The 72,089-nt window shown below is 44.7% G+C and overlaps 1 pseudogene; it reads left to right on the plus strand.

The window, feature by feature from the left end:
• Positions 1-11,065: 11,065 nt before the first annotated feature.
• LOC101710736 (leukocyte surface antigen CD47-like) lies at positions 11,066-53,489 on the plus strand (annotated as a pseudogene).
• Positions 53,490-72,089: the final 18,600 nt, after the last annotated feature.

Consider the following 72,089-nt stretch of genomic DNA (forward strand, 5'->3'; position numbering starts at 1 on the left):
GGGATATTGGTACTGACTGATGGATTGGTTTGTTTTTTTTGTTTGTTTTGGTTTTGGGGGGGGGGGTTTGGTACCAGGGATCGAACTCGTGTCCTTGTGCTTGGGAGGCAGGCGGCAGAACTACTGAGCTAAATCCCCAGCCCCTGGTGGATTGGTTTTAAGGAATTCAAGAATTAAAATTTAGGAACCACTTGGCAGTTTGTGGGCTATATAACAGGTGCCCCCAAAATGTTGGTTCCCTTTCTCTTCCCGGATTGAAAGCCCATTCTTGCAACTTGCTAGCTATGTAATTCTGAGCATGCTACTTAACCTTGCTGATCTTCAGCATCCTCCTCCGTAAAGGGAAGACTGTTATCAAATGTATCCTATAGGGTTGTTGTAAATGAGATAATTAGGAGTCAAGCACCTAGTGTAGTGCTTGACATGCAGTAGGTGTTATTTACTGTTATTATTACTCTACTTTTTTCATTCATACTGTAATTTCTGTTATTTCAACTTTGCTGTTACTTTTCCTCTTCTTGGTACTTTTTCTTGGGTTTCCATTTCTTCCTCTGGAAATTGACAGGATTGGGCCTCACAGTACTTTCCTCCCTTCTTGCTTTCAGCTGTTATACCTTGTACTTTTTATCATCTATGAATTGCCAGACAATGTAGATAGCAGTTTTCTAATTTGCTTTTCCTACCAATGTTTTTTCCTCAAAAGAATCATAATAGCACTTATTGAAGGCCTGCTATGCACTTGACATATTTTTTTAAAAAATAATTTTGCTGATTTGAAATAATTATAGGGTTACAAAAAAATTTCTAAAAGTTAGGGTTCCTGTGTGTCCTTCCTGGGGTTTCAGTCTCCCCTGCTGTTACCATCTCATGCAGTCATAGCTCGGTACTCGACTGCTTCGACACTCAATGCATTTGCCACTCGATGACTTTGGACCTGAGAATTTTGTCCCAGTACTTGTCATTTGTCTAGTACTTGGTGTGCAACTTAGCACTTGTCGCTGTTGATTGGCTCATGACTCATTACCCTTTCCATCCAAAACAGTTTGTTTGGTACTTGTCATTTTTGGTACTCACCACACCCCCTAGAACTAATTAACTGTAAGTGCTGAGGTATCACTACATTACCATGACACATTTGTCTAACTCAGGAACCAGCCTTGATGCACACACTGAGCCCCTTGAACCTGAAATCTGAAGTGCTCCAAAATCTGAGAAGTTTTGAGCACCAACTTGTTAACTAAACTCTAGACTTTATTTAGATTCAACCATTTTTTTCATCAATGTGCGTTTTCTGTTCCAGGGAAAAGCTGTGACTATTTGCCAGTCTTTCCTTATTTTTCGTGGTCTTGACAGGTTTGAGGAGCACAGATATTTTGATCTCTCTCCCCAGGAATTTGTTTGTCTGTTCTTTTCCTCGTGGTCTGATGGTAGGTTTGTGGGGAAGAATACGGGGGGCAGGGGGTGACACCCTCAGTGTACTCCATGGGACTCAGGGGGACATGAGAAGCAACACCACCGGGTGTCCCTTTAATGTATAGCCCATAGCATGGACCAATCTCATCTTGTTGCTCCATAGTTTGGGGATGTTTGAGATGTTTTCAGCTTTTGGAGACTATGAATAAAACCTCCAAAAACACAAGCAGGCCTTCGTGTGAACATTAAGGTTTTCTTTCATTTGGATGGATACCTGTGAGTGGATGCAGTTGTTGAGTTATATGACTGGTGTATTTAATGTAACAAGGATCTGCCAAGCTTTTTTCCAAAGTGGATGTGCCATTCTGTATTCCGACTAGCAAAATATGAGAGTTCCAGTTCGTCATGCATCTGTTAGCCCTTGATATTGTCAGGTATTCAAATTATTGTTTCACTTTGCATTTGCCTAATGGTTAATGGTGTTGAGTATCTTTCATAGCCTTACTTGCACTGTGTATCTTTTTTTTTTTTCTTTTAAGAGGTACTGGGGATTGAATCCAGGGTCACACAGGTTCACACTGAATTGCCCATGCTGAGTTCAAACTTATAATCTTCCTGCCTCAGCCTCCCGGGGTGCTGGGATTGTAGGCCTGCATCACCACACCCCACCTGCACTGTATGTCCTCTTTAATGAAGTTTCTTGCCATTTTTTAAAAAAATGAGTTTATATTGTTTTACTATTCAAATTTGAAAATGACATATATCCTGCCTGTAAGTCCTATCTGAGGTATAGATTTTGAAAATATTTTTCCCAATGTATGACAGGATTTCTTGGTTTTTATTTTTGTTTTCTTACATGCCTTTGAAGAATAGTTCTTAATTTGGATGAGGTCAAATCTACCAATTCTTTTCTACATGGATCACACTTTTGGTGTCCTGTCTAAAAAGTACAGTATATGCTAACTAATGTCACAAAGATGTGTGTATGATGCCTTAACAGAATTATAGCTTGACACTTCATATTCATACCTATGAGTCATTTCGAGTTAGTTTTTATAAATAATGTGGCATTTGGTGAGATCCGGATTTAGTATGTGGATATTGGATTATTCCAGCCCCATTTTTTTTTTTTTTTGCTTAAATTCTTTTATTGGTACATTTTAGGTATACCATACATTTACATTTATCATTGGGTGCTTGTACCTGTACATGATGGATCTTGGTTCTTATTTTTTCCCCCATTACCTGTGCGCCCTTTACCGCCCCCCCTTCCCTATTTACAAGACTTTCTTTCCATTTTTTCCTTTTCTCATAATTTTTCCTCTCCCTTCTTTCCTTTCCCCTTCCCCTCCTGCTTCCCCTATCTCTTTGGACCTTTTCTTCCTATTTCACATTATCTATTATACCTTTTAGTCCTTATTTACACTTTCAGTTTCTTACACTAGAGAAACTATTCAGTATTTACACATGTGTGTCCTATTTATTTCACATAAGAGTATGGCCTCAATGTGCATCCATTTAGCTATAAATGTCTCTAGTTTCTCATTCTTTATGGCTGAGTAGTACTCCATTTTATTAAAAAAACCACATCTTCTTTATCCAGTTTCCAGTTGATGGGCATTTGGGCTGTTTCCAAGCTTTAGCTATTACAAACTGTGCTGCTATAAACATGGGTGCACATATATCGCTGTGGTACGATTCTTTTAATTCTTTTGGGAAGATATCCAGCAGACGGATAACTGGGTCAAATGGGACCCCTAGTCCTAGTTCTTTGAGGTATTTCCATACTGATTTCCACAGTAGTTGCACGAGTCTGCACTCCCACCAACAATGGAGAAGGGTTCTTCTCTCCTCATACCCAAGCCAGCATTTGTTATTGGTTAATTTCTTGGTAGCAGCCATTCTTTCTGCGGTGAGGTGGAATCTCAGTGTTGTTTTCATCTACATCTCTCGAATGACCAGTGATGTTGAACATTTTCTCATATGTTCATTTGCTGCTCTTACTTCTTTGTTTGAGAAATGTCTGTTCATTTCAGATGCCCATTTTTGAATTGGGTCTTTGAATTTGGGGGCTCTGATTTTTTTCAGTTCTTTATATATTCTAGACAGCACTCCTTTGTCTGAGGAACAGCTGCTAAAATTTTTTTCTCACATTGTAGGTTGTCTGTTAGCTCTGTTGGTGATTTCTCTTGCAGTGCAGAAGCTTTTTAATAAGATGAGATCCCAGTTGTTGATTCTTTCTGCTAGTTCCCATGCTACTGAGGTTTTGTTCATAAAGTCCTTTCCTATGCCAATGTCTTCAAGAGTTCTACCTAACTTATCTTCCAGCAAGTTTAGTGTTTCAGTTTTAATATTTAGATCTTTAATCCACTTCAATCTTAGCTTAGTGCATGGTGATAGATATGGGTCTAGTTTTAATCTTTGGCAGGTTGAAATCCAGTTTTTCCAACGGCATTTATTAAAGAATCCATCTTTCCTCCAATGAGGGTGGTTGGCTCCTTTGTCAAAGATGAGGTGGCTGAATATGTCTGGAGTCGTTTCTGCATCTTCTAATCTATTCCACTGATCCTTGGGTCTGTTTCTTTGTTAGTACCATGCTGTTTTTATCACAGTAGCTTTGTAGTATAGTTTCAAGTTGGAGATTGTGATACCCTGCCATGTCCCTGTTGCCTAGAATTGCTTTTGCTATTCTAGGTCTCTTCTGGTTCCAAATGAAATTTTGTATTGTTTTCTCTAGATCTGTGAAATATATTGTTGGAATTTCAAGCAGAATTGCATTAAATCTATATAGCAGTTTTGGAAGTATGGGCATTTTCACTATATTGGTTCTTCCTACTCAGGAACAAGGGATGTCTTTCCATTTTGTTATATCTTCTTTGACCTCCTTTTTCAGGGTGCTGTAGTTTTCAGTGTAGAGGTCTTTTGCTTCCTTTGTTAGGTTGATTTCTAGATATTTCATTTTTTTGGATGCTATTGTAAAAGGAATTGTTTCCCTAATTTCTCTCTCAGTGAGTCTGGTATTTGTGTACAGGAAGGCTATTGATTTTTGAGTGTTGACCTTGTATCCAGCTACTCTACTGAATCTGTCAATTAAGTCTAGAAGTCTTTTGGCAGAGTTTTTTGGGTCTTCTATGTAGAGTATCATATCATCAACAAATAATGACAGTTTCACTTCTTCCTTTCCTATCTTTACTCCTTTTATTTCTTTCTCTTTTCTAATTGCTATAGCTAATGTTTCCAGAACTATATTGAACAGGAGTGATGATAGTGGGCATCCTTGTCTTGTTCCTGATTTTAGAATGAAAGTTTTCAGTTCTTGACCATTTAGTATGATGTTGGCTGTTGATTTTTCATAGATAGTCTTAATCATGTTGAGATAAAGACCTATTCCAATTTTCTGTAGGGTTTTTTTTTTATCATGAATGGGTGTTGGATTTTGTCGAATGCTTTTTCTGCATCTATTGAGATGATCATATGGTTTTTGTCCTTGGCTCTGTTAATATAGTGTATTACATTTATTGATTTACATATGTTGAACCATCCCTGCATCCCTCAGACAAATCCAACTTGGTCATGGTGTATGATCTTCTTGATGACCCTCTGTATTCTATTTGCCAGTATCTTGTTGAGGATTTTTACATCTATGTTCATTAGTGAGATTGGCCTGTAGTTCTCTTTTTTGGTTGGGTCTTTCCCTGGTTTTGGAATCAAAGTAACACCTGCTTCCAGGAATTAATTTGGAAGTGTTTCTTCCCTTTCAATTTCATTGATGAGTTTAAAGAGTAATGGCAATAGTTCTTCTTTAAATGTCTTGTAGAATTCAGCAGTGAAGCCATCAGGACCTGGCCAGCCCCATTTATTAAAGAGACCATCCTCTCACCATTGAATTGCTTCTGCACTTTGGTCAAAAATCAGTTGGCCGTATGTGTTCCTCTCCACTGCCTTCTATCCCACTGGTCTTTCTCTCTGTCCTTCCTCAATCCTTGTTTTTGTTCTGCTTTGCTTTGCCTTGTTTGCATTTACAGATAAGCAAACCCAGCTCAAGTTGAGCCAGCCTCATTCCTAAGCCTGATGCACATCTGACTCTGACTCTATCACTCTTGATCAGTGAGAAGATCAAAATTTCAGGTAAAATAAGCTCTTGTGGACATTTCAAAAAGCATTGGTTAAAAAACAAACAAAACTTGTTGTCATGCAGCCTCATGGGAAGTAGAGAGGAAAGAGGTGGAACTAGACAGTGGTGTGGGGCCTGTACACTCCCATCTGCTTTCTATGGCCTCCGGACACCCTAAAGGCAGAGGCCAGCGCCTCCTTCCAAGGAGTCAGGGCTGCACAAGCTGCACCCCCGAGAGGTGAGTGGTGCTGACCACCTCGAGCCTGTCAAGAAGGAGTCCTAACAAGACAGAGTGGGGGAGAAAGACCCCGAAGGGCCTCAAAACTCTCCGCAACACCATTGCACTCAGAAAATGAGGCCTTTTAAGATTTAGTTGTTGTGACCAATGTAAACTGATATGAATTCATCCAGCTGGATCATGTATAGAAGCACTTAAATTCATTGTATGTTTACATTTTTAAAATCATGTGTACAGGTGGTTATTTTTTCACCACAAAGGTACTATTTCATAATTTAACAGAAACACTGTATTCATTTATTTTTCATGCAAAGAAGCTGCACCACATAAGTTCTAGTGGGCAATTTAGTGTTTAATCTTAGACCTCAAAATCCAGTCTGTGGTTAAGAGTGTTCACCCCAAGGAGCCCATGCTAAAGAGAAATCTCTCCACATCCAAAAACATAACAGTTTCTTCGCATCATTAATCCTTCAAATCTCTCCATTTGGGCTGATATTAAAGAAAGATACACTTTATCCTTTCAAGTTCAGAGGAGCCCTGTTCTAACATCCTTTGCCTCATACGGATTTGCCCGTAGTGTGAGACCAAGTGCATTTTCTGAAATTTAAGCATTTTCAGTAAGAACCTGATAGGACCCAGCTGAGCTGTAAAACACCTGTCAGGCCTGTGTCCCAACACCGGGATGACAAAGAAGGTCTGCCAAACACTGAGAGCCTTGAATTAGCCCAATAGAACATACCTTTGTGGGGCCCTCAGGGACCCTGGCTTAATGAATTAAAAGGAGTGATTTATAATTAGCCCAGCAATTGTGCTGAATGGGTGTTTCCAATGTGATTGAAATGTGTGCCTAAACCAAGCTGAAGAGTGCCTATAATTCTAATTACATGGGGGTTTCCCCCTGCTTAGAGAACCCATTTTCAATAGACAAAGGGGGACGGGGAGGAACATAGCTCTTTCTTAAGAACCTACTATGTGTTTAGCAGGTAGCATTTATTAACTTATGTTAGCTTCACAGAACCTCTAAGAGGAAGACAGTAAATTCCAAATGGGTAGGGCTCAGAAATGAGATTTATATTTTTATTTTTCCTAGGAAAATGACACCATCCCCCCTAGAAACCCTACCTGCCTTGTAGGGTCATTTGTTCCCCATGTAAATTCTATTTAAGTGTTTCATTGACATCCTCAAATTTCAGCATTGTAAGTCTCCATCCACACTCAGAACCCCAGGTGTCCCTCTAACCCAGGCCTCCTGCCTTCTAATGGATGAGAACGGGTGTTTTTGTAACACAGTAATACCTTGGTTCACGAACACTTTTGTTTGTGAACAATTTGGTTTGCAAACAGGAGCGTCTGGCAAAGTTTTGCTTTTGTTTGCAAACTGTATATCAGATGACAAACATGACCACAGCCATCTTTCCCAGACAAACATGAACCTGACCATCTTTTCCAGAATTGTGGAATGAATTAAGTTCATGGACTGAGAGACCGCTGTATTTCTACCAAGATAGCCTTAATACCACCCAGATTTACTAAGTAGATTCTGAAGGGCCACCTCCAGGATCCAGCAATATCCTATTCTGATTGTCTAGGAGCAGGTATACCTGCTCATTGACAAACATGTCACCCTCTTAGAATCCTGACAGGCTCCGAGGCTCCCCTACTCCACTGAAATGACATGCAGACCCTCTGCAAAGGCCTCCAAGGCCCCGGGTCATCTCTCTTTCTGCCTCTGTCCCCTGTCTCATGGGTCCCCAGCATGCAGCCGCTTCTCTCCCCAGGTGTTTAGCTCACCCTGTTCCCTTGCCCAGCCTTTTCTTGCCTTTGCATTCATTACCTCTTAGCTTAAATGTTGATTTGTCCAAATGTTACTTTATCCAAAAGCCTTTCCTTGATGCTTTTTTGTTTGTTTTTGTTTTTGACTGCCTCATTTTACCAGATAGAAGCCCCCATGGGGCTATTTTTGTCCATTTTAGTCCCCAGTTTATTTTAATTATTTAGGTCACCTGGCACATAGCAGATACCTAATAAATGTTTGCTGAATGAATAAAAAATAGATGCAACATGCCAATGTAACTGTAGGCAGGGAGAGCAGCAAGCGCCAGCAAATAGCTCTGCTCCCCGTGAGAGGGACTGCACTTCTCTTCAGGGCCCTGACAGCAGATCATTGCAAGCTGCAGCAGCCAGTCTTCCCCCACCCCATGGTGCAGTCCCTGTTTACACTCTGTTTCCTGCTTTCAGATCGGAGGGACTTGGTGCCCAGCACAGGCCTACAGGCCTTTTATCATCTTCTTCCCATAATCAGACGGTCAGCCATGGGCAACCACCCCAGGTCAGAGGAAACGGTGTGCCTGTGGCGGCAGGTAAGGCCTAGATGCCCAGGGAGACACAACGGAAGCCCACTGAAACCCTTAGCCCATCTACGATGGGAAAGGGGAAGGGGGCTTACAGGAAGAAGAGAAGAAAGAGGAGGAAGTGGAGGAGGAGGAGGAGGAGGAGGAGGAGGAGGAGGAGGAAAAAGTTGCTATACTAAATGCTTTCTGTGTGCAATATACCTTGCCAGAAATCAACATATATGCTCCCAACACCCTGAAAATTAAGGGGAAACCAAGGCTGACAGAAATGATATGAGGCACCTGAAGTCATCCAGTCACTAAGTAGCTGAGCTTAGGTCAAATGTATTGGCAGTGATGATGATTTGTTTAAGCAAATCCCTGCTGGTGGAAAAGCCAGCCAAGGCCTCTGTACACTCTGCTCCCTCCCTCCCAGCTCTGCTTTCTTACACAAATCTTATATGAACCCCACAGGATCCACCCTAGGATTCCAAAAGGGAGTAAGAGAGGAGGCCAGACCCAAAGGTGCTGGGGGTAAAGAGGACCTATGGAGGATCCCAAGAAACAGCCTCGTCACTCCTGCCAGGATGCTGGCTGCAGAACTGGGAATCGTGAGTTATTGCGACCATTCTTTGAATTGATCAGCTTTCACTATGTGCCAGGCCCTAGAAATGGGCATGACTACAGATGTGGAAACTGAGGCTCAGAGAATCACACAGACAAGAAGGCTTAGAACCTCCCCAGTGCATCCATGGGAGAGGAGCCATAATCACTATGCCATGGTGCTCCAGGAGAGATGTCAGATGAAAGACTTGTGATACTTGCAATTGATGGTCGTTGTCTAAATGTCACCTTTCTTGTGTGTTGTCTAGGAGTCAGTGGTCCCAGGCTGGGAGTCCCATTGATTCCAGGAGTCCCTGGAATAAATGTCCTGGAATCAGCATCCTTTTTGTTAAATCTTCAGTTTAACATTCTTTGGTCCAGTGTTAACTTTTCCCTGTCCCTCTTTCTCCTTCCTTTGGGCCCAGCATCCTTTAGGACCCAGCTCAGCTGCTGCCTATTCCTTTCCTGGACCCCCTTTCCCCTTCAATGGATTCCTCTCTCCTCTGGCCCCAAAGCAGGTGGTGACTTGCTAATCCTCATCAGCCGCCTCTGCCTCTCCCACTGCAGCCTACAGTCAGGTGAGGCATGGCTGTGCCTTTTCTCTTTGCTAGGCCCTGCTTTCTCCTTGGCACACAGTGGAAAGAGCTTCTGCATGGCCCATGCAGAGAGGGTTCTGCCCCGCACTGCCAGCTGTGTCCTGGTGGCGATGATGTCAGATGGGAGCCTGAGCATCCATGAGGTTGCTGATAACTCCTGTCCCCTGCAGCCCCGGCCTGGCTGTTTCTTCACCGGGACCATGTGGCACACGCTTTGCATCTGAGCAAGCTAGACGTGGCCTCCACCCTGCCTGTTGCTGGCCCATAGACCTCAGACAGGCTTTCCATTTGGCTTCTCAGTTTCCTCATCTGCAAAAGTGGGGAAGAAGTAAGGCCGTGTTCAGAAAGCAGGAACAGCCGGACTCCAGGAGGATCTAGAGTCAGGCCTGCCGAGTTAAAACCTCTGTTCTACCACTTGGTAGTTTTGTGACCTTGGCCAAGAGCCTTGGCCTTCTTGAGCCTCTGCACTGTCACTCCTGAAACTCGAACAGCAGCAGTGTCTGCTACACCACGACACGACGTAATGCAGGTAGTGTGTGGGCACATAATAAAAGCTCCATAAAGGTAAAAAAATGTTATTAGGAGTAGCAAGCTGGCCCTCTAAGGCTTTAGTCTGATCTGGTGGGACCCAAAGAGTAGACTTCTGCTCAGGACCCCCACACCTTCTAGGGGTGTGGAAGAGGAAGGTGGACTGAAGCCAGCTTGGACACAATGGGGAAGGTAAAAAGGCCTGAAGGGAAAGGAAGAGGCTGCAGAAAGGCAATTGCTGTGAGTGTGGGGAACGCAGTGTGCAGAGAACGAGTGGACAGATGAACTGTGACCAGAAGATTATGGGCTGCTGAGAGCTCACACGGGAGGGAGAGGTGTGCAAGGAGACATGAGAACTGGGCTGCAAGACCCAGATGGATCAAAGGTGCCAAGGAGGGACTGGATGTGTGGTGAGCAAGAAAAACCCAGGCTGCACTGGCCACTGTGGGCAACCAGGGCCCCTGCGAGGACCACTTGCACATGAGAACCGCACATGCAAGCATGCTTAGCGGTGCCAGTACATCCAAGTGGTTCTCATCCTAAGGAGCCTGGTGCATAATCTCAGGTCTATAGAAGCAACTTGCACATAATATCCAGCAGTGACAGTCTTAGCAGCAGTGTAACGGTCATTACTCGCCATCACATCTCATTACATGCTGTCACCCCCTGCTGGAAGCCTTGAATGCACCATTTCAATCTTGCAGCAACCAGGTGAGCTGGCACCATTACTTATTGTTTTAGAGCTAGGAGTCAAAGCTCAGAGAGGTTAAGTGATTTGCTCAAGGTCACAACGCTGTGAGAGGCAGTGCCCAAATTCACTTGTTGTCAAATCATCCCAGGTGACAGGCTTTTAGCCAGCAGTTCAAACTCACAAGTTGACATGCCCTGAAAATGATTTGTTAGAAAATCAATCTGAATGTAGAACAGTGATTAGGAGAGAAGAGGATGGATAAAAACAGGCTGGATTTGATCAGTGCACACTCTACGGGTGTGTTGAGATATCTTACTGAATCCCATCATTAAGTGCAATCAATGCACAGTAATAAAAAACAAAACAAAATAAGACATTAAAAAAACAACTTCTACATTGGAAAGTAAACAGCTAGTGAACACAAGAGACAAGCAGGCTGGCCAGGGTTTTGCTAGTCAGGGCTAACATTCTACTCTTCTCCTGGGGCCCCAAGGTCTGAAAGCAAGACAGGCCTATGTCTCACACTGACATTCACAGGGCACTGGATGGGTGATGGCAGCAGTCATGTCTGAGGGCACTCTCCCAACATTGGCAATCAAAGCCACCAAGGAGTTTGCAGTCTACCATCTGCCTTGCATTGCCAGTGTATATGTTGATGCAAAGGTAATCATGCCTGGTACACACAAGAAGAAAATGACACGTTTCAGTGATGCAGTGCTGCTTTTGGGGGGAGGAGATCCTTACAGGATTTATTCCACTCTGAGGGCTGTATGAAGAGGTATTCTAAGCCTAGCATTAGACATCAGGAAATTATCTGAAGCTAATTTGGGAAAATCATGGCTTTTCCGTCCTGAATCCAATTCAGATCGCACCTACTGGTTCATTTTCTCATAGCATCCACCTCCCATCTCCATCAGGGCTCGGCATTTTGGCCAGTGGCAGGTAAGTTCAGCCACATGTCCTTTTGGGCCTCTTGGCTGGGGTGAAGCATGGGGTCAGATCCTTACACCAATGATCTCGAGTGTCTATTACGCACCAGCAGCGCTCCATGTGGGCACTCTCATCCTACGCTCTGCACCTTTTGCCAGACTCCGGTGCTGTCTCGCTGTTCTACCTGCTCCTCTAAGTTCCCTGTGAGTCCTGTGAGGTAACATGGACAGTGGGAGGACTGGTGTTTGGCAGGTTGGGGACAGAGCTTCTTGGCATGTTCAGCATGAACTTCACCCTATGGCTTTGGGTAAACTGGAAATGTGGGTGATAACAATGCCAAGCTTCCAGGGCCACTGAGGTCCATGGCAAGGGCCAGAGTCCTGCACTGGTTACACAGACAAAAAATGGTGCATAGGGGATGAGTAGTGTCATTGTGCCACTATGATTGGCTTCCGGGGACCAGTTTTGGTGCGTAGCTGGCCAAGGCTGTGTCTTGAAGTTTTGACGTTGTTAAACTGTTATGATTAAGGGACTGGGGTCAGAGGTGCCAGGGAGAATAGGTCACGGACTATGCCTTTAAGAGGGCCAAGGCTGATTGAGGGAAAAGCTTGAAAAATGGCTGTAAATCAATGTCCTGGAAACATTACAGAGTCAAACTGGAGCTCATGGGAGAGACGCTTCTGCACCAGGGGTCAGGGAAGCTTCTGGAACTCAAGCTTCTTTGAGTTAACAGAAAGAATAAACAGTATTGTCATGAGTGGAAGCTGCAGTGAGGGGAGGGATTCTTGGGGTACAGGTGAGATGAACAAAGGGCCAGAAGTAGACACCTGTGGTTCCTCAGAGAAGGCTAAGGCATCTTCTCAGGACTGACTGTTTGGAGCATCTGATTTGCTCTGCCAGCTCTATGGGACTGTTCTCAATTCTAGTTATCTGCTCCACATGTATCAGTCAGGACAGTGAGTTACTGTGTAACAAACAGCCCACAAACTTCAGTAGCTTCATTTAACTAAGTGTGAGTTCTTGTTCCTGTCACAGTCTGCAGCAAGGGGCTATGCTCTGCAGTATGTCCCAGGGGCCAAGGCTCCTTCAGCCTCATGTCTTTACTGGCTTCAGGACCAGGGCTAGAAGTGGCAACTCACATTCCCTTGGCTATTACTGTCACAGGAACCCACTTCCTTCCAAAGGAGCCTGGGAATTAGGCTTCTGTGCGCCCAGAAGAAAAACACACCAGACTTGGTGAGCACATGATATTCTCTCTCCCTGCCACAGTGATCTGTAGACATTTTGGAACCAGTAAGCAACTTGCAGATAAGAAATAATAAATTCTTGGCTGCATTTAACTGTTCTGTGCAGTCTACAAGTTGGCTTTGCTGTATGGTTTATTCCCAATGTGTGCATGTGTGTGCGCATGCACGTGCGCATGTGTGTGTGTGAGAGAGAGAGAGAATCCTGAAATGTCTTTGTACCAACTATTAAAGCCCTGTGGAGACTCATTACATAATGTCTATCATCTCATCTCCTAAGCGGTAGGGAGGACAAGTGTGAATATGAACCACGTTCCCCCACTGAGGAAACTGAGTCAGAAGTCGGCCTTGGTCTCAGAGCTCATTTTCCTTATTGACCCAACCCTGTTCATTCCAATGTGGGAAGGAGGTAATGGGAGTATTCTGTCCCCACTCTGCTATCTGCCTTTACAACAGTGGATCTCAAATAGAGATGGTTTTGCTCCCCTTAGGGAATGTTTGGCAAAGTCTGAGGAGATTTTTGGTGTCACAAATGGTTGGTGCTGCTACTGGCATCTGGTGGGAAGAGGACAGGGGTGCCACTGAACATCCCACTGTGCACATGACACCCCCAAACAGGAAACAATACAGCCAAAGAAAGCATCAATTCAGCCAAGAAACCTTTGCAGATGGCTCAGAGAGAGAAAAAGTAAAAAATACCAGAGACTTAAATATGTTTCACTTTCCAACTGATTTTTTTAAAAAGGCAAAGACCCAAAGAGGCCTCTGTAGCCAGAGGACAGTGTAAGACTCCATGCAAAACCTGGGACTGTTCAGCGGCCATTGCCAAGCATCCATAGCTCAGGATTCTCACCCCTGTTATTGCCAAACCAAACATGTCAGCAAACCAGTCTGGACCTCTTATGTGATGTCTACCCAGGACGAGTGAAGCACTCAGACTGTGTCAGGCAGGGCACAGGGCCAAGGTGGGACAGTACATCCCAACTCCGGGAGAAGGCTCAGAGTGAAGACGGTGGGAAACAGCAGTTCAAGCTTGGTTATTTCTTCAGGACAAGAGGTGAGGGTATGAGAGGTTTTGTTTCATTTTGGGTGCCATGGATTTTTCTGTATTTCCCCAAATTACTGAGTCTGTATGTTTTTAGCTTTTTATTTTGATGTAATTTCAAAGTTACCGAAAAGTTGTTAAGAAATTCTCATAAACACAGAACCCAGATTCACCAAGTGAGTACATTTCATCCTATTTATTCTATTTTCTCCCCCATTTGAGAGTCAATTGGACACATTGCTAACTCTGTACCATAAATATGTGAATGATATACTTACTCAAGTAAATTCAACATTCATGATTTCCTTTAATCTGGAACAATTCTTGGGCCTTTTTTGTGTTTCTTGACCTTAACATTTTTGAAGATTATATGACAGAATTTGAGTTTGTCTGACGTTGTCTGGTGACTGGATCCAGGTTATACGTTTTACACAGTAACATCACATAAGTGACATTGTATCTTTCTAAGTATTCACTAGGTTTTAAATAAAAAGTAAAAGGAAAATGAAATTAAAAGGAAATATGAAAAAGATATGGCTTGACTGATGACCACAGCCCCCTCCTGGATGGCCAACTCCACTTCCCAGCTCCCCCAGGCAGGAGCCGTGGCTCTGACTCACACATCTGGACATTCTTTCATCTCATCTCCTTCATTTGCTGGATATTTCTGGACCATAAGCTCTGTGCTCAGCCTGGACCTTGACTGTGTCCTATTGACTATCTGTCTCCCGAACTTGTGTCTGAAATGCTTAAGAAGAGAAACTACATCCTGTCTCTCTCCGGGTCTGGAGTCGCAGCCCAATACTCCAAATGAGTGTTAATACAGGTTTCCAGAATAAACGGCATTTACACAGACACATGCTCTGTGAGGGAGGCTTTCCACCTTCACAGAGCTGACGTTGAGTCTTCATTCCGCTTAACTCACCAGACTTAAATTGTTATAAAGAGTCCAAGAGCCCCAAAATAGCAGACTCATAGAGGCTGCACATATACACACACACACGCACACACGCACACACACATACTCTTTTGGGAGGATTTAGGGTTACCAGCCAGTTCAAGGTGAACTTCCTTTGTCAGAATGGTTCATTATGCCCCAAACTGGCTAATTCTGAGCTTCAGGGGTCTAGAAAATGAAGCAGCACATTGTGTAATTAAAGCAAAATAATTTGAGCAAGTGTAACAGCTCGGAAGCTGTCGCCAGCACTCTGAACGTCATGTCTTCATGTTGTAACTACCAGTTGTCCTGGTAACTTTCTTTGCTTTTAAATCTAAAACTATGAAAGCTAAATGAGGATGAGCCACTTTAAATGAAATATGAGGAAATTATTACATTTTTGACAGTTTAATTGCATTCCTTCCTCCTGGTCTGACTTGCTAAACAAGATACCATACATATCAAGTACACCAACACACATAAATTGTATTTTTTTGCAAAGAAAAAATATTCCTAAAAGAGATGAATAATTGGTGGGTGAAATGGTAATTTCTGGAGGGAACTATAGGGGGAATGAATGGTATGGCCAGATGGAGACTTCTCTCCAAGACGTCTCAGTGTAGGGGCGCTGAATGGCAGTCCCTTTAACAGGTAGGGTCTCATGGGACAGAAGTAGGTCCTGGTAGGTAGGAGTGGACTCGTTCCCTTGAGAGCAAGTTCTCATAAAGAGGGCAAGCCCGACCCTCCTGAGTTTCTTGCTTCCTGGCTCCAATGTGTGTACTTCTGCACTTAGATTCTTCCCCCTTCTCTGCCAGGCTGTAAAGCAGCTGTGATGCTGGAGCCACACAGTTTGGACCTTCCAGCCCCTGGAATCACAAGCCAAATAAACTACTTCATAAGTTACCAGGCATCGGGTATTTTGTTATAGCAATACAGAATGAACTAGGCTACTTATTTAAACATTTCTTAAGTACTTGTGGTGTGCTAGGCAGTTTGCCCTGAGATGGAGAATCAAGCCCAGATCTTGTCCTGTAGGGTCCTGAGCTGAAGAGGGTATGGGGTAGTGTGGGAAAGATTTGCAGACAGTTTGGTGCCCACAAGTGGAGGAGGCGAACGGTTAAGAGAGCAATAAGGAAGAGACATCCTCGATTCAGATAGCCCCAGGCCAGCCTCAGTCATGTATTCCACCCCTGACTCCTTCTAGAGACAAGGAAATTGGGGCTGACCTGCTGCTCCTTGATAGGCTTGAACCCCAGGCTCATATTGCTTCTTCCCACCGCACCATGCCACTCCCAGAAGCATTCACCATGATTTCCCATATAGTTAACACAAATACCAAGGGAATACTGAGCAGGTGCCTAGGATATTCACACCTGAGGATTAGCAAAGGCTGCAGGTGCTTTGTGAAGCAATTTTAAAGGCTTATATTTTCAGCATGGGGTTCTTGAATCACGCAAGTATAAGGAACATGTGAGTGATGAGCCAGTGGTCAGACAGAAAGCCTGCCATTGGGGCCAGGCAATCCTAAAAGGGGATTCACATTGGCCCTGGGTATTTTAAGTCATTTTAGAAGCACGGTATCCCCATCTGCTCCTGGGAATACAGGGGCTCCCTTTCAGCTATTAACGATGTCTACCGTCTCTACCTCTTAACTTGTGTATTGAATCATTTATTTTTCAGTGTTAGCAAAATAACTGATACAAAGAAGTCAATGCTCAGAAATTATGTATGAAGATGGTGTCCAAATAAAGTCTGCATTTTCAGCAAGTCTGAAATACACCATTTTATTTCCATAAAATAGGAGACCCTGTTTGCTACGAGCTCCTCCTCTCCCTACTCTGGTGAGTTTGCTCAACATTCATTCAAGGACATTTTTCTTATTTACCCCAGAGAAGCTCAACCACCCCAATAATTTCACTGTTCAAAGTGCTGATTACTAAATATGGTTAGTAATAGACCGTAAGATTAATTCTTTTCCAAACTCTCTAGCAAGTGAGAACTCTGTCACGCATCAAAGCAGGGCCGAAAAGCTCTTTGCTTCTGCCTGCACCAGCCAGACCTGCAACTGCCACAGTCCCTGCCCCCCCCCCCGCCCAGTTCCTGTACCCTGCTGGCCAGTTCAGCACCATTCAGCTCCTATGTCAAACTCACTTGGGCCTGTTAGCCGGGCCGCCCCACAGGCCATCAAAAAGAGGTACCAGACTCCATTATAATGTCTCTTAGCACTTTCCACACTTCCACGCCATACCAGTAGGATACCTGGCTGTGTGACAGGGGACTGCAAATGGGATTTGAGATATAACATCACCTTGCCTCTCCCTCCAGCTGGGTGAGGGGGAAGGCAGTCACATCAAGTGACCAGTAAATCCTTTGATTTTCTCAGCAGTGTCATGCCAGGCCTGCTATGCCCAAAGTTCCACTTCGATGGCTGAACCAATAGTCCCCAAAATGGGACTGCTACCTGGGGCCACTGAGCTTGGGCAACGTGGGAAAATGAGTCACTATGCCTTGATTCAGAGCACCTCTAGGCACAGGCAAGTTTCTGTCACCTTCTTTCAGGCTGTATTTTTGAGTCATGATGTTGTGTGTGTTTTACCCAGTTCTTCCTGAAGAACTTGGCTGCCCAGACAGAGGTACATGGTGTTCCAGGAAGCAGAGGACAATCAACTGATCGGGGCATCTGGGCCAGGCAGGGGGAAAAATGTCTTAGTATATAAAAGAAAAAAGCTGAGGGATTTAAGTGATCCACTTGCCTAACCTAGTTCACCAGAGAGTTGACAACTCCAAGCTTCACTTCATGCCATTTGGACTTGCCCACCCTCCCAACTGTCCCGAGCAGAAGAGAATAGGCCCTCTGCTAATTACTCCAGGGGCCAGCTTTCTGCTCCTTTGAAGAGCTCGCTTTGATGTGATGCAATCCTGCTGCCAGGCCTGGCTCTGCCCAGATTAAGCACATAATGAGCAATTATCAGCCGGGTTGTCGGAGTATGGCTGAGGCAGCCGAGTGGAAATCAGCCCACGCCTGGCTATTCCAAGCCACCCCAACTCCCTCTAGGGATGGAGTAATTCACTTACCTGCTTTCCTCTGCACCCCTTCCCTCAGCACCATCCTTCCCATCTGTAGAATGGGACCAAGGAGGTTTGAGGGCCTCAAGGCATCCTTCTTAGAATGCTCCTGATGGCTGGAGAAATCAAATTCCTAAACAGGCTGTGCATGAACAAAACAGCACTTTTTTTTTTTAAACACTTTGAGCCATAACCTAGGACAGCAAAGAGCTTGAGGGCAGCCTGCAAAGTCACCAATATCACTGTGGGACTTGGCAAGGGCTTTACCTCTGGCATCAGTGCCCTCATGCTGAAAGCAGGACATTCAGAGCACTCCCTTGTGGGACTATCTAGTCGGGGGCTTTCACATGTAGACTTCTGGGTTCTGGCCCCATCACGCACTGCAGGCTGGGATTGTTAATGCACAAGCAGGCAAAGGGACCAGTAGGTCTGTCCGCCTTAGAGGCCAAGAATAGTGACAAAGTGGCATCTTGCAGAAGTTATACAGAAGCAGTGAGCATTCTGAAGGAATCTGAGGCCCATTTCCTTCAGAAGTCCTCTGGAAGAGGATGAAAACATCTAACTCTTTACACGGAGCTTAGGCCCCATGCTTCTCCTGCTCCCTAAAATCCTTGCCTATTCTCTTCTTTTCTCTCTCCCTTTCTTTTCCTTCCTTCCTTCCTTCCTTCCTTCCTTCCTTGACAGTACTAGAGATTGAACCCAAGAACTGCTGGATTGCATCCCAGCCCTTTTTATTTTGAAACAGGTTAAGTTTGTCAGTCTGGCCTCCAACTTTTGATCCTCCTTCCTCAGCCTCCCAACTAGCTGGGTTTACAGGTATGTGCCACCATGGCTGGCCCTAGAATAACTTTGTCCACCCACAGACAGTAGGCTCAGAAAGACAGCTGTCTGAGAGGGCCCCAGGCCTAGCTAACCCAGGTGTTTCCCTTCAACTATGCCAGGCCCCTTCACCACAAATCCACCTGCCCTGGCTTCCATGGGGTCTCTCCAGGACCCTGTCTGCTGGAGTCCTGAGCATGCTTCTGCGGGGGCGCTTTCACGAGGCTACGTCTTGGGAGCAGAGAGCATATCTCGCACATCTCTGACTCTCACAGATATGTTGTAGGAATTGTTTTTAACTTCAGCCAAAAGGTGGAAATGCTATCTTGAGAGCAGGATTGGGAGAGAAAGGGTGAGTGGGGGAGAGGGTCACAGAGGGAAGAGCTGACAAGAGGCTTCCTCCCACTTTCATGTAAAGACGACCTTTGCCATCTTGGGAAGTTCTGGAATGTTCTCTCTCTGTACCCTTGTGGTCTCTGCCTTCTGCTCAGCCCTCCTTCAGGACCCCCAGGTGAAGTAACCATTCCCTCATACACGCTCTTCTTTAACTAGTTTCCAACTCAAGTTCCTTGGAGAGCTCAAAACCCTTTCCCAGAGCAGCCGCAGTGGCTGAGCAACCCAAACAGGGCTCCTCATCCACTGTCACTTCACCCTTTGCCTTCCCTTCATGGCCTTCACCCCTGTTTCCCTCCACTACTGATTTGTGGCACTTAACTCTGATGCTAATTGGGCCTCTTATGTCAGGAAAGCAGCACTTGGACATTGGTCCCCACAGGCTCTCTTCCTCCCCGGGGTGCTGGAGGTGCTCAATAAATTGTTGGTGAAGCCAATTGTAGTAGCACATATCTGCCATCCCAGCACGCTGGGAAGCTGAGATAGGAGAATTGCAGGTTCAAGCCCAGCCTGAGGAAGGTAGTGATTTACTGAGACCCAGTTGCAAAATAAAAAGTATATATAAAAATAGCTGGAGATATAGCTCAGTGTGAAGACCTAGTGTTCAATCCCCAGTATTGCCAAAAAAGAAAAAGAAAAGAAAGAAAGAAAGAAAAAGAAAAGAAAAGAAAGAAAGAAAAAAGAAAAAGAGAAAGAAAGAAAGCATTGGTGAATGACTACGCACTCTTTGGGACCCAGCTGCCAATGCCACCTCGGAGCCAGCATATGTGGCATAGAAATTCTAGGAAGAAATGAAGGTGCTTCTTGTCTGCCCAGAGGCTAACCCCCAAAACTGAAGTGGGCCCCGGCTCCCACCAACATTTTACTAACAAAAGTCAGTTTTGTGTGCAAGCAGGGTGTTAACAATAGCCAAAGCCAGCAAATGTTCTCTTAAAATGCCCTCCCTCTTCCCTAAGAGGACTGATTTTTGACTTTCACCTCCTTTGGGGACATCACATTCCCTGCAGCCCCACCTCCAGGGAGATGAGTGACCAGCATGGCTTTCTCTCCTTCTGAAGCCAATGTCACACCCAGGGAAGCCAGAGGAAAGGGCAAGGGAGGGGTGCAAACAAACGGTTGCACATCCCAGGCCCTGAGATGATTGCCTTTCTCTCTTCTCCCTGTGGGTGGGGAGGTGTGTTATGAGCTGATGACTTCAGGCTGGGCTTGGAGACGGAGCAAGCCACACAGTTGTCAGGAGCAGTTTAGCGAGTCTACCCCACCCATCACAACTGAGGCCAGATCAATCCACAGCCCATCAGCAGGTCTTTATGGAGGCTGAGCTGGGGTCTGCTGTGCATCGTGAAGGGGCAGCCTGTGAGCTGTGAAGAAGAGGCCCCGGGAAAGGCCTGCTCAGCAGAGATACATACATGCAGTGGCATGGATACAGCAAACCTCTGCTTGCCTGTAACCTATTATAAGGCAGAGCCACAGAGGAGGGTCCCCAGGGGGCCCCAGGTACTGGGGAAGGAGGGCATGAGCCTACTGTAAGACCCTGTCTGTATATCTTCTCCTCTGTATCCATGATACCAGGGACAGGCTCCAGCACAAAAAAAGCTTCATCAAACAGTGGAACATAATGGAGAAATGCTGAACTTGGAGACAGCTCAGGGTTCAAATCAAAACTTTGCTAGCCAAATTACCTTGAATAAGTCCTTTATTTCTCTTAGCCTCATCTTGTCTGCAGTTAGTATGTTCCTTAAGAGGTTCTTGGAATGGTCATGGGTGCTCTCCACATGTAACCAGGGTGCACATAGGTTCATCATTTTCTGTGTAATGAAGAAAACATAAATGATGAGCAGAGAAGAACACACAGTCTTTGTATTATTCAGCTTTCCTGTTGCTGAAACAAAATACCTTATTGCTGGAACTTAAAGGAGAGGTGTATTTTGGCTCACAGTTTCAGTGGATTCAGTCCATGGTAAGCCAGCTCTAAGGCAGAAATACGGTAGAAGAGTCTGGTAGAGGAAAGCTGCTCACATCATGGGGCCAGGAGGCAGAGAACACACCAAGGAGCTAGGGATGAGAAGGCTCATGTCCATCTCATTATCCAAAATGCATTTAGTTCGTCTCTAAGAGTTTCAGCATTTCTGAAAAGTCCAAATCCAAAGTGTCCTGTGAGACTCAAGGCAAACTTTTAGCTGTCAACCCCTGTGGAAATCAAAAGGAAAGTTGAGTACTTCCAACATAAAATGGTGCAGGATAAACATTCCCATTCTGAAAGTGAGGAATAGTAAAATAGAAAGAAATTGGACCAAAGCAAGACAGAAACCCAGCAAGACAAATATTAAATCCTGTAGTTAAGTGTTTAGTACCTGGGCCAAGTGGCGGTGAACTGTGAGCTTGAAAGGGCTTGTGCAGCCCCACTCATGGCCTTGCCATTACAGGTCCCATGGCCTCTCTCTTAGGCTGGTTCCACTCACTGGCTGAGGTTTTCCTCAGCAGACATTCCACTTTCTGACATCTCTGACTTCTTGAGGTCTCCATTGTACTTTCAACTTCACTCTCACAGCTTTGCACACTGCCCTCTCAGAGGCACAGTACCTGGTTTTCCAGTCCTTCCTTTGAAATCTGGGTGGAAACCATCATGGTCCCACAACTCTTGCATTTGACATCCCTGAAAAATCAGCATCATGTGGATGATGCCAAGGTCTGCTGCAAACTTGAGCAGGAGCCAGGCCCAATTGGGCCATAGCTGTAGCAGCTGCTGAGTGCCAGGATGGCTGAAATGAATCCTTGGAAACCAATTCCCTAGGATGCTCTTCTTGAGTAGGCATCCCAAGGACTCTCTTCTCAAATGAAACCTTCACAATTTTGCACCCTTGAGCCTGCAAAGGGGTCTGGCCAATTCCCCAAATGCCTTCAAACCATTTCTATCTTTCTGATCCAAAATATTTGGCTTCTTTTCTCTATTCTTTTTTTCTTTTTTGGTACCAGGGATCAAACTTGGGACCTTGTGCTTGCAACGCAGGCGCCAGAACCACTGAGCTAAATCCCCAGCCCTATTTGACTTCTTTTAAGGCTGAATTTTCATCAACCATGCTCTCCTTTGCCCCAAGCTTCACAGGTGCTTCCTTTCTGGCAAAACTAAAAACTTTTTACATATTTTGGCTCTGCCATTTGCTCCTAATTCTCACTGTAGATCTGGCTAAAAGCAGTCAGCATTACCCATACCATAACTGGCCACTGGGCTGCCCTGACATTTCCTCCACCATTTCAATTAGCCTACCACCCTTAATTTCAGTCTCCTGCAAAGTCTCAGGACATAGGCAAAATGTAGACAAGCTTTTTCCCAAAGAGTAACACACATTGCCTTTAGTTCAATTGCCAATAGAGTCTTCATTCCAAGCTGAAGTTTCATAAGTCTGTCCTTTGCTCTCTGCATTCCTAGCAGCATTCTGAACTCTAACCAGAATCTTTCTTCATTCTCCACCACAGTATTCTAGGGCTTCTGTAGCCTGAATCTCCAAACCTTTCCAAACTCCTCCTGCAAACAAGTTCCAAAAGCTTCTCAACTACACAGTCAGATACAGTCGCAAAACGACCCCATCCTCAATATCAATTTTCTGTATTAGTGACTCTTCCGTTGCTGAGACAAAATACCCAACAACCACAACTTAAAGACAAAGAGGTTTATTTTGGCTCACAGTTTCAGTGGATTCAGCCCATGGTCAGCTAGCTACAAGGCAGGAACCACATGGTACAAAGGCATGTCAAAGTATAGCTGCTAATGTCATGGTGGCCAGGAAGAAGAGAGAGAAAGGGGAAACTAGTGGGAGAAACATACCCTTCCAACCAGGCCCTACCTCCAAATGTGAGTCTTTTGGGAGATATTCTAGATCTAAACCATAACAGTCTTACACAGGCTCTTTTTCCTTTCCTTCTCCCTCTTCCTCTTTCTCATACTAGAATTTATGCCAGTGCTCCCTGTCCCTTTCTTTGAGCCTGGAATCCACACTGTAATTCTTTGAGGATTCACTTACATTGTGAGCCTTCTTAGTTTAAAAGCATGGTTGGAAAAATATAGCAAATTATTAGGACAGGAAGAGAGAACAGAACCTGAGTTTTGAAAAGTGCTTTCTGGTTGGCAAGGCATTTTTACACGAAGGCTAACATGGCAAACAAGGGGTCCAGTTGAGATGAGAAGCGCAAAAAAGATAGCTGGAAGGACATGAATGGTTTTGGATTAAAATGCAGCAGAGGGAAGAGAGCCACCCACCTGGGAGTGTGCTGACTTGGGGTGGCATCTGGGCAGCCTGCACTTGCTTTACCACAGTGCCCCAGTGGTCTCTGAAGATGCCACTACAGACTGGTACAGGGAGGGAGCCATAGCGAGTACCAGTCCCCTGAACCTCATGGTGAAACCTGCCCTTCCCACTGCTATATTATCCCTGTTTCTATATTTATACCCTGCCTCTTTAAGCAGGATGTGGGATGACCTACTGAAAAATAAAATGAACACACACACACACACACAGAGTCATATGCCATATAACAGTGCTCCAGTCAGTGATTGACTACATATAAAACATCGGTCCCATAAGATTATAATGGAGCTGCAAAACTCCTATGGCTTAGCAACAACCTAACTGTGAGGATGTAGTGCATGTGTTTGTGGTGATACTGTCCCACCAGTCATATTAAAGCATAGCACACACAATTATGTACGGTACATGATACTTGATATAAACAACCATGTTACTGGTTTATATTTTTAGAGTAGTACTTATATTCATTTTAGAGCATGTTCTTCCTAGTTTTTTTTTTTTTTTAGTGTTTACTGTAAAACAGTGTGCAGTGTTACCTGGGCAGCAGGCCCCTCCATGTCATGTTCACTGAGTCTCTTGATAGCATCAAATTGCCACGTGGACTGATTTACCTCCACTAGAAGTCCCAGTATTTTTGGCATGAGGGACAGGTTTTGTGGAATATAATTTTTCCATGGATGGGGGAGAGGGGATCAGCATTAGGTTCTCATACGGAACTAGCAACCTAGATCCCGCGCATGCGCAGTTCACAGCAGGGTTCGCATGCCTGTTAGAATTTAACGACCCTGCTGAACTGACCAATGGCGGACCTCGGACAGTAATGCAAGTGGCGGGGAGCTACTGTACACATAGATGAAGCTCCACTTGCTCACCTGCCACACACAGCCAGGGTTCTAACAAGCCACAGACCAATATCGGTCAGTGGCACAGGGTTTGGGGACCCTTGACCTATGGCATCTAGGTTTGTGTACACACAGTCTATGGTGTGTGACAAAATCACCCAACAACACACTTTTTAGAACGTGTCCCCAGCAAATGTGTACACACAAGTGCATACATGAACACACAGTTCACAGGAGAATAAAATAAATAGATGAATAAATCAGGGTTAAAGAGAAATAGAAATAGCAAAACCAGATTAGGGATTTAGGCCTTAGAATCTGGAGCCACATACAGGTGTGACAGTCTGATATTAAACTGTGAAGGGATGGGGAACTGTGCCTTATTCATATGCATGCAGCAACATTCTTTTACTTCACCCCAAATTTCATGGCTAGAGGGGCCTGGACACACTGTGGGATCCCATCACAAGTCCCTGTGTGATTGGGTCTCCGCTCCTGCTGAATTCACCTCCTGGTGTGAAATCCAAACACTTTACCTTTAGAGTCCTGAGCTCAGTCATTTTGCACCTGGAAATTTTTTAGCCCAGATTATCAGCCAGTTCCCAGGTCTGGGGAACCAATCTGTCTCAGCCTGTGGACGAAGACCCAGCTGAGCACTGTTGGAAGTTTTGGATCCAGCAGGAGAAATGTTTGCTCAGGGAAATAATGCAGCTCAGGCATCGCTAAATCTGCTGTGCACTTACAAGGTTGAGCACATGCACGTATGCATGATGAGTCCTAGTACCTTCCTAGCTTCCTGGCATGGGTGGGGCGGTAGGGGGGAGACAGAGAGAGACAGAGAGAGACAGAGGGAGGCAGAGAGGGAGAGAACCTTTCATCTACTGAAAAACCAGTGCGTCCCATGGAGGAGTTACCAGATGCATTTTCATTTTTAATGTGAGGACAAGATGACTTACTGTCCTAACAGATTCTTAAAGACCAGCCTACTACTTGGGGCAATAGGGAGCAAAATGATACAATTTCATCACTTCATTAAAAGTTTGAGTGCAGCAACTTCAGCCTTGGCTTAGCAGTGTGGGAGGAGCCCGAGGGCTCTCCATGTCACCTGTGTGACCTTGGGCAACCCTTCACCTCTCTGACCCTCGACTTCCGTATCTGTAAAATGGAACAATAACGATACCCACATAACAGAGTGAGTGGATTTCAAGTGAGAGATTGTATATTGACATACATAGTCATTCCTAGCACTCAATAAATGTTTCCCACTGTTATTCATATTATATCTCATGGTGATGCAGTGACAATGATAGCAATGCTTTAAAGCAGCGGTGGTCAACCAGGGAAAATTTTGCCTTCTAGAAGATACTTTGACTGCCCTAACTGTGGAGGAGGGAGCTGCTGCCCAGGGATGCTGCTTGGCAGCCCTGGGTGCCCAGGACAGACCCCACAACACAGGGGATAGAATTCAGACTTTCTCTAATGCCGAGGTTGGGAAGCTCTGTTCTCAGGTATAAAAAAATACCATATTCAGGACTAAAATCTCACTTTTAAGGAAACCTATTATATCAACTAGAGAAACCATTCTTAAAAAAGGGGGGAAATAGCTTTGTACCTTTGCTGTGTAATTTGACTCAGTCTGCCGGTGCCTCAGTTTTGTCATCTATGAAATGGCTAGGGTGTGTAAATTGATTCTAAGTGTCCTTAAGACCCTGGCCCTCTTGGACTCCATGATTCTGATTTACCACAATCCTCTGTGGCCCATGAAGAAAGAAGGGCCGGGCAGAACTCTACCATGCTCAGGGTAAACATGAGCACAATAGAATTCCTCGTGGAAATAAATCATCTTTTCATATAAAATCTTCTGAAGACCATTCTGAGAAGAGTAATAGGTCTGCCAGCCCAACACCTGCAGGGTGGGTAATAATTTACTTAGTCCACTGACTCGGGGGCAGGTCCTGCTCATGATAAATGGCCCAATTAAGCATCTGTTAATCACAGCATTATCTCATCGGAAGGTGGAATACCTACTTCTCTCAAGCAGATAACATCACAAATTCCCCAATCTGTGAAAGGAAGGGACTTAAAGCCCCCGGACCGATGCCCCTGCCCCTCTCCGGTGCTCTGGCCCCAGCAAGTTGCTGGGAATCTCCTGGTGCCCGATCCTGGCCCTTCCCCCAGCAACCTTCCTATAACCTCGGCTCCTGAACTCTCTTGTTTGTCTGAGGCCTTGATAATAAAGCAACATCTGCAAAACCTACAAGAACTTTACTGCACTTAATTGAGTAATTGAACCAAGATGCAGGGAGGGGTGATCTATGGGCCTGGGTTGAGGGCCCAGAAGGGAGACAACGGATTTATTGCAAAGGCCGTGGGCGGCCTTGGGTCCAGGCCCTGGTTCACGGGAAGTTTGAGGTCATGTGGGATTAAAATATCTTCAGAAACAAATGGAATAATTTGAGCTATCAGGAGCTCTGTGCCAGTTTATGCCAGGAGACCGAGTGTGATTTATTTACCTTGTGCCCACCTCACTGCTTTGGTATCTGCCCCTTTAAATTTACAGATTATCAAGCAAATGAATATCTCCATCTGTGTCTGTCTGTCTGTCTGATCCCGATTGTTACATGAAGTCAGGCTTTGTGTAATTCAAGATACAGCTATGCCTTAGAGGGGCTGGAGGCCCAGGTGGTAGGCATGGCCAACGATATTTATAATCTAGCAGTCATATTTGCTCAAAATGGCTTATTAGAGTGAATTGGCATTGGTGGTAATATCTCCTTGTAATCTGAATAAATCCATAAATCTACATTCAGGCACAATTTACCACCTTGAAGCCATTGGGAAGATGTATGTTATTTGCTAGCCTTGCAGATGCCAGATACGTGCATTACAGTTACATAAAATTGCCCAGGCGAGCACCTGGCATCTCCCTTGGCCCAGCGACCAGTCTGAGCACACGCCCTCAGCGTGCAGGGGGTTGGCTTTTTCTGAAGGTTATTGCTCCTTTTGTAGTTTTTCTGCTGCTTTATTAAATCCCAAATTCCTTACAAAACTGTACAATTTTAATAACGCAAATCCATGTGGATCATAAAGCTGTCTAAACATACCTCGCGCCCTGGGTATCAGACAGATCCACGGGTGATGATGTCACTGGGCCTGATTAACCGGAACAGGTCACCCGACAAGATTTTATTACAAGTGTCATTTAGATTTCTGACAGCTTTACAAGGCTTAATGGCTTTTTATTAAATACATTGTGTTCAAGGAAGCTGACAGTTGGGGATGCCTTGTAAATACAATGCAATGGAATTTCCTTAGAAGCTTCGTGAGAGAAAGCAGAAGGGGTGTGGGACATCCCTCCCTGTCCCCAGTGCCATTGCTCAGGAGGCCCGGAGTTCATCGCCTCCTGAGACGAAAGACAAATGACCCCCTGAAGCCACCCCCACCAGCTTTCCAAACTTAGCAGGTCTGTGCCGGGTCGGCACAGATGTTTGCATCGGAAGCTCTCCAGAGAACCAAATTCCTCAGTTCAGAGGGTGACCCTCTCTAGCCCCCGGCCCTTCCCCAAGTCCTTCCCTGCATCCTCCAAGAAATCAGTGTGGCTACACTTCCTGAATTTAATGATCCTCATGAGCCAGTTAGCTAAGTTTTGTCTGTTTTGGGGAAGGACTTTGTTGGACCCACTTGGAAGGAAGAGACAGAAGGCAAGATGGGCAGACTAACTGCCCCCAGTGACCAGCCCTAGATGGTGGGTACCATGGGGACACTCTCAGTAAATGACCTTATACAATTCGTATGACTTCAAGCAGCAGCTAAGCAGGAACTGTCTTCCCTAGATGCACCTACAACATGGACTGGCACACAGTAGGTACTCAGCAGGCTCAGTTTGTGGCAGCTACAGGTCAGAAGTGGTGGTTGGGGACATGGATCTTGCCTTTCGGATCTCAGGCACATTGCTGGACCTTGCCAAGCCTTATATATGGATAAAAGGGAAGTGATGACAGTCACCTTGCGGGACTGTGGTGCACGTCAAATGAGATAAGAGTGTACAGTGAGACCTTAGTGAACATACCTGCGATGATCACTGTATTTCTATTACTGTTGTGGCAGACCCAGCCATTAAATCCAGCCAGGGCCCTGCTGTGGCTGAGAAGGCTGAGATCCCTCCCTGGGTTGCTCTGGGCCCCCCAAGTCCTACCTAGTTAGCACCACATATGAAAATGAATGTTCTACACCAAAGCAGCCAAGCTGCAAACTCAGGCGTATTCCAGAGCCTCCCTGACAGAGACCCAGGGGGTTGGTGAGGAAATTGCTGCTATTTAACATATGGCTGGATCTCTGAGGACCCTGCTGTGTTCCCCTGCTTGGCAGCCAGGCCACTTGGGCCAAGTTTCATCTGTTTTGAATCCAGGCTTTGCAGAGAGCTGAAAAGAAGGACCAAATGACCCAGTAGATTCTCCTCCCTTCCTGTTGTCCAATGAGCTGTGGGCCAGATCAGGGTGACCAGGTTGTCCCTTGTCATTAGTTCACCATTTCTGATCTTGTTATATGACACCCACATTTCTCCAACTTCACCAATTTATGAACTTCATTTAAAGGAAATATAATTCATTACGTTTTGGTGACTGCATCTCGGACCCCATTTTGGAACATGGGAGAATCAAAGTCATGTTCCGCAACGAAAGAAATTCTCATTGCAATGGCGATGTTTAGAGTTCTGGTTAAAGAAGTCTTTTTATATTATTGAAATGAAATCATGATTTTTACGTTTGTGGAGGACTTACAGATTCCCAAGATCATATCTTTGAACTGCACTTTGCGCGTCTCTCAATTAAAGAGACTTGGTGGAGAGGTCATTCAGAAAGGGCCAAGCCACCCCTTTTCACTCATCCGTCTCCATCACCTCTCACCCTCAGGGAAGGACACCTGGCTTGAGACACCTGTGCCCACCTCCAGCACTGAGTGGCGACTTGGGGCTAATTCCCACAGCATTAAATCCCTTTTCCTTGCTTGGCGAGCCAGGACCTGTTCCCTTTCTCACTCGGGGGCAGGTAGAGTCTTTGTGTCTATTTCCTGTTTCCTCTGGAATCAATGCCACCTTTGGGTCAAAATCTGAATGGTGCCAGAGTAAATTACAAACTAGAATATTTTGGAAATACTCCCCACATGGAAAATTTAAAGGTGAGGCACTGCTTTTATGAAAAACAGAATCCCTCTGAAATGATAAAAATTTGTTTTCCAACATATTTTATATGTCTTCTAAACTGGACGTCACCTGCTGTGTGAGGCCCCACAGCCACGTGGCAAGGATGCCCCTTGGAGTGAGTCAGAAGCGAGTGGATCCCCACTCCACCCTGAGGTTTTGCACAGTGAGTTCCGTTTGTAAGCCTCAGTGCTGTCTATAATGTGTGGATCACGTTTGTCATCCCAGAGGGTGGCCAGGAGGGCTCAGTGAAGCTCTCAGGGTGCCCAGCAAAGGGCCTAGGGCAGGACAGAGGCGAAGTGCCTTGCTTCTCCCCTGGAACTCACTATACACTCAGAAGCAGCCCTGTCTTTCTGCCCATCCCCAGTGCAAAGTAGTTCATCTGCTAATGCTACAGGTGGGTTTTCTGGACCCCATGTCCAAGCTGTCTGATTCCTGCAGTCTGGGCAATAAGCACCGCTGCCCCTGATTCATTCAGCTTCTCTGTGTCTGCATTAATCACAAACTCTAATATGACAGCCACTGTCCCACAGCCACAGGGACCCTTGCAGAGCAGACAACGGCAGCACAGAACAGTGCTCTCCAGCCTCCATGGGCTTCTCTATTCACCTGCCTCTTTCTCTCTCTCTCTCTCCCTGAACCCCTTCATCAAAAAGGGAGGATCATTGGATTCTTCTAATGAGCAGCACTGTCTGGATGGTGGGGGGACATGTGCAGAAGTCAGGCACGTGCTGCCCAAGCTGGCAGCTATCAGCAGGGCCAGAGAGCAGCACAGGGCCCACCCAGGGCTCCTCACCTGCACAGGCACCTGCTTACATCACTACTGCTGTGACAGGTGTTTCTCTAACTTGTACCTCCATGATCCCCAAGCCCTCCAGAATGGCTCAGCCATGGCTGGATTTATCTGTCATGTTTTAAAATTTCCCACTTACTGCCCACGTGACCTTGCACCAGGGGCTCACTCTCCTTGACCCTCATTTTTCCCATCTGTGAAAATGGACACAATGATGCCTTCTTCTCAAGGATGGGGAAACTAAGTGAGCTAAGATTCAAAAGCATTCAAAAGAGCCAGTACATGGTAAGAGTTCAGTTAACTAAAAAATAATTGCCACATGAGGTTCACAGTAAACATGTTTTGAATGAAAGGGCTGAGTCTCATAGGGTGTAGTGATTTTCCCTTCCTACCTCAAAACTTTCCATGAGGAAAAACAGCAGTTTCCAACACCCAGGCCAAGACATCCTGATGCTTGACAGAAGCTATACACTACCCAGGATCACCAGTGTGGTCATCTGACTTTGCATCCAGCCTGCACAACTAACAGTCTATGGCTCCCCTGTGCCAGCTCTAAGCTAATGCATGTCTAGAGTCCAAGGAAAATTCTTTCCTCAGTTTCCAGCTTCCCAAATTTACCCGATTCAATGATTCAGTGAAATCTTATGAGACTTGAGAAAGGAGTATCCTCCGTGTGTCTTCTGAGCTCTCTTCCCCCAGGTCTGCTTCCCTGAGTTTCCAACTCGGAGGCGGGGCTCAATGGGTACAGACTCAGCCAGATCCACGGGGCCCTGCCTTTGCGGTCCTAGGGCAGTCACCTCCCCCCAGGGCCAGGACTCCTAGCAGATCAGTCTGCACCCCTGGACAGCGTATATCCCCGGGTTAGGCTTACTTGACACGAAATGCCCTGGCAGCGTCCCCACTGGTGGCAGAGTCGTCCTTCTCCCACTCTCTCTCATTCTCCAGCTTTCCCCACATCTTGACCTTCAGGGTCCAAATCTACCCTTGTGGGTCACCTCTTCTTAGAGTTTATTCATGGCTTCCTGTTACCCTTGGACAAATTACAGACTCCTTCCCAAGCTGCAGAAGATCCTGAGCTTGCTTCTTCCTATTACCCAGCTAACTCCTCCTCCAGCTTCAGGTCTCAGCCTAGGCCTCACTTCCTCCTGAAAGCCTTCTGTGATGCCCTTCCATCCCCAAAGTGGCCCATACACCTCTACTCAGGCACTCAGGGAGCCCTGCATGCTGAAATTGCCTATTCACCTACCTGTCCCTCTGACTAGCTGGAATAACTTACTCCTCTCTGTGCCCAGGGCCTAGCCCAATGTGAAAACTGTGGGTAGCACAAATGATTTCATGGATTCTTAATGACTGTGTCTGGAGCCACTGCTCAGAGCTCTGTGGACATCAGGACAAGCAGACCTGAGCTCCCACAAGGCTTCGGAAGACTCAGAACTCTCTGGCCTGTGGCCCCACAGAGGTCTGTGGTTTTACTGCTCATGGAAATTGAGCTGGCAGATCAAAGGCAGCAGCTCCTACAGTCCAGATTGCCAGCAGCCAGTGCTATCGGAATATCAGCTGAATTGGTAATTCAAAATTAAGTGGGTTAATGATTGACATGGATTTGTAAAACCTGGCCCACCGCCTGCTTGCTGCCAACAAACCCTTTGCCATTCTCCTTCAGCTGGGAGACGGGGCTTCCCAAGTGGGAGTTCATTTAGTGCAGCCTGGCCCTCCAGGCCCCAACCCAGACTTTACAGATCCCCTGTCTCAAACTGCACACTGTTCCTGTCAGGTGTCTTAGAAAAGTCTTAGCACTGAGTTCCCTTCCAGCATGAAAAACTCAGAAACGTGAGCCAGAGGGGAAAAGCCTGGTGCAACTTTGCACCTGTCACACATGAGTCCTTGATTTAAAAAAATATTCACCAATCAAGTTTGTGATTCCCTCTGTGTGGGCAGGAGGTCGGGACACATGGAGGTGAGAAATGCAGGCAGCTGCACTGGCTTGCACATGCTGGCTGGGGTCTAACTCTTTCAGGGCTGCCCGCATTCTGGAAAATGAAGTTCCTCATGTGGGTGTTTCGGTGCTGGTCAGAAGGCAGAGTACAGGAAGAAGTGCGGCCGAGGGTTGCAAAGCCAGCTCCAGGGCAGGGGTGGCAGTTCCCCCGCCTTTGTTCAGAAACTGGGAAGAGGGCTTCCGAGGAGGGGTTGGCATCCCACTTTGTCAGATGAGGGAGGCTCCATGCACCCTCCTGCCAATCTTCTGGGGGGCCTGGAATTGTAAAGGCCCCAACAGGGGTCCTTTGTGAAAAGGCAGCCAGCCCTGCTGGGACCTGCGGGGGCCCCTGCACAGAACTTCTAGTCCCAGTAAAGCCCACACCGTCCCGTGCATACCCCTACAGGCCCAGTGGCGTGGGCCAAGAAGGTGGATCTGGGTTTAGGACACTGCCCCTCAACCCCTGCCTGAGCAGAAAAGACAATGCAGACATGGGGCCAGACTTTGGTGCCCTGTTTCTCCTTCTGTACAATGCAGATGGTGAGGGTTAGTGAGATTGCCTCCCTAGAGCAGGTGCTGGGCACAAGGGAACTACCAGGTACCCAGCCCGCTACGCACCCACCTGAAAAGCAGGTCCATCAGTTCTCAGTGACTGCGATTCACGCAGGTCACCAGGTCACCTGGAGCTGCTCAAGGAATGCTTTTTCCTGTTATTAGTCTTAGGCTTTTCTGGAAACTAAGCAGAGGACATGGAAAGAGAGGAGGGACATCATTTCTTTGTCACATTGGGAAGACAGTTCCCAGAGCTCTGCCCACCGGCCCCCTGCCTGGGTGGGGAAGTGTGGACACAGGAGAGCAGGAAGCACAGACAGAATCAGGAGGATGGAAGGAAGGCCACCTCCTGGCACCCTCACAGGTCCTCTGGGCCACCTTCCCTTCAAGTTTCTTATGAGCAAGAGATCTTGGGCTGCATATTAATAAAACAATGGAATTCTTATTTCTTTTTCTCATAAATTACATAATTCAAACCTTAAAACACCTTTAATGAACAGTGACTGGGCATGTGACACTTAATAAAAGTGGGCCCAGCTCAGTTTCTGCTTGACAGGCTACCAGCCGAGAATGTGCCTCTCGAGTAAATGATTAAGAGGCGGAGATCTTTCCTGGGCTCTACTATTAAACACTTCAAAGGTTTCCAAAGTCAGATAAAATGAAAAGCAAATGTGTTTCACTGCCTCTCAAATGCCTCAAATGTTTTAGCAGGTGCAAGCAATGAAACCTTCCATGGTGACAGCATTTTAGGGTCTGCAAAGTGTACCCGGCTAGATTCTGGAAATTCTGGACTGGCTTCATAAAAATTCATGATTTCCAAGGATAGATGGTCATCTTCAGAGGGGCATATGCAGCACAGAAGGAAAATATCACAGGGTCCTCTGGGTCATGGGTCAGCTAAACCCTTTCTGTTCTGAAAGAGACCCAAGCAGGCATGGCTGGGGACCCTGGCTAAATGGCCAGTCTTGTGGTGGCAAAATGGGGACCAAGTCTCTGGTTGGCCTAGACTTTCTGAAGGAACATCAATGTTCAGGTCAAACTCAAGTCTGCTTTGGGGAGCCTGGGTACATTTTTATATGACCTAGGAACATCACAGACTTTGAGAGCCAGCAAACAGGACAGAAATAGATTGGGGCAGATGATTCAGGCTCTCTGTCCCTTCATCCGTAAGAGGCGGGTACTAATAGCACTTACATCACAGAGGTTCTTGTTAGGGTTAATTGGATTTAACATCCTAGAAGCACATAGATCACACAGCAGAATCCACTGCATGTTCACAATTCTTATTGTCCCACTAGGAAAATTGAGTATGAACAGCTTGGCCATTGGAGTTTTACATTGAAAATTTGTTATAATTTAGCTTTATAGTCATAGTAAGCTCTCACATAGACACATAATTTTTTACAATTTACAGTGGACATTCTGAGACACTACCTCATTCCACTCTCTCAACAGTAAAGCTAGTGAGGCAGGGATGGCCATCGGTGGCCCAAGGATGTTTTCAGCCCCGCTTCCTCTCTCTTGCACCGAGTCGGACCTCTGTGTCCCCGGGGCACTCATCTGTGAAATGGGCACTGACAGGCTCACTCTGCAGTGCCTGTGCCATCGAGCTCTGTCTGCTGAGTTCTCAGAGCTCACCAGCCCCACCTCTCCTCCCACATTTTCCTTCTTCTTCATGAAGGAGCTTGAATGCTCTAGCCGTATTATCTCAGTGATCTTGCAAGCAGTTGTTTATGAGACCTCAATTTTTATTCTTCCCCTTTGCTAATGAGGAAGGTAATGAAATGGCATTCCAAGAGTCAGTGGAGGAGAACCCTGTAGTTCTTTCCTCGGGGAATAGCTGGGCAGCGATTGTTATCAGAGAACATTCTCCTGATTTCTAGGCAATGGGATGACCCCGAGGCCCCTCAGCAACACCCACTACCCAATGGCCATCTATGGGAACTCTTGGAGCATTTGAAATTGGGGAGCATCCCATGGGTACTTTCCCACACATGGGTCCTCCAGTGGCCACCTCACCCCATCTCCTCTTGCTCATTGCTCAGTAAAGGCATGGTCAGGCAGTACCAGCCTGGGGCAGAGAGGCCCTCCCATCAGAACCTGGCTTGACTCCGACACCCCACATACATACACAGCAATACGTCCTGGGTCCAGAGGGAACTCTGCAGCTGCTTAGCATATACCACCCATCTACACCTTCCCAGCCATCACAAGGGAGGGTCTCGATATTAGGTATTAGATTAAGATGTGTGTGAAGGGGTGATTAGCAGGATGTTTATCCTCATATTATTTGTAAGAGTGGAAAATACAAAATGTTTTCAATGTTCAGCATTAAGAAAATGTGGAGCATTCATAAACCAAAGCCTTTGCCAGACATGTTAAATGACACTGTTAGTGCCTGTGGCTCGGTAAGTTAAAAAAAAAACAAGCATATTATACAATGCTGTATGTCTCATATGATCCCTTACTAGGAGTATGTTTGTTTCTGTTCACAGAAGAGCGGATTGAACCCAGGGCCTCAGGCTGGGCAAGCACTCCACCACTGAACTACATCCCCAGCGCTCCCCATAACCCTCCTCTTTTCGAAACTACTCTCACTAAGTTGCCCAGGTTGGACTTGAATTTATGCTCCTCCTGCCCAGCCTCCCAAGTAGTGGAGATTGCAGGCATGTGCTGCAGTGACCAGTTTATATGCCTATTTTTTTAAAAGCTGAAGAGATAATACAGGAGTTTGTAAACAATCTTACAGCTCAGCAAGATGATTTAATTTTTTCAATTTTCTTCCTTTGACCCACTTGTATTGTCTGATTTCTCTATTAAAAACATGATTGCTTCTGGTATGTCAAAAGTATTATTTTAAATTTTCTAAAACCTAGACTTTCATAGCTAAGAGTGACTTTGGAAGGCATCTAGTAAATGGCCTTAGTTTCTAGGCAGATAAATTGAGCCCCAGGGAAGAAAGGCACTTTTAAGAGATGCCCAAACTACTTGGTGGCAGAGTTATGCCCAGGACCCAGGCCTTTGAACTCAGCCCTGTTCCTTCCATGCCATTCTGTGATGCCTCTGAGATCTTTATAAACATACTGGGAGTTTTTCCATGTAGTGGCTGCGTAGAACCACCTTCCCCTCTGTGAAGCTTGAATCCTCCTTGGTTTCAAAGCCAATGAGCCTCAGACCACTTCCGTTCTCACCCCACCCCCTTAAAGCAAGCAGAGTGAAAAGGTCAGAGAGCTAAGCCAGATTTCAGCACATCTTCTTCTCCAAGCTTCCATTGTTGCTCCAGCCCATTCACATGTTGAAATCCTTACCCCCAAGGGCATGGTATTTGGGAAGCAATTAAGTCAGGGGATGAAGTCCTCGTGGATGGAATGAGTGCCCTGTATATTAGAGACCCTCCAAAAGCTCCCTTACCTTCTCCTCGAGTGAAAACACACCAAGAAGGCTTCATCTGTGAACCAGAAAGTGGACCCTCCCCAGGCCCCAATCTGTTGACGCTAAGATCTCGGACATCCTAGTTTCCAGAACTGTTAATTGTAGCAACTCAGTTGATGAGATTTTGTTATAGCAGCCCAGGTGGACTAAGACAACTGTGCATGTGGGCAGGTATTTGGACACTGCCCACCCTCACCCAGTACTCCCCTAGGCTTGGTCTGGTCCAGCTCTGTGGTTAATGAGTGACACTGCCAAATGAATGGGTTCAGATCATGTCAGCCTGTGTTAAACAAATATTTTTTTTCTAAATTGTCCAAGCATTTGTGGTTTTTTTCTTCTCATCTGTCACGACTTACTCATTTGTTGATGCTAAAACGGGAGGTGACTGTTTTGTTCAATTACAGTAACTTTTCCGTGGAAGAAGAGAGAGAATCTGTACCCCAAAAGGTCACTGTAAGCGAAGCTGTGTATCCCAGAGAGATCACAGGAGTATGAATGGCAGAGAGGTTTGGACCTGAGTTGGAACTGAGCTTCTGCCAAGGTATCTGAGAGAGCAGGTGACATAGGTGCCGACAGTGCCCGCCGTGGCACTTCACAGCCTCCCCAAGCTTCACCTCCTCTCGCTTCCTGAGGACCCCACACCATCAGTCTTCAGTGGCTGCAGACCTGCTGGGTTCCTTTGGAAACAAGGATGTAGACCATGCACAACATGAACTTTGGCATATGGAGCCCAGCCTCCCACTGCACCATTTCTTCTTATACCAGCCTCAGAGAGAATCCAAGGAGTGGTAGAACCCATTGCTCTGCCTTTGACTACAGAAAGGCCAGAGGAACACTTTGTACCACTTTGGAACAAGGGTAGAAAACCTAAACCATGGGAAATAGCTGACCTCAGAAGCTCCACGCTTAGGCCTTGTACCACACTAATCATTTGTTTTACTTTTTTGTTTGTTACTTTCCATTTTCCTTTTAAGCTTTAAATTATCTCAAGGTCTCAGAATTTTTACTCTTGGGAGTCTACTCATATTCTGTAGAAGAAAAAACACAACTACCTGAGGCATGGATGTACACATAAACACATAGGGATATTTAACACACTACAGTTTGTAATAGCAATAATAAATAAATACCCTTTGGGGGAGAATGCTCAGATAATCAGGGTTCATCCCCACTATAAAAGGGAACCTCATTTAATTTGAGGGGCTTTTCCTGACATATTGGTGAGTGTGAAAAGCAAGACTCAGGGGTCTTGCTTATTTATATTTGGACATGTATTTACTTCTGTCTGTAAATTATATGGCCTCTTGGCCTTTAGGCTAAGATCAAATGTCTGTATATTATGATACAAGCATAGAATAAGGTATAAAAAGACACATAAGAGTTTGTGACCATGGACTGGAGAAGGGTGTTAAAGAAACAGTGGAAGGAAAGCAAGTTTTAAAAGGCCTATCCTTAAAAACAGCATACCTAATAAAAGCTTAAATGTGCAAATTATATGTGCGTGGGTATACATAAACATAAAAGAAGAAAAAAGGTTGGGGTAGCTTCAGATTCACCTATAGAGCCATGGACAGAGCACTGAGCAAAATAGGTGAAGAGAAATGCATAAAGTAGGACTCTGTCTCCATGAAAACACAATTTCTAAAGTTGTGCTCCCATGTTGGAGCTGGGCAGAAGGCATCAGGCCCAACCAGCACTGGATACTCTATGAAGACAGTCAGTTTTTCTTTACACATCTTTGTTTTCTCTCACTTAATGCTGGAAACATCTTTTTTTTTACTTCATTAAAGTATGTCAGTGTTTTAATACTCCAATGTGCTTATTCTCTGGTGATTTTAAGTGAAGCATCAAGTGATGCTCTATCACTCATACAGGTGGCCTTGAGTGTGGGGAAGGCCCAAGCTCAGCACTTTCTCAGGACTTGGGGCCCAACAGCTGTGACTCGCTTGGGTAACCTGGTGAAGGGCTGCAGGTGTCTCCTGTCAGAGGTTAGGTGAGGGCCGGATATGGTACAGGTGGAAATGCATTCCTCAATCAGACTCAGGAAGGTAATATGTCCTTTGGGGTCCTTTCATGGGCAGACAAGGCCAGCATGGCCTGTTCCTCCACAGTGGCCACCTGGAATCACACTGCTGGCTGTGTAGGCCTTGGCCCTGTGGAAGACCCAGGCAGAAGAGCCATTTTCTGAGGAGACCGAATAGGGGTCCTGAGTGAGTGACTTGACTCCCCTTGCGGGGACTTCAGTCCCTACCAAATAGCCTGGGTTGTTAAAATTGCATTCATACTGAGCTAGTGAGATGACAAGCAAAATAAAGAGTAATGTTAACTTCACTTCACAGGAGGTTTTCATACAGAAGAACATGAGGTAGAATTCTCCAGACTCAACTCTGACAGAAATGGGAGCAAAAGGTTGACTGACCTAAGTTGACCGTAACTATTGTTCCAGAGAGGAAGGGCCAGCCCTCACAGAACTACGTGAAGGTCACCGTGGTCCTAGTCTGGGCTCAAGCCCTGGGAGCTCTGCTCAGGCCCAGGAATCAATGGGGTGATCACACCGCCACCCACATTTCCCAAGTTACCTACAATAAACATGGAGTGAGGCTAAAACTTCATTGAAAAATACAGATATGGGGCTGGGGACTTAGCTCAGTGGTTCCGGGGCCTGCCTCACAAGTGCAAGGTCCTGAGTTCGATCTCCGGTACCAAAAAAAAAAAACCAGATATGCAGTGGACCCTCAAGTTGTAACTGGCCTGACATACGAACAACTTGGGTTAATACCAGAATTTTAGTTTTAACTTACAACCAGTCTTGTGCTATGACCCAAATGCAGGCCTCTTGTGCTTCTAGGTGGTCTCAGATACAGATTTAACCCTTAAAGAGTTCTAGAAGGAATATTACAACATCCTTTCCTGTGTGGAGTTAACTGAGAAATCCTGGGCCAGTGTCTCTCTAAGGACACTGAGATCTTCCTGGAAGGAAGCAAGGCCTAAAATTATTCATGAGAGAGACTTTGAAGGCAACTGACTGACTTGAGTTACAACCAGCCCTCAGGAATGAACTGATTGCATAAGTCAAGGATCCACTGTATTGTAGCTATATTTGCCTCTGAAAAATGTGATTCTCATAGAAATGTAAGATGGGAAATAAGAAAATATATTTTTCATTTGTGTGTGTGTGTATGTGTGTAAGTTGTCAAATCAGACTATCTCCAACCTGTGGTAAAGCCACTACTTACTGTTAAGAAGACAGATTCTTAAGGGTTTCCAGGAAGGTACAGATCCTATAATCTCAGTCAGGAGATCTCTGTTGGCATAAAAATTGTTACCTCAAGACTGCCCTTCTCAGCTCTAACTTAGGTCTGTCTTGCTTCATTTAGAAAGAAATGGGCCGCTATTATTATCTGTGGAAATAAGCCTGGTGAGACACATATTATGAAAACCCTTTGTAGACTTGTAAGTGATTAGTCATTACATCTTTCTCTGTCTCTCCACATCCCAGCTGTCCCCTTCCTTCTCCCTACGAAGTGCAAAATACAATCCTGCTGGGCACCGCTGCCACGTAATTGTCACCTCCTTCTGCATCTTTCCAGGATTTCTGTTTCATTCTTCAAACAGGGGATTTAAAACAGGACTCAAGAGTAGCCTTGGCCCATGTGGAAGCAGCCAAGCAGTTTATTTTGCGTGTCTTGTAAAAATCTCCCTCCTATTGATTTGTTCCCATGTAGCAAGCTTAAAAATCAAACAGCACATTGCTCTGGGTGGGACCTTCCCGATTCTCCAGGTAGCCTGACATCTGGGGACTGCTCAGTGTCCCTCGTTAACAAGGCCTCACAACGCTGATTCCGGGTCTCTGCCTCGAGCCAGCGTCTGCTCCTACCACTGCAGCACAGGTTCTGCGCCCCCATGCGAGCTGGCTGGAGCTGCATGCAGGTCCAGAGGTGTCTGGCTGGGAAGGCTCCCTACACCGACCAACGTCACCAGCGCTGTCACTCACTCGCATGGGACGAGGGACACTGACACTCAAAGCCCAGCATCACCGCTCTGAGTGGGAGGTGCCCACATCACATGCAGAGCAGCCGGCTTGTGTGTGGTGGTGCCGGATCTGGGTGCTGTCACACACCCTGTGCACACATTCACTGCTCACTATCCCATTCACACACCAGTTTAAACACATTTATGGAGTTAACGGACTGGGAAAGCTTTCTTTTTTTTTTTTTTGTATATCCTTTTATTGGTACATTTTAGGTATACAATATGATGACACTCCTCATTGGAAATTTGCACCTTTACATGATCCCTCTTGGTTCTTATTTTTCCCCCTTCCCCTGCCCTCCCTTCAACTCCTCCATCCCTCCCTATTTACAAAGACTTTGTTTCCATTTTTCATTTTCTCACATTAATTCCATTCCCTTCCTTCCTTTCCCCTACCCCTCCCACTTCCCCTTCCCCTTTGCCCTTTTTCTTCCTATTTCACATTATCTATTATACCTTTTAGTCCTTAGTTACACTTTCAGTTTCTCACACTAGAGAAACTATTCGGTATTTCAACATGTGTCCTATTTATTTCACTTAAGAGTATGGCCTCAATGTGCATCCATTTAGCAATAAATGTCCCTAATTTCTCATTTTTGATGGCTGAGTAGTACTCCATTTTATTTAAAAACCCAAATTTTCTTTATCCAGTCTCCAGTTGATGGGCATTTGGGCTGTTTCCAAGTTTTAGCTATTACAAACTGTGCTGCTATGAACATGGGTCCACATATATCACTGTGGTATGATTCCTTTAATTCTTTGGGGATGATACTCAGCAGGGGAATAGCGGGGTCAAATGGGACTTCCAGTCCTAGTTCTTTGAGGTATCTCCATACTGATTTCCACAGCAGTTGCACCAGTCTACACTCCCACCAGCAGTGGAGCAGGGTTCCTCTTTCGCCACAGCCCCACCAGCATTTGTTATTGGTTGACTTCATGATAGCAGCCATTCTTTCTGGAATGAAGTGGAATCTCAGCATTGTTTTCATTTGCATCTCTCGAATGACCAGTGATGTTGAACATTTTTTCTTATGTTTATTTGCTATTTCTACTTCTTTGTGTGAGAAATGTCTGTTCATTTCAGATGCCCATTTTTGGATTGCGCCTTTAAATTTGGGAGGTCTGATCTTTTTAAGTTCTTTATAGAATCAAGATAGTAGACCTTTGTCTGAGGAAGAGCAGGTGAAGATTTTTTCCCACATTGTGGGTTGTCTCTTCACACTGCTGGTGGTTTCTCTTGCTGTGCGGAAGCCTTTTAATAAGAAGAGATCCCACTTGTTGATTGTGTGTGCTAGTTCACGGACAACTGAGGCTTTGTTCATAAATCTTTTCCTACACCGATGTCTTCAAGAGTTCTACCTAACCTCTGTTCCACCTGGTTCAGAGTTTCTATTTTAATATTTAGATCTTTAATCCATTTTGATTTTAGTTTAGTGCATGGTGAGAGATATAGGTCTAGTTTTAGTCTTTGATAAGTTGAAGCCCAATTTTTCCAGCACCATTTATTAAAGAGGCTATCTTTCCTCCAGTGAGGGTGTTTGGCTCCTTTATTGAAGATGAGATGGCTGAGTGTGTCCGGCATTGTTTCTGCATCTTCTAATCTGTTCCACTGGTCCTCAGGTCTGTTTCTTTGCCAGGACCATGCTGTTTTTATCACAGTAGCTTTGTAGTAGAGTTGCAGGTTGGGGATTGTGATACCCCCGGCCATGTCTCTGTTACCTAGAATTGCTTTTGCTATTCTGGCTCTCTTCTTGTTCCAAATGAATTTTTGGATTGTTTTCTCAAGGCTCGTGAAGTATGCTGCTGGGATCTCAATTGGAATTGTATTAAATCTATATAGCAGTTTTGGAAGTATGGCCATTTTCACTATATTAATCCTTCCTACCCAGGAGCAGGGGATGTCTTTCCATTTTCTGATATCATCTTCAATCTCTCTTTTCAGAGTGCCATAGTTTTCAGAGAAGAGGTCTTTGATTTCTTTCGTTAGGATGATTCCTAGGTATTTCATTTTTTGGATGCTATTGTGAAAGGAATTGTTTGCCCTATTTCTCCCTCAGAGAGTCTGTCATTGGTGTAGAGGAAAGCTATTGATTTTTGCATGTTGACTTTGTATCCAGCTACTTTACTGAATTTGGTTATTAAGTCTAGAAGACTTTTGGTGGAGTTCTAGGGGTCTTTGATATAGAATATCATGTCATCTGCAAATAATGACAATGTGACTTCTTCATTTCCTATCTTTATTCCTTTTATTTCTTTCTCTTATCTAATTGCTGTGGCTAATGTTTCCAAAACTGTATTGAACAAGAGTGGTGATAGTGGACATCTTTGTCTTGTTCCTGATTTGAGTGTGAAGGATTTCAGTTTTTGACCATTTAGTATGATATTGGCTGTTGGTTTTTCATAGATGGCTTTTAACAGTTTGAGGTAGAGACCTTCTATTCCAATTTTTTGTAGGGTTTTTATCATAAATGCGTGAAGGATTTTGTCAAATGCTTTTTCTGCGTCTATTGAGATGATCATATGGTTTTGGGAAAGTTTTTAAAATAAAATTCACTTGCAAAGTTTTTTAGGTATTAACAAATGATCAATGAGACTGTTTGCAAATTGATTTTAAAAATTCATTGAGTATGGAGTGTGGCTTTCTCATTAATTCCTGCTTGGGCTTCTGGCTGGCCATTTCAGAAGGAAGGATTCTTGTGGCCACCCTGGGACCCACGCTTTGCTCCTGATAGCAGGTCTGTATCCTCCTAGGGATGAGGAGGCTCAGACAGGACAGTGACCCACTGACAGTCACCTGGGTAGAATTCTGACTTGAGATCCTCAGCTTTTCCCTCTAGGTAACCCTTCCAAACACAGGCTCAAATCAAATGCTCATAACCTGGTTAGTTGATCAAATGTGGCCAAAGATCAAAGATCAACCCAGGGGCTAAAGAATATTGTAAGTGAATTGATTTTGTGATCCTGGATGATCTTCTCAGCAGACTCTTGTATTGCGTTCTCTAGAAGAAAAATGCTTACTTGGAAAAGGGCCTGGAGCCTTGAGCAAAGGAATTTGCCAAATGGCTTCAAGGTTTTCCCCACTAGCCCTTCCCTGTGATTTTATCTTCACTGGTAAATTTGCTCAGATTTGCATCTTTGCCACACCTGACCGAGTCAAGTTCACTTTATCCCATGGCTTTAGGAGTCCATGGAGGAGCAGAGAGGAAGGGGCTGCTCTGCAGGTAAATTTCGCGCTTTCCTTTTCACTCTACTCATTACCATTATTGGGGACCTTCTAATCAACAATCCTCAAACTGGCTTAAGGGGAAGAATAAAAGGGAAGTCTGGGCTCATGTTACTGAAAAGTCCCTGTGTAAGGCCCCACCAGGAACCAGCCTCTCAGCCTCAGCTCTGCTTTACTGGCGATCGAAAGGCCTTCTGCATGCCACCCCAGCCTTCCCTCCTTTGGGGATCAAGTCTACCACCAAGGGGCGCTTCTTTCTAGATTGCTCTGGCTAGAGCCCCAGGGTTTGCCTGACTGGTTCAGATCAGGCCCACTTGAGAACAGAGAAATGTGATGCTCTGATTGGCCGGCCCGGGGTCACATGCTGATCCCTGGAGCAGGGAGCATGGACTCAACTCCCCCCTCACCCTGGAAACTGAGACCCCAGGGACATTGCTTCCATGCAAAAAGTTGGAGGCTACTCCTGGAAAAGCAGCAACAGGCTGCCCAGCAGGACAAAGTAAATGTTCACCATAGAGAGCTGGTATTGTTAGCTTGCTTTTCAAAGTGAAAAAATGGAGGTCCGGTAGATTAAGCAATGTCCCCCAAATCACAGAGTTGGGGAGAAATTTCCTGCATTGCTCAACCATTGTGCTCCAAATAATACCACGAAGCTTGGGCCACTGCTGCTGTGTCCTGAAAAATCACCACCGCAGACCGCGTTCTTGGGAGAGGAGGGTGCAAGGAGGATGTTTGTGACTAAGTAGGCTTTGGTCTGAATACCCACACCATCTGCCTTGTGGACTCAATAAAGCTCCACACCCTCCTCCAGGAATAGAGCTCAGGGTCATCCTCCCCCACCCCTTTTATTCTTTTTACTCTTACTGGGTTGGAATTGAAACATAATTGTAGTAACTATTAGTTGCAAGGGAAAATCGTAATTGCTTCTAGATCCACTCACTGGTTTCAAGAGCGCTTTAACCTTTAACTTTCTCAGTACAAAGGGAGGCTTGCTGCACAGTGAATCTAACAAGACCATCATTTATCGCTGGCAGAGTTCATTAGTCAATGGTAACAGTTTAATTATTAGCATTTTAATGCATGAGCATTTAACTAGACAGAACAACAAGCTTTGGCTTACAGAACAACACTTCTTAAATGGAGCTGAATTAACCCACTCAATTGTTTGTATTGTGGTGTGTTATTAAAATGAGATGATTAAAATGCAAGAAGCAAATGGATCCATATATTTAGCCAACAAATCAGCATTTAGCTAGCTTCTTGGGTTTGAAGCAGGCTTTTCTTTTTTAAGATTTAATTCTGATTTTAAATACTTTGTTTTCTTTCTCCTGCTACAAATTATAAGCTAAAATGGTACAAGGAGGATACTCTTAGATCCACTGAGTGTGAGAGACACTTTTATTCTGGAGAGAGGAGGCCCAAAGGAGAAAGCCCGCAAGTGGCCCTGAGTGGGCATCAGGGGAGTCCTGCTCTTAGGGACCCATGGCCTTTGATTGTGACTGCTCAGAAGAATCCCCTGGGGGATTGCTGCTCCTTCGGCGAATCACATTCTTCTGGTCCGCAGTGTGCTCAGATAGGTCTGCCAGCCATTCTTAACCTTAGTTGGGCTTGGGAACCCTTGTCCTAGCTCACAGGACAGCATGGGTCCCTTAACCACCTTATCAAATAAGATATAGTTTGCAGCCGAGTGTGGGGGTTTGGCCTATAATTCTAATACTCTAGGAAGATGAAGCAGGAGAATTACAAGTTCAAGCCCAGCCTGGGCAACTTAGTGAGATGTTAAGTTTTGAAATAAAAAAATAAAAAGAGATTGGGATGTACTGGTTCAATTCTCAGTACCACAACCACCAGAAAAAAGGCATGGCTTGCTAAGGTTCATAGCAGCACTAGTCATCACAACCGAAAAAGCACAAAGAAAAAACATGCCCATGGATGGATGAATGGAGAAACAAAATATAGTGCATATATGTAATGACATATTAGACTGATGTGCTGCATGCTGCACTAAGAAGGTGCCTGCAATGAAGTATTATTCAGCTTTAAAAAGGAATGAAATTCCAGTGCATGTTATATGAATGAACCTTGAAGACATCAGGCTAAGTAAAAGAAGCCAGATACGAAAGGTCAATTATTATATGATTCCTTTATGAGGTACCAAGAATAGTCAAACTGGAGACAAAAAGAATAGCGGAGTTTACCATGATCTGGAGGAGGAGATATGTGGAGTTATTTAATAGGTTTCTGTTTGGAATGATAAAAAAGTTCCAGAAGCGTATATGATGGTCATAGTTGTACAATATTGTGAATGTACTTACTATCCCTGAATTGTATGCTTTAAAATCCTAAAAATGGAAAATTTTATGTTATATATATTTTACTATACTAAAACAAGAAAAAAGAACAAATTTTGCTATATTATCTTCATAGAATCAGTGTGTGTATCAAATGAGATTATAGACTGAAGTCTTTCGTAAACTTGAAATAATGTGCACATTTAAGGAGGTAGTAATATTCTTTGATTATTTGTTTTAATTATATTGTTTTAATAAGAGGCTACAATATAAACAGCTGAGAAGGTTAATTAATAATGTCAAACCTAAATGAGTATAATTAATGTCACTCAGCAAAGGCCTTCACTGCACTGAAAACATATTTTTCCTCGTGGTAAGCATGGCCAGACTTTTCTAAACAGTTTCTCCTTTGACTGAAGGCAGGAACTCGTAGAGGGAATGGGAAGAGATGGAAAACCTTATCTTTTTTATTGAAAGCTAAATAATCACAGTGTAGTTTCCCGTATCACTGATGTGTCCTCATCTTGGTCTCTGAGATGTAGGTAGAAGGAACGGCTTCCATGTCTTGGGATGAGCTTTCCTATGAGAAACACTGAACTGGACAAAGCACAACCAGCAATAATCACAGGGGCAGCATTTATGGACTGTTTCCTACCTACTAGGCTTCAGACAGAAAGAGGGAACAGAAATAGTGGGAAGAATGGATGGATGCAAGAGGTAGGAGAACTCTTCCCATGGCCAGGCAAAAAAATCCTCAGAATCACATGGAATAGTCTGTCAGTTCTCTCCATTGAGCATCTGTGCATTGGGAGGGATTCAGACCATTCTCCTGAACCTTGAAGATGTGTCACTTGTACTTCAAGGGACACCCAGAGAGAATCTATCGTGTACCCTTGTACCTCCCTCCTCTCTCTCTCTCTCTCTCTCTCTCTCTTCTCCAACCATCTTTTCAAAAAATTCTTTAACCTCTTTTCCTCCCACTTCTGACCACTCATGCATCAGGATCATGGAAAATGAAGAAAAAAGTGAAGAAGCCACATGGGGTAGAGAAAGGGAGTGGGGTGCTTACACACTGAAAATCAGAGCAAATGCTCCATCTCTTCTACCTTCTTTATTCCATGAGGGCCCTGGGAAAGCCCATGACAGTAGTGCAAAGTACAGAGTGAGCTCTGAGGTAGATCCACGATCAAGGTGGCCACGAGGCTTGGCCACTTTACGGGTTAAGTAGAATGCTGTGGGTTAGCTGGAAAGCCTCAAAACCATGTGCAATGCATTTCTTTTGCAGAATAGATTCTGTGCTGCAGACAAACCTTGGGAGACCAGCACACAGCACACACAGGGCCTGGGTACTTTCCATAAAGCAGGAATGTTTTTCACACTGAAAATCTTATTTCACATATTACATGAATGTCCATACACAAAATATTACATGAGGATGATGAGATTGTGGGTGGTTTTCTTCCACTGTTTTCAGACAGATGGTCCTAACTTATGTTTAAAATTCAGATATAAGAAAAATTAGCTTTCATATTTGAGGAATTATCACTTTTTCTATTTCTTTAAGCTTCTTATAAAACAGAGAAGTGTGTTTAGTCTCCTGAGCCCGATATTCCTGCTCCTGCGGGAAACAACAGCATCCCCAGTTTAAGGATCTGCATGAGTCTAGGAGCAGGATGAGGACACATCCCAGAGTTGTCAGAGGAGGGGAGTTCTGTATCAGCTGCTTCTCCATCAGGGCAGTCCAGGAAGGGCTGATAGAATTTTGGAAGGGGGGCCAAGTGAGTATTGTTCTTTGCAAATAACAGTTGTAAAAGAATATTAGCTTCCAGTCATAGGTGAGGAACTTACTATCTGCCTTAGTCACTTTTTCATCACTGGAACAAAGTACCCAACACCCACAAATTGAAGGAGAGCTTTATTTTGGCTTACAGTGTTTAGAGGGTTCAGTCCATAGTCAATTAACCACAAGGGAGAAAGGGCATGGGGACGGTCCTGACAGAGGAAAGTTGCTCATCCTATGGCAGCCAGGAAGTAGAAAGTGAAAGGAGGAGCCAGGGACTTTTCCAGATCACATCCTCAGTGACCCACCTTCAAGCAGCCCCAGATCCTAACAGGAAATTCAGCTACTGAACTCATCAGTGGATGAGTAAGGTCCCCTCATGATCTAATCACCTTCCAAACACATGAGGCTTTTGGGTGACATTTTTTTTAATCTAAACCATAACTCTCCAACTCCATAAATTCAAACTTCAATAACTAATGGGCCTGGTGTAACTTGAGAATATGTCATAATCCTGACTCAGTCAACACTGAAGAATAGCCCATTTGTGTGGTTAAGTTTAGCAAAAAAAGCACCCCTTCTGTCCCTCCATCTTTAGGCAAATACTGCTGAGAAGGTCAACAACACATGGGAAAGGGGGAAATTGAACAGCAGCTATGCAATGCCTAAATCCTGTTTACCAATTCATTTTGCAATCAACTTGCCTTGGAGAGCTCTCCAAAAACTTCTGTTGCCCAAATGTAGCAAGGACATGGGGGAATTACTGAGAGATAATTCTGACCAAGGTAGGCCTGGTTTCCATGTACTTGGAGAGACTTCTCAGCCAAAATGAGTGAGTAGTCATGTCAATGGTGCATTTGTAAAACCTCTATTTCCTATCAGAATGCAGAGCAATCCCATAACTTAAATCACATTCTAAGGGAAATCTAGCACTGCTCTCAGCTCTCCCTGGATCTAAAGGAAGTGGGATGACTCTCTTGTCACCACTCCCAGGTAGAAAGAGCTTTCTGCTTATGATAAGCACATTATCTGTGGAAATGGTCAGTTGGAACAGTAGGTATCTGACAGGAAATAGAAGCTCAAGGTTATTATCATTCACTGTAAAAAGTGGTGCTACAGGGGAGAGATCACTACTCCATCTGCAGCATCTAGAGGAATGAATGGCAAAGAGCATGCATTCAGTGAAGATGCACTGAACAAGCAAAGTCCATGTTTGTTCCCATTTCCAAGCATCTCGGTGAGGATGTGCAGAGGGAGCAAATATAACTAGAGGAGGGAAAGTCCTAACCTGCAACAAGAGAAGACCACTCTGACAGATCAGAGAAGATGCTTCCGAAGAAACTGGTGCTGCGAGGAAGAGGAGGAGAGACTTTTAAGAAACTGCCAAATTGTCTAACTTGTATCCTCAGTACCATATCAAAAGTAAGCAATAACTTACAAAGAACATCTAAAACCAAGAAATTCTATATTATGATGAGAAGCACAATTGAGAAATCGAAAGCAAAAGTTAGCAGCTAGAAAACTTATAAAATTTTAAATCATTGTGATACAAAATCAAATCAAGACATTTTCCCAGAATGAAGAGATTAATATTTTCAAAGAAAATATTTTAAGTCATTCAATGAATTCAATTTTCATTTATGAGGAATGTCGATGGAGATGCAAGAGACACCAGTCTCATGAGCAGTAAAAGAACAAATAATATATACTAAACTAACAAATAATTCAGTCTTTGGGTTGAAAGGGGCTCCTGAAGACCAGGTACTGTTAGTTAAAATAGTTAATATGCAATTCTAGTAATTATATTTTAGTTTTTGGTAAGTGAAAAATCCTATCATCCTACCGAAGAAAGGAGAATTTGCTTGGCCTCTAGATTCTCCCCAGCAACACTAAACAAAAATATAACACTGGCCATTGGGGTTTTTTATACTTTTTTTCTCCTTGAGAAAAGAATAAGAACACATAACATTTTAAATGCACAAACAAAATGTGTGCAGCTCAATAGGTTTTAAAAAAGAAAACACCCATATAAACGGTACCTAGTTTGAAAAACAGAAAGTGACCATCATATTAGAACCCTCTTCATGTTCCTACAGCCAGTTTGTGCCCCACAGGGTGACCACTATGCTTGCTTCCAATACCAAAGGTTGGTTTTGCCTATTTCTGAATTATACATAGATGGAATTATGCAATGTATAGTCTCTTATGGGCATGCTTTTTTAACATTATGTTTTACAGGTAGCATAGTTTGTTCATTCTCATTGTCATATAGTACTCCATTGTATGACTACATTGTGTCCTGTCCATTCTGCTGCTGGTGGGCCTTCCATTAATGGACATGAACTTCAAATATCACGATGACATACATATTTTCTGCTTAGTACATACCTAAATGTGGAACTGCTCCCTCAGATAGGCATTGTTTAAATTTAGAAGATGTGACCAGTTTTCTAAATGATTCTACCAGTTTACATTCCTGCCAACAGTACATGATGGTTTCAGTTGCCTCACTTCCTTCCAGCACTTAGTACATCTGTCTTTAATTAATTGTAGTCATTCTGGCAAGTGTATAGTTATTAAAACCGCCTTGTGGTTTTAATTTGTATTTTCCTGATGACTAATGAAATTTAGAACCCTTTTTATATGTTTATTGGTTATTTGAATGTTCTTTTTTTGGAGTGATTTCAAGTCTTTTACCCTTAATATTCCTTTGTTTAGATTACTATAATTTCATAAGTCTTGATTTCTGGTAGTATAAGTCCCTCACTTTTAAATTTCTTCAAGATTGCCTTAGCTTTTCTTATCTTTTTCCCCTTCTCTGTCTCTGTTTGTCTGTCTGTCTGTCTCTCACTCTCTCCTTTTTTTCAGTACTGGGGATTGAACCCAGGACCTCATGCATGCTAGGCAAACACTCTAATGCTGAGATACATGCCCCACTCTAAGATTGCCTTAGCTTTCATGGATCCATAAATTCTAAACTCATCTGATTGACCACACAAAAAAGGCTTGCTAAAATTTGTTTGGGATAACATTTTAAACTATCAGTGAATTTTGGAAGAATTAACATTTTTACAATATAGAATTTTCCAATCCATGAATATAGTATATCTTCGGTTTACTCATGTCTTCTTTAATCTCTATCAATCTGTGTTGTAGTTTTCAGAGTATAGATCCAGAACATCTTTTGTTAGATTCATTAGCAGGTATAAGGTATCTTTTAAACATGACAGTAGTGCAAAGATAGACAAATACACCAATGAAGGGAGGTTCTAGCTTATTCTGAAGTGTTAGAAATATTTTATGTCTTAATGTGGGTATTATTTACACAGATGTGTATAACTGTCAGAACTAATTGAGCTCTACTCCTAATTAGTCCATCTTATTTGCTTTCTGTATGTTTTACCACAATAACCCAATATTGAAAAGAAAAATCTATATAAGTTATGAAAAGATAATTCAAGATAGAAAAAATACACTAACAAAAATGAAAATTACAATAAGGCAAATTTTTTTAGAAAATTAGCAATGGTTTCCTTTTTTGATAATATTGCAAGTATAATAAACTTAAGGGCACAAATAAGTAGGTATTTTATGTGCTTCTATTAGAAGAATAAATTACTATAACTTTTCTAGGAGGCAATTTGACAAAAGACCTAAAAATATGCACATTAAATGCACTAAAATTCCACTTTTAGAAATTTATTATTTAAAAAGCCCATTATTGATCTTACACAGATATAGCTTTAGGATGTTCACAGAAAAACTCTTTATTATGATAAAGTACTAAATTCTAACTAATAAGATAATTTTTAAAATAAATTGTATATAACAATGGAATATCAACCACTAACAATTATGGCAGAAGAAAATTTATGATATAAAAATTGTTCTCAATATGATATTTGACAAATGAAGTAATCTACAATGTTAATCATTCAGGAAGATCTCAGTTTATGCTTTTTAATTTAAATATGTATTAATTGAGAAAAATTGGAAGAATATACAACTAATGCAGCAGTGACTATTTCTGTGTAATGAAATTATAGGTGATAGTTTCATTTCTCCTTGTGCCTTCACTTTTTTAAAATGTATAATAATGAACATGCATTTCTCTAGTACTAATATTTTAAGAAATTACAAGAAAACTATAGTATTACAACTGTATTCCAATACATTTGAGAATCTCAGTGAATAAAACTATTTCCCTAAAAGGAAATATAAATTGATGAGAGAAAAAATTATGTGTTTATTTTTATTTTTTTATTTTTATTTTTTTGAGACAGAGTTTCACTAAGTATTCCAGGCTGGCCTCAAACTCATGGTGATCCTCCTGCCTCAGCTTCCTGAGTGCTGGGATTGTAGGCGTGCACCACCATGTCTGACTAAAATTATACATTTATGTACATAGAAAACCACATCAGTCATTTTTTGGGATTTCAGGTGATTTTTATTTTCCTTGTAATCATCCTTTTCAAGATTTTTTTCACTATGGAAATCAGTACGGAGATTCCTCAAACAATGAAAAATAGAAATTCCATTTGGGCATGCTTTCTCCCTCTAGGCAACTTCCTGAAATAGTTAAAGACATAAGTTGGACATGGTGGCACATGCCTATGATCTGTGCTCTTAGGAGGCTGAGGCAGGAGGATTGCTGTGAGTTAGAGACCAGCCTGGGCTACATAGTGAGTTCAAGGGCAGCCTGAACTACATAGCGAGATCCTGTCTCAAAAAACCAAAAAAAAAAAGAGGAAAAGAAGAAGGAATTTCCTCATCAAGAGCAGCCACAGAGACCAAGGAACGAGAACAAGATAGGATGGGGAGCTGCCTACTGATCCAAGAACTGTGCAAACATCAGGTTCAGCTCAGCTCCTATTAAATAAGACCAAATTTATAGACTGCACCATTTGTGGTGAAACTGTTGTCATCCCATGCTTTGTTATTAATGTCAGGGCACAAAGTACAAAGGAAGTGTATGTAAAGTGGAAATTTAAGAGAACATATATCTTCATCTGTGATGGAAATAAAAACATTTCTACTGCAAACCTGAACTTTTCAAGTGCAAAAATCGCACTCTCAAAATTACTAAAAGGAGACACCTCTTTGAAGATGAGTAAGGATGACATGAAAGTAGGAAACTACACATGGGAAGTAACAGAATTAACCAGAGAAGGAGAAACAATCATAGAAGTACAGTATCGTATGGTTTCATGGTTTTCTCCAAATGAAAATATTCTCATTGTTATTTTCCCAATTTTGGCCATACTTCTGTTCTGGGGACAATTTGTTATTTTCACACTTAAATATAAGTCCAATTGTACAAGTACGAAAACCATTCTTTTACTGATTGCTGGACTGCTGCTCACTGTAATTGTCATCATTGGAGCCATTCTTTTCATCCCAGGACAATATCCAATGAAGAATTCTTTTGGACCTGGTTTCACTGTAATTTCTACAGGGATATTAATATTACTTCAGTACAATGTGTTTATGACAGTTTTGGGATGACCTCTTTCACCATCACCATACTGATCACTCAGGTGCTGGGCTATGTACTCGCTGTGGTTAGACTCTGTCTCGGTGTCACAGCGTGTGTGCCAGTGCATGGTCCTCTTCTGATGTCAGGTTTGGGTATCAGCTCTAGCGGAATTACTTGGACTAGTTTATATGAAATTTGTAGCTTCTAATCAGAGGGCTATACAACCTCCTAGGCATTTGAAGAATCAAAAGGAATGATGAATGAGGAATAACTGAAGCAAAATGATGAACTCTGATTTGGGGAGTCAAGATGTGAAGGAATACACTTGTGTTTAAGCACCATGGCCTTTGATGGTTCACGGGCAGGAAGAAGAAAAAAAGGAACTGGTTTTCATCTGTGGGAAAAAAGTCATTGACCCATAAATGATTATTCCAGGTTTTATTCAAAGCAGCTGTAATTTAGTTAATAAAAGAAGTATGATCTGTGTTGTGTCCCCAGTGGAGAAAAAAAAGAGTTAAAGTCATCATATTACAGTGATACATGCAGACTCATGTTTAGATGTTTAGAGCAGTACAATTCATAATAGCTAAATCCTAGAAGCATTATATATATATTATACATTATATATGTATTAACAGATCAATAGGGAAAGAAAATGTGGTATTTATACACAATGGAGCACTAGTCTGCCACAAAAATGGATAAACTTGAGTCATTGGTAGGAAAATGGATGCACCTTGAGACCATGATGTTAAGTGAAATAAAATTAGACACATGAGTGTAAGTATCGCATGGTTTCTCTTATATAAGAAACCCAATATATAAATAAAGTGCAAAACAAATGACAGACAATAGAAAAAGAGAGAGAAAGTTATTGGCCAATGTATCTAAAAGTATACCTTGATTTGGTATAATTGACTTATCTATTTTATATGTTTTTTGACCTGTTTATCTGGCTGTTAATCTGTGTTTTTGATAATTAACTTGATAAGGATTTATAAAATAAATAAATGAATCTGGTTCTGGCAAAAAACATTTTTTAAGGGGGTTGAGGGGAGGGGGAAAAAGAATTCAGATGTGTTATGTACATGTACCAATTCCCCACAATGAATATAATCTGCAAACATGTACCAATAAATTTTTTTAATTTAAAAAAGAAACCCCCCCCAAAAGATTTTTATTTCAATTTTGGGTATTGGAGTTTAAACTCAGGGCCTTGCAAGTACTAGGCAAGTGCCCTACAGATGAACTCCCCCTCCAGCCCTACCAACTTCCGTGTTCAAGTTTTCTCTAGTAAATATGAATGACTCTTATGATCAGAAAAAAGCCAAGAAAACAGAAAGGGGAACTAGGAGGAAAAGATGTGTGTAGACTTTTGTGCTACTGAAATACTGAATCTCATGTAATCCTAGAGATGGCCAGCAAAACTCCAGACCACAAATACAGACTCATTCTGTTGACCCGAACAAACTTCATCCTGGTCTCTGCTGTGTGCTCATGGAACCCCATAGCCAGCCACTGAGGTGACATTACTCTTGGAATGTTTCACTGGAGAAGAAACTCCGATCAGAGAGGACAGGCCCTTACTTATTCTGGCCCAGAGAACACAAAAGGAGAAAGGACTTAAGCTCAGGTTTGTTCACTTTCTAAGCCCATGGCCAGTTCACTATGAGAATATTTTTTATTGTCCTATCAAAACCAAGACCACCAAAAGGTTGCTATAAACTCTTAAGCCAGAGTGCAGAGGGTCTCCTTCAAGAGAAATACAATCTGCTTGGGATATACTAACTTTATTGAGAAACATTAGAGAAATCAAAGCGTTTTGCACTACTTATTCATTATTTTTATGGTACTCCAGGATTTTTGTGGGATTTGTTTTTCATTTTACTTTTGTAAGCCTGCCAATGTTTTAGAGCAATATTTCAATTGGGAAGGAAAAAAACTGTTTTCCTAACAAAAATCCAATGATGTTTTCTGTCCTTCCTTCATAAGGTTTTGGATAATTCTCCCCTCCTGCTCCCCTATCACTCCTCCCCACTGCCCATAAAGTACAAATTTCATACTCAAGCTACCGTTTAAATGTCCCCTAATGTTCAAAAGAAATTAAATTTGTGGTTGGGAAGTCTTGAAATAGTGGCTACATGGCCAGCAGTCCCACCTTAGAGTCACAAATCATCTTGATATGAAGGTAAGGAAAGCCCAAGCTCTGGAGACCCTGGCACCCTCTGTAGCTTCACACAAAGATGGACAGCTGCAGGGATGGATGTTCAAGGACCCACAACACCTACTGCCTGGAGTCAGCACAAGATGTTTCGTTCTTCCATTCACTGGGCAGACACTTGTGAGCTCTAGGTACTGCTTACCCTTGAGAAGTTTACAATCCAGGCTCAGGTAAGAGCAGGTAGCTCTCTCTCTCTCTCTCCCTCCCTCTCTCTCTCTCTCTCTCTCTCTCTCTCTCTCTCTCTCTCTCTCTCTCTCTCACCCTCCCTCTGTCTTTCTCTGGGGTGCTGGGGATAGAACCCAGGGCCTCAAGCACATTAGACAACTGTTTTACCATTGTGCTGCAGCCCCAGCAGAGGGCAGGTAGATTTTAGAAAGTGAATTTAACTGCACAGCTGTCTGGCAATCCTGAGATAGTGGGGTTGGAACTCTATGATGTCGCCAAGGTACTGGGCCCATAGAAGGAAGGAGAAGATGCACAGACCCTCCCCGCACAACCCCACCTCGTCCTGAACCCATAAAACTCTGCAATCATCTGCTTTCGGTTCCTAGACTCCCCGCCAGTGTTATTTTGGACAAAGAACAATTCAGCTTTAAAAATTTTTTTTTTTTATTATTTAAAAGCTTGGGGAAAAAATGCCTATTTGAGAAATCAGAGAAGCTTCATGCTCCCTGGATCATTGAAAATGTAAGCACATTTTCAACTGACAAGGGCTCAAAATTACCCTGCACAGTCAAAACTCCTCCATCATTATTATTATTGTTATCATTGTTATATTTTTATTTTTCATTTGGACATGTTTACATTCCTGTATGTTTACATTCCTAATGTTACATTCCTGTATGAAGTTGGTACATGCACGTGGCACATCTTAATTCCCCTTTTCATCTCCTCCTCCTCCCCTCCCTCTCCCTTCCTGCATCTCTCAATCCTCTTCCCCTTTCAGAAAGATCTATCTCCCTACTTCCTACTCCCCATCTTTTATTCTGTTCCTTATTTATAATTTGAGTTTCTCACATAAGAGAAACCATGTGATAGTTAAGCTTCGGTGTCTGATTTATTTCCTGTAACATGATGGTCTTAAGGTGAGTCCATTTCCTTACATGTAGCTCAGGTTTATTTTTTTTGTGGTAGAGTAGTACTCAATTGCATCACATAAGCTCTTCTCTCAGTAGCAAAGGAAACTGAGGCCAGGCTGAGGAAGAGCCCTGTGGTTGGACACAGAGTTGCTCTCAGGAGATGCCACAGAAGAAATCAGCTGTGTTACATTTTGTTACTTTCCCACCAGAAAACTCTGCCATGAAACTCATATTTACAAAATCCATTTATTCACTCATTTCTGCTTCATGGGAAGACATCCAGTCAGGCACGGTGGTGCACACCTGTAATCCCAGCACTCGGGAGGCTGAGACAGGAGGATCGCTACAAGGTCCAGGCCAGCCCGGGCTACATAGTGAGTTCAGGGCCAGCCTGAACGACAAAGGAAGACCCTGACACAAAAAAACAAAACAGAAACAAACAAACAAACAAAAAACGTATGAAGACATCCAAATAAGCAGAAGAGCTACTACAACCAGAGAGCTGATGTTATTATTAAATGTTGAAATTAATTTTGAGCTTCCTGTCACTCAAGGTAAAAACAGAAACATGCCATGTCCTGTGGCCCTCATAAGTGAGGAAATATCAATTCTTTAAGGACAGTTATTTCAGGAAGAAATGTTCTTAGGCAGCCTCACAGGAAAAAATTACTGTGCTCTCTTTTGGATGGAAGATACCAGCAAGTCAACAGGTGCTAACTTTCCCACGTACACGTTAGGCACCAACTTCTGCTGACATTATAAATGAAATCACTGGTTTTGTAAATTTAGAAGCTGAAAGCTTTTGTCTTCTTCTTTTCTCCCTTTTCAGAATTATCTCTGTCGTACCCAACTTTGTACTGTGTGTAACTGGTACTTCCAAAAAGTTTCAAAAAAGAATACAGACTCCGCAGAGAGCTCCTTTTTCACCACTCACACCTCAGGACAGTTCGTCGTCACGGCAATCCTTCTGGCGTCCCAGGTGAGGAAAGGGGGAAGACTGCGCCCCCCTAGATTCCTGCCAAAACCGAGCTGTGAGCTGGGTGTGTGCAAGACACTGCTGCTCCCCAAAGCACATCCTGCAAGCTCCTGCCCTATGTCTCACGGCTAAGAGGCCAAAAGTCAACACACAAGAGAGAGTCACAGCAAAAACAACAAAAGAAAATTCCAGACAGTGTTACTTACTGGGAAAGAACCAAACCAAGGAAGTGACTGAAGGATATTTAGAGTGGGGACTGCAGGCCTGGCCTTACAGTGGGCGGTCAGGGGGCGCCTCTTGGAGGAGGTTACAGTTAAGCTGAAACCGGGAGGATGAGAAGGAAGAACCAGGGATGCAAGGGCCAGGTGGTGCCAGCAGAGGCTGCATCAGCACCAGGCCATTCCGGAGATCTTGCTGGCCTCCTGTCTAGCTGTTCTGACAGCCCTGCGCGATCAGCATCAGTGCCATCGCACACGCATGCGCTCTGCGGGTCGGGAGCAGGTAAGTGAATTGATCGAGACCACGCAGTCAAGAACAGCAGAGCAAGAACTGAATGCAGGAGCATCTGTCCCCAAACTTGTGCTGCCAGCATTGACTGCAGTTGACCGATTAATTAATCAGCCACCTAGTGGCATTGGCAACTTGATTTACACTGGGTCAGCTCCTTAACTAGCTAGTTGTCTATACATTTTATTCATACTCAGGTTTATTCTCAAAAGGTTTCAAACCCCCAGATTCTCTGTCGTTTCTGGAGTCTCCTTTAAAGAAAGCCCCTGCCCTACTCCCCCTGGGTCAGTGGTACAGAAATGCCACGAGGTTGTCTCCTTGGGTACAAGTTTAGACTCAGAATTTCCCACAAAGAAGGGTTTTCAACCGCATAGCCCTAACTCTCATCCTTGAAGTGCTGGATAGCCTCTGATCCTCTGCTGGGAGCTGGGGGCCCGTGTTGCTACCCTGGTTTCCAACTCCTGCACTCACCTGGAACCACAAGCTTGATCTCACCAAGCCACAAGCCAGGTAAACAAACATATCCTCCCCACCCTTCAGTGATGCAGCAGATGACCCACACCCACCTGTCTCCATGGCCAACCCTTTGAATGTGGATGTCACCACGAAGCCTCCCTCCATGCCCTTCCTAGCCCCGGCATGAGATGCACAGCAGTGAAATCCATCCGCAGTGGCGAGAAATGCTTCTCCTAACCCCGTGGCTCATTTCCAAGCTGCTGGTTGATGAAACCTGTTGCAATGACCTCCATGAAGTGCAGAAAATGGGTCACTCCCTGAATTACCACATCTGCCAAAATAGACATGTTACATCATCACCACACAAGACCCGCCTCTTGCCTAATCAGGTGTGCAGGGTAGGGGTGCCAGCTGAAAAAAAAGGCTGCCACTCAGGGAGTCCGTGGCTCGAAATAACAGCAGGATATGTTCAACCTTCTCATGGGCCAGGGACAATTCAAGGCCCTTTTCCATATGAATTTGTTAATTCTCCAAACTCTACAGAGGCAGATGTTAGTATCATTTTACAGGCATGGAAACTGAGGCACAAAGAGTTCATGTCACTTACCTGAGGTTATCAGCTAGAAATCAGGAGACTGGATGCAGGAGCCAATCTCCTCGGTTCTCTGGGTCTTGTCAAAGTCATATGAGAAGGTCCTGGCCTGTTACTTTTGCAAAAATCAGAGTCTCATAACCTGCTGTCACTATGGGCAAACAAAGAAAAATGGAAATGGTGGAGATGACATTAGCAGGTTATTTTCAGTCTCCAGGCTCATTTTTAAGGAGCCATAGCAGAGAAAGTGAGGGGTTGGATGTGGGGAGCCGAGGTCAGATGATGTTAAATGCTGCAATTATCAGGCCTGAATTAGCAGCTGCCAGTATCGTGTGTGTTCCCTGGCTGTAACTGTCCAATGGCTTGCAAGGTGGCAGGCTCTTTCCCAGGCCCCCAGGTGAATCAAGCCTGGTCCACCAGCGAACTTCCAGGTACCCTTCCCCCTGGGTTCCTAATGCACCTCCCCAGGCATCAACTACATTCTGAGGGTTCTGGGTGGCATCTAGTTCCTGCACTGAGGAGCTCTGTGCTGAAGACAAAGTTTGCTTTCGTCCAGAGAGGCAGTTTCAAGAAATCACATTTTCAAGGTGAAAATTGATTGTCCCTGTAGTGACACAACATTTGGTCTTCTGTTAGTTCAAGAGAAAAGGAGAGAGAAAGAAACATTCATGCTCTCTCCTCCGGCTCCAGCCCTGTCCAGGGAAAACAAGAAGCTCAAGGTGCGGCAGGAGATACCAACTTGGGGTTGGCACCAAACCCAAAGACTCCTGGGTTCTCACATCTGGAAGGAAACTCAGGGTGCCCTAGCTGGGCCCTGCCTGATAGAAACAGAACCTGAGGCTCACTTCTAGGTAAAACACAGTGTCATTTTGCATTTTCTAATCACCACAGTGGGTGGGGAGAGCTGGGGACGAAGAAGAGGAAGAGGAGAAAAATGAGCAGACGGAGGAAGGAAAAAGGATGGAGAAGATTCATTCTCATTTTATTCAGCTCAGTATATCGAAAATATCATCATTTCAGCATGTGATCTTTACACAAATTATGAAGCTATTTTACATTCTTTTTGTTACACTGTTTTTGTACTTTGCATACACAAGACTATCTTGATTTAGGCTCCTTCAGCCACCTTGGTGTGAGACCACCTGTGTGGAAGACAGCAGAATTGACTGTCTGGCTCCCCCATGGGTGTTGCAGACCTCTTCCTCCTCCTGATCCTCTTCTTTCTCCTCCTCTTCCTCCTTCTTTTGCTGTGTGTGTGGGGGGGGTACTAGGGATTGAACCCCAGGGCACTTGCACTGAGCTGCATCTTTAGCCCTTTTTACATTGACACAGGAACATACTAAGTCACTAAGTTGCCCAGCATGGCCTAGAAGTTGTGCTTTTCCTGCCTCAGCCTCCTGAGTGCTGCAATTACAAACTTTCTTTAACACAGTCCTGGGACCATCTGGCTCCCTGCCTATTCAAGTACATCAGTACCACCCAGGGCTTATTAGAAACTCAGACTCTCAGGCCCAACTTGGGACCGACTTCAATCAGATCTGAATTTCAACACCACCCCAGGACCCCATTACCCCTCTTGAGCACTTTGAGGGGTAGGGGACTCAGCCTCCAAACTCCAGGGAAGTCTCTAGCATCCTAAAATGGTTCTTGCTGTTAGAAAAGTATTTCTTCCTCCCTCATGGCAGACTCTCCAGAGCCCTGATGAGAATTCTCTCGACCAAGCCAAGCACAGACCTGAGCAACGTGGGCCCCTCTTTTACAAAAGTGGAGCTCCAGCCCCTCAAGCCTAAGAGTCACTTGTCTCAGATCCACAGCCAGCCCACAGCTGGCCTTGGCCACCCCCTCCCAGGCTACCCCTGACCTCCTGCGGGCAGCTTCTGCCTGTGGCCAGCCCCAAGGCCATTCGGAGCCCAGGCTGCTCAGGACAGTGCTGTTGACACTCAGTGGAGAGTGCCGTGACTATGCTGCTGACTTCACTTCACTCGTTTGCTTTCTCTCAGTGCTCCTTTGGTCTTGAATCTGCTCTTGTGGCCTCTCCCTGTTCAGCACTTACTTCCCCATCAAGGCTCAGAACCAGTTAGAAGCTGGCAACTAGGCAAATAGGCAGCAAGGAATCAGAATCATAGGATATCATCAGAGACCAAGGTCCCTGATTCCCGATTAAGAAAGTGCAGGGTTAGAGTTAGGTATGGTACATTGAGGGAGGGACCTCAATTATGCAAGATTCACACGTAGGTGGTCACTTTGAGGAAAATACCCAATGTGCCACAAAATGTCATGAGGTAGCAAAGCCATGGGGTACAATGGCAGTATAGTCTGGTGGAAAGTGGAAGGGAAGCAAGCAAGGTCATAAGTTGGACTCCAAAGCACCCCTAAAACCTCTTGCATTCATCAGCCTTCCACCACCATAATGAATACCTGAGACAGGTAGCTTTGCAGAGGACAGGTTTATTTTGGTTTGTAAACTCTATGATGGGCAGACCTATTGGTTTCAAGCCCCTAGTGAGGGTTGAGTACATCATGCATGGGAGGAGCTCATGGCCAAGCAAACAGGCTCACATCTTTGCTGGGAAGTGAAAGAGGAAGAGGAGAAGGCAAGCCTCCGGCTACCCCTGACTAGGGTGTGCTCCCAGTGGAGGATGCCACTGAGCCGCACCTCCTAAACCTTCTCCCTCCTCCCCATAGCGCCAAGCTGGGCACCAAGCCCATAACACACGAGCTGTTGGGGACCACTCAGATCCAACCCACAGCACCTCCAGAAAACCAGAAGAATGTTGTTTTCCATCTATCTTTCCACTAGCATCACGAACTATGTGGAATGTATATTTGGAAATGAACTATACTCTCAGTTCAAAGGGAAATTCTTTTGTCTTGAGTAATAATAGAAATCACTGGGCTAAGCATTACTCATAAATAATTTTGTTCTTTGAAATGACTACCATATTCTTCAACTTTCCAAGAAATCAAGAATCACTGCCCACTTGAGAAAGATGAAGCACAAAAGTAGATGAAGAAAAGAATGGGATAAATGAGAAAAGGTGAATTAAAAGCCAAAGAAAATGACCCTGACCCAAACCCCTGCACATCCCATCCACACCAAATACCTTTCTTCCCATTGGCCTCCAGATCTCATGAAATGCCTACATTAATTTCTCCAGGTTCACAAAGTCTATTCAAGGCGGCCACACTTGCGATAGAAATTACATGGCATACACAGTATTAATTTGGGTGTTACGGGGCCAGGGTCGGGGGCAAAGAATGAGCCAGTCATCCTCCTGAGGAGCTGTTTGTAAGAAGAGGCTTTTTCCACAATCAATCGGTAAAAATGGCAAGCAGATGAAGATGCCGTGGACAGAGAAAACAAAGAGTTGGTTCAGATATGAGTCTGGATTTAAAGTCCTGGCAGCAGCCTGTCTGAATCCCAGCCTGTGGCTCATGATCTCCACAGTCCTGAGGTGGACGTTTGCACTGTTGATTTAAATGGCTAATGATTCTCCAAGGCACTCACGAGTGTGGGAACCACCTGTGAAATCCAGCTCATGGCTGGCACTGGTGCCTTTCGAAGTAGCCCAAACTCCATGGCTGTTGTCCATCCTTTCATTCATCCAAGCCCTTTGAATCCCCACCAGGCTGAGCCCTCTCAGATTAATCTGAATTTCCCTGGCAGGAAACCATATTGAGACCAAACCAGCCTGTTACCCTTGAAACCTCAGGGCCTCAGTCTAAGGTCACTCACAGTAGAGATCCAGCGTAAACCTGCAAAAGGACCATCTTTGGAGGCCTCACACCCTCTGTCAAAGGTCTTCCTTTCCTAATGGCCATCAGCCCAGCCACTGACATTTATCGAGGGTACCTTTGTCCCAGCCACCATGCTCATGCTTGGAACTTTTTTTTGTATCATCCATACAAAGGGGACTGTAGCACAAAAGGATTCAGTAACATGTCTGTCTGGTGCCCCCTGCCAGGAGGTGACAGAGGCAGGGTGCTGGAACGCAGGACCAATGGCCTCCTGGTTTCCAGCCACCAGAATGTGATGCTTCACACAAATTTTCATTCTGTGTGCTCAGAAGGCTGCAGTACCCTGAAATGCCCCTTCCCTGGGGGAAGGAAAGGAAGGTCATTCTGTGGCAGGGTGGCCACCTTCAAAGGGCACCTGCTCCTGCTTTCCCCAAAGGCCAACACTCTCATTCTGCAGGTCAAAAGCCAGCGTGGAGGCCTCAGCTCAGCTCAGCCCACAGGCTGGAGGAGAAGGCCGAAGACTCATCAGTGCAGTACCATGTGCCACTGAAAGACATTTCTACCGAACATGGCCCAAGCCAGGCACTGAGCAGGGCCGGGGCCATTACTGACCCCATTTGCTGCCAGGAAGCAAGATACTCCACACTTGGAGCCAAACATACTTGAGACCAAGTGTGTTGGGGGAATTGTAGAGGGAGTGAGAAGATTATGCATCCAGATCATTGCCACCTCCAGGAGGCGAAGGACCAAACAACCCCAGCAGAGGCACTGTGAGTGTCCCTGTCATTTCTAAGTATTTTGTGGTTGGCTTATTCCCTGGGGACAGCTATTTAGGGGGCTGGGGATGAGAATGCATGGCAGAGCCACCTAGGTACAGCAGCCCTGGACTGAGGGCTCCCTGAGGCTGCCTTCAAGTTCTTACGGGTTCCCTGTGGCTGGAAAACCTCAGAGCGCTCTCTCTGCCGTCACGGACACAGGACACATAGGCAGGACACTGGTTAGTGACAGGGCTGCTGTGGATCAGGCAGGGTCTCTGAGCTCCCTGCACTTGGCTGTGACCTGCCACACCATTGAGCTGCTCCTGCCCCACTCCTCAAACAAATAGCCCAGAGATTTCCCTCCGGAAGGATGCATGGCCACACCCACTTCTCAGAGCCCTGACCCAGGCTTTGGGGAATCAGCCTTCACCAAACCAATTTTCCAAAGTGCTGTGTAATTAATGCCTCCCAGAAGCAATCCTCTCCTTCTCACCAAGAAGGGGAAAACAAAAGCATTCCTGCAACTGCTTTCTACCTCAGGCTGAGCAGATTCATTTTGAGGCAGCTCAGGTAAACTGCTAGGATCCGGCAATAATAGAGGCTGCTGTTTTACAGAAGAGCTTGTCAGAGGCCCCAGGAGCACATTCATCACTTTTTAAATGCAGTAGAGTCAACATAGAATTTGCCAGAGACATCACTGCAATTAGTAGAACAGTTGGGTTTATTTTTTCCTGTAGTATTTCTGCAAGAAAGTAGCCAGTGTAGTCTATGCAACACCCAGCACGGAGACTGTTACGTATAATTCATTTCTACAGGGTGTATAGCTTTATTCCTTTACTCACCAAATATTTATTGAGCACCTACTGCACATAAGATACTCATACAGATGCTGGAGAAAAAGACAAATTCCCTGCCTTCACAGAGCTAGCATTCTTATTTAGATACTAATAAGGTAAATAAGATACTAATAGGTAAACAGATACTAATAAGGTAATAAGATGTTTCTGCCAAATATACTTCATAATAGATGGTGTACAAAAAATAGAAGTAAAAAGTGGCTAATATTGAGGGAAAGGTATAGTTTGGGTTTGGACTCAAGAGAGACATCTCTACAAAGATGACTTTCATATTACTTTCTGAAAAAACCCAGCCTCGATAGGCAAGGGAAGGTATTTTGGACAAGAGGAATAGCTTGTGCAAATATCTTGGGGCAGGACAGAGTACAAATGAACTGGTGGCTCTGAGTGGAAAGCAGTGGGTCTGGAGTGTGGTGAGGGAGAGGGAGGAACTAGAGAAACGAATGGGCAAGGGCCCAGTCAGTTTCCCCCGGGTCTGAAAGTGGCCTCTTTTCTCCAGACTTTTGCCTGACTTCATTTAGCAACTCCCGCAACAGGTGCCTGACGACTCCCCCTGGTCCCCACTTACCACTCCAGGAACACTGTCTTGAAGCTTAAAAGAAAACCCCACATGCTCCGGCCACCTTCTGCTTTGTTCCAGCAGCTTCCATGGTGATGAAGAAATCAGCTCCATAAAAAGCGTGGGTGACGTCCCCCCAGCAAGCATGCTCTTCCCACCCCATCGAGCCAGCCCGGGGTGGCTGTGCTCGGTAGGCTGCCGTGCCCGTTGATAATAAGTGTTGCATTAATTGGTGCTGTCCGGACCAGACAGAATGTAAAAGATCCCACTGTGTCCAATAATTAATGTTTTTTTCCCTCACTGCAACGCCATTAATAAGGGGCTCTTCCAAGAAGCGAGTAATTGGCTGGTTGGGCGTCATTAGGGTATTTATAGATAAGCTTTGGTCTGGAGACATAGAGGAAAGCTGATTATGTTTATTTAGACTCTATTATCTATCGCTAATGTGTTATCCTGCGTTCCGATCGTCCCTGTTCTCTGGGTCGTAATGATACAGGCACACTGGCAATGTGATTTCTGACTTACAAGGCGCCTTTCTCTCCTTCAGGGGGGAGAGAGGAGCTGTTCACAATTCCACTTGCTCCCACCCCTTCACCATGAACCGTCCCTTTCCTTGGAGAAATTTAGAGCAAGGCTCTCAGAAGTACCAGAAAGACACTACTTCCTAATTAAACCTCAGAGGAGTAGAAGTTTCTTGGGTTTGTGATTACCTGAAGGGTTTTTGAAAATGTACATCCAGTTTATGAAGCATTGGTTTGAAAAATAATGGGAGAGAGAGCGGCTTGGATCGGAGAGCATCTCTCCATGGCTACCAGCAGTGCAGGTTCAGGAAATGGTAAGGTCTGGGAGTACACACATCCCCCTGTGTAAGCAGATGCCTGAGCGGTGCCCCGGACCCTGGGACACGTGACATTACTCGTCCTCCAAAAAGCCTCCAATCCCATTGTTCTTTGCTAAAAGTTTCAAAAGCGATTTCTTATGTTTTCTTTTAAAAGTATAGATACAGGCAACAGTGTGAATAGACTAAATGCCACTGGCTTGTACAGTGAAAATATTAAAATGGCAAATTTATGTTATGTATATTTTACCACAATAAAAAACCCCACCAGGACTATAAGTAGAATAATATAATTTATAAGCAGAGCTTAAAAGTTATGAGGATGAAATAGGGCTCTAACTTTCTAATAGCTAAAATTAATTTTAGAAACCAAATAAATTTCCAGATCATCCCTTCTGTATCCAAAATTATCCTCAAGTTAAATTTTTAAACCCTTAACTTAATAACAATAATCCAAGAACATTATTTTGTCAGTGGAATGGACCCGATGGGGCAGAGTGAAATCAGTCACACGCATTTATCTCTACCATTTCCCACCTCACTTGTGCTGCAGACCATTCTTTACTCGCCACTGGGTATGTTTTCACGCAGGTTCCATGGCTTTTTCTGTAACTCACAAAAAAAAAAAGAAGAAGCCAAACCATGTAAAATAATTTCCAGGAAAGCAGAGCTGGACAAGCACGTACATGTGTGAGGTTTGTTCACATCCCTCAGATCGGTATCTCTCACTTGGTTGTAGGACGGGGAAAACCATGGGGTCGTGAGTCTGGAGACCTGAGTTCTGGTCAGACTCTGCCCCAGATGTAAAGGGAAAGGAGGACACATGGCCTCCTTAGGCCTCAGCTTGCATACCAGCAAGACGAGGATGCTGTTAATGCACATTTGACAGGGCTGGTCTTGGAAAGAAATGGGGTGGTGCCTGGCCTGTGCATAAAGGGACCCCACAAATGTCCATCTTTGCACCTAGGAACCCAAGGGAGTGCGCTGACCTTGCCTGTGGAAGCATCTGACCTGACTGGGATGGTGACCTCCAGCATCCCTGCCTTCTCTGAAGGACACGCTTGGGGCCTGGACTCGCCCCTGTTTTTGAAATAAGCACTCAGAAAGTTGGCCTGTGCATGAATGTGTGATGTAACTCTGCAAATTAAGTGTGTAATGCTTTTAGAAAAACCATGCCCTTTCCTCCCTCGCTCCCACCACTGGGACCAGGTAATTTGTGGCCACATCTGTTGTAGGTGTTGGGGACTATTCTCAGAGATATTCTTAGCTCCTGGCCTGGGGTCTAAGGGTTAGGCTGGCTCCGGGGACACCATAATGCCTGGGCTGCAGTTAGGTATCAGGCACCCAGGTGGGAAGTGGTGTCACTGGGGGCGAGTGACCAAGGGTGTATGGAAAGATCAGCAAACCAGAAACAAAAACAGGACCGGCTGCTGTTAGAGACAGCTAAACGAGGCAGGCACCCCAACACACACACACCTACCCTTATCTAACCAAGTACCACTTAGCACATAGTGCTAAACAGTTTGACAAACAATTTGGGCCCTCTCTGCCTCCTCAATCCCCTCTGTAAAGGAAGAGAATGGGGAACATAGCTCATCAGCTGAGGCTGTGCTGGACAGTAGCACACTAATTTACAGATTGCCTTCTGGGTACCCAGCCCTGCTCAGGCACAAGAGGGAGAAGGGCAGATGATCAAAGAGGAGCTGTGATCATCTCCCTTGTCTGGAATAACCCATCCCTCTTCCTTAACTCTTGCCATCGCTCCTTTGCTTTGCTGAGAATGAAATCCAAATTCTGCATCAAGATCCACAAAAACTTTAGGATCCAGCCCTGGTGTTTCGAGCAGACAGTATTTTGCAATGCTCCTTTGCTACCCCGAAATAATATTCAGAGATGATATAACTTGTCTACACAGAGGAAGTTTGAAGCAGCACAGTGCCTTAACTATGATACGAAGGGGAATGATGAGGTACTGTATAACAAAACCATACGTATTTTCATAAATAAATTCTCTAACATGATGACTTCCATAGTGAACTCGAGAAACCAGTCATGTGTTTATGTATGGGTGTAAAGTCACAGCGAATGCTACAGCTACAATACAGAGTGACAAAATGCGTGTTGTTTTGGAGATTCAAATCCCGAGTGTTGTTGCCATGGGTGACGTGATTTTCCCAACATGGTGAACAGGACTTGGTAAGGTTCCAAGCAAAGCACAGAGCAAGCTCCCCTTGGTTCACACAGAAGTTGCATTCAGAGACATTTCTATGTATGCTTGAAAAGGTGCTCAAATCACTTCCTGTTTAAAAGAGTCAAGTGCAGGCTGAGCTCATTACAAATGCCCATCGGGGCATTCTAAAGTCATGTAGGACCCGGCACAATCTGTCACTGTTACACCCCTGCATCCCTGGCTCTTGTTCACTAAATTGTGGTGCCATTCTTACCCACCAAGTACCCCACTGAACTCGGAGGGCAATATCCCGGCCCTGGGTGACCACGGAGCCAGCTGTGCCTCCCTCTCCCACACTGGTTCTGCCCCTCATGCTGCTATGGTTTGGTTCTGCCCCACAAAGTGTTATTTGGATTGTTGGTTGGTTGGTTGGCTGGTTGGTTCTCTGGCTTCTTCGAAACTCAGAGCTGAAGAGCCCACAGCCACAGTGAGTGCTCACTTGGACCTATTGTCCTGCCTTAACTTCTCCGCCCTTGTAGTCCTGACTATTTCTGGGGCTGTGGTAACGGATGCATCTCTGTAGGCAAACTTGAGTCCTTTCAAGGGTAAATCAGGTGTCCTTCGAGAATGAAAACCAAAACCAAACAAACAAACAATAGTCACAGAATGTTCTCCCTGTCTCTGTACACATTTTATTAATATTGAGCTTAATAATTTCAAAGATTAGCTTAACTTATGCACATTTCATAAGTAATACATTTTTATGTTGTCTAATGGGGGGGGGTAAAAATAGAAGAGTAATTTATTAACCCAGGATTCATATTGTGTTATGAAAACATTCCATACAGGAAATGACCTGCAGCTTTCTCACCGTCTGCTCCTGAGCCTTGTACCCTGTGTGTTCCCCGCCTTGGGCTCCTCTGCAGGGCGACCCTAAAGCATTTCTGCAGAGACATCTGGGGAGCAGGGGCGACACCCACAAGGGACTAAGGATCTTAAAGAGAGAAAATCCCTAAAGGACAATGCTTGGTGAGGGCTCAGGCCCAGGGCTTTGGGATCAGAGAAGCCTCCATTTGTCCCTTGGTTTGCTGGCCCACTGAGAAATGGAACATCCAGCTGGGCCTGGTGAAGCACGCCTATAATCCCTGCTCTCTGGGAGGCTGAAGCAGGAGGACTGCAGGTTGGAGCCCAGCCTGCTGGGCAACTTTATCAACTTGATGAGACCCTGTCTCAAATTCTTTTAAAAAGAAATTGAGAAGGGCTGGGGATGAGTAGTGCTGGGGACCACGGAGAAGTGAGGAATTAAGAACAAGAAGGTTGGTAGCCTCACAGGTCCGACCTGGCAGCATGGGGAGACTACAGCGAGGTCTTGGTGCACAGAAAACGAGAACGCGCAGAGGTCCTCAAGGCTTTAGCCCAGGCTCCACCTGGAGGATTTCGGGACAAAGAGGCTGTCCTGAGGAAGCCCGGGAAAACTGCCCAGAGCCTCAATAATGGGAACAGGAAAATGTCACTCCCTCGTAAAACACTGATCCCAGCAGAGGGAGAATCCAAACAAAGAACCAACAAGAAGTGGGAGTGAAAATGGAGTCAACCTTTCCTTGCTGTAACAGTACTGAGGATTGAACCCAGGCCCTTTGCATGGAGCAGTATCTCCAGCTGTTTTTTATTTTTATTTTTATTTATTTTTTAAGAGTAGGAAAAATTTATTGGAGAACAGGACTAGGTCCTGAGAGACAGGAGGGGTCTCAGAAGTGGGTTGCCACTGAGGCCCTTTGTCAGGGGCAATTATTTTTTTCTTTAAGTTCTTTCATTGGTACATTTTAGGTACACAGTACGTTTACATTTATCATTGGGTGCTTGTACCTGTACATGATGTATCTTGGTTCTTATTTTTCCCCATTACCTGTGCGCCCTTCACCCCCTCCACCCTTCCCTACTTACATAGACTTCGTTTCCATTTTTTTCTTTTCTCATAATTTTTTCTTTCCCTCCTTCCCTTTCCCCTTCCCCTCCCACCACCCCTACCCCTTTGGACCTTTTCCTATTTCAAATTATCAATTATTCATTTTAATCATTTTAATTCTTATCTACACTTTCAGTTTCTCACACCAGAGAAACTATTCGGTATTTACACATGTGTGTCCTATTTATTTCACTTAAGAGTATGGCTTCAATGTGCATCCATTTAGCTGTAGATATCTCTAGTTTCTCATTCTTTATGGCTGAGTAGTACTCCACTTTATAAAAAAAAACCACATTTTCTTTATCCAGTTTCCAGTTGATGGGCACTTGGGCTGCTTCCAAGCTTTAGCTATTACAAACTGTGCCACTGTGAACATGGGTGCACATATATCACTGTGGTATGATTCTTTTAATTCTTTCGGGAAGATCCCCAGCAGGGGAATAGCTGGGTCAGATGTTTTTTTTATTTTAAGACAGGGTCTCACTAAGTCACTAAGTGCCCATGCTAGGTTTGAACGTGGGATCTTCCTGCCTCAGCCTTTCAGAGTGCTGGGATTACAGGCCTAAGCAAATGCACTGGCTCAACCCCCACTCCAATCTCTAAGGAAAACTTGGGCCTTCCTACAAGTGGTGCTGCAGAGATAAGAGACCCCCCCCCTCAAGAATCCGGCCTCTCTAGGCCCAAGTGCAGCCCCAAGTATCTGGCAAAGATCAGGCCTGAATATGCTGTCCTTTCTTGAGGGCTACACGTCACCTGGAGAAATGCAATGATTGTTTAGGAGCTGCCAAGCTAAAGCTTTTCCTCAGCATTTATCTGGAGATAACGCCGTCTGGCTGCCTAGGAAGAAAGAGAAATCTATATGACAGGCAGCAAGGGCTTCTCACCCTGCTGATGAGTGGGCACTGCTTTCAAAGCCTTCAGCGAATGCTTCCCCATGCCAGCAATCTCAGGGCGCTCATTGGAGGCTGCCAGTGACTGCTAGGCACAGGAGCTCAGCAACAGGCGGGGAAGGCACAAAACTCTACCTCACCACCTTTTTAATGAGTCAAATCCTCTGGCTGCTGCCGGGGCCCTGGGAGACCAGCTATTAATGAGCGCTTGGAATAGACTGTGCCTGTTTTATCCATGTATGGTGGCCTGGGAGAGACACTTCAATTTCCATATTACATCTGCTGCCATGTTCAAGTGTCTCCTTAAGGGCAGGAAAGCACTTTGCAAATTTTGTCTTTAAAGAGACATGTTCAAAGAGAGCATCGCCTCCAGCAGCCACATTCTATATGTGAGCACTTTTCAATTTTCAAAGTATATATTTAGATTCTGTACGTCAAAGCCAAGGAGAGCTGGAGGCAGCGGGCCCAGCTGCACACGGTCTCCTCCTGTCTCTCAGGGCTTCAACAAGAGGGCTTTCTGGTTGGTCCCATATCTGTGGCTTCACTCACTGAGATAGGATGGGTACAGAAGATGGGAACAGCCTCTGTTTCATGCCTGCTTTAGGCCAGCAGGCAATGTGGGCCATAATCTGATGAACATCCCAATTTCCACCAACCTCACCTGGAGCACAGGGGCTGAGTTGCCTGGAGAGGGAGGTGCGACAGAGGGCAGGAGCCAGATGTACTGAAGAGCACCATGAGGTCCAGACAAGAGGCGTGATTGGCCAGAGCCCACACAGGGGCATGGATGGGGCTGCATGCAATTCCCAGCGCTCTTTCTGAGGTGAGAGGAGGACTCTGAGTAGGGGAGGTAGAGTTCAAAAGGACTTTAGAGGAGCACATTGTTGGTGGTCTCCATAATGGCCTTGCTGTCCTAAGGGATCACTGTCTACAGCAGGGAGCCAGAGTGGAGACAGTGAAGGTACAGAGTGGCCCGGTGCTGTAGCAGGAAAGGTGCCCCCCCCAGCTCTGGCATTTGCCAGCTGTGTGATCTTGGACAAATTGCTTCGCCTCTCCAAGCTTCCACTTTTGACCTGTAAATCTGGGCTCCTGCTTCCTCTGCCGCAGGCTTGTGGGGAGACCCCAACCTGCCATGAGGATAGAGCTGGCTGGGGTGGTGATGCTGGGTCAGTGGCATCTACACTTCTTCCTGTAGGCCAGTAATCATCAGAGTGTCCTCCAGAACAGGCAGCCTCAGAAGACCTGCTGGGTCCAGAGAAGTGCAAGTCGATCCGTGCAGGGACAGAGCAGCTGATGCTGTGGCTTACTGTTGATTTCAGCACGGCTGCCGTCTGCAGGAAGCGTGTGGCCCACCCCAGAGCCAGCACATCCCAGGGACTCCCAGGGATCCCAGCGTCTTACGGAACTCTCACCGCATCTACCTCGGCTTTCTCTCCTTCGAATGCCACCATTCCCAGTCACCAGCATGCCGGCAAGTAGGGGAGGGGGCCCTGCACAGCACGGCCCTGCAGCAGAGCTGCTCACTGTGCCCCAGTGCTTGTTCCCCCAGCCTTCCTCACTTGTGAGCCCCTGCACTGCAGAGGCAGTGATATGCTCAGAAAGCCTCTACTGCCCATCCTCTCTGCCAGCCAC

This window comes from Heterocephalus glaber, unplaced genomic scaffold (assembly GCF_053883595.1).
Source record: "Heterocephalus glaber isolate CG9 unplaced genomic scaffold, H.glaber_assembly_v1.0 deba00001497, whole genome shotgun sequence".
NCBI classification, from domain to species: domain Eukaryota; kingdom Metazoa; phylum Chordata; class Mammalia; order Rodentia; family Bathyergidae; genus Heterocephalus; species Heterocephalus glaber.